This window comes from Dendropsophus ebraccatus, chromosome 3 (assembly GCF_027789765.1).
Source record: "Dendropsophus ebraccatus isolate aDenEbr1 chromosome 3, aDenEbr1.pat, whole genome shotgun sequence".
Taxonomy (NCBI): Eukaryota; Metazoa; Chordata; class Amphibia; order Anura; family Hylidae; genus Dendropsophus; species Dendropsophus ebraccatus.
This window is the reverse complement of record NC_091456.1, coordinates 193,495,340-193,567,428: the sequence shown is the minus strand read 5'-3', so window position 1 is coordinate 193,567,428 and position 72,089 is coordinate 193,495,340. Positions and strand designations below refer to the sequence as shown.

Here is a 72,089-nt window from a genome sequence, read left to right as displayed (position 1 = left end):
CCAGTCGTCCTGTACTGCGCAGTAGGATACGTTGACGTTGCACAGAAGCTTTGTCCTACTGGGATCAGTTCCTCTTGTTTCAGGTAACTGCCCTGCACTTTTTAGAGAGGTTCTTGGCGTGGGCAAGGGTTTTCCTAGGTGGCTTCTCTCCTCTAAGTAGAGCTTAGCACTGCATACTGATCATAAGATCTAGCATAGAGAATTAAGTCTTTAGTTGCTATCTTTTGTTTCTGTCAGGGGTTCTGGCCAAAGCCAGGCCCTGGCTTAACTTTTGCAGAGACTGGTTCGGTTTTGCTTCCTCTAACACTGAGAACTATATCTGAACTTACTACTTCCTTCCACCAGGAACTAACTCCTCCTACAGGGGCCAAACTAAAGCCTCTTGTGAGTGGTGCAGCTGAGTGTGTGTGAGAGAGGGAGAGGAGATAGGACAGAAAAAAAACAAGGACCTGAGATTGGTTAATGCATAACATGTGGTACAAAACAATTAACCCTTTTACTCCTTCAGCTGGGCAACAGGTCAAATAGAACACCTAGTGCGGAAAACACAATACTACCTCTCCCACTCTTTTGAAACTGAGGGACTGAATTACTAAGATGCCATGAACAGCACTGGTGGTGGTATTGTGTCACAAATACAACCAACCGGCAACACAGAGCACATATGTATATTATATCTATTCTCCAGCCTTATTAGTGCACATTATTAGTCTCATTACCTATAACAGGGTCACATTTTACTTCATTGGTATTTTAGAAGAACAAGTGATTATATATATATATATATATATATATATATATATATATATATATATACAGTCACCGGCCACTTTATTAGGTACACCATGCTAGTAACGGGTTGGACCCCCTTTTGCCTTCAGAACTGCCTCAATTCTTGGTGGCATAGATACAACAAGGTGCTGGAAGCTACCTCAGAGATTTTGGTCCATATTGACATGATGGCATCACACAGTTGCCGCAGATTTGTCGGCTGCACATCCATGATGCGAATCTCCCGTTCCACCACATCCCAAAGATGCTCTATTGGATTGAGATCTGGTGACTGTGGAGGCCATTGGAGTACAGTGAACTCATTGTCATGTTCAAGAAACCAGTCTGAGATGATTCTAGCTTTATGACATGGCGCATTATCCTGCTGAAAGTAGCCATCAGATGTTGGGTCCATTGTGGTCATAAAGGGATGGACATGGTCAGCAACAATACTCAGGTAGGCTGTGGCGTTGCAACGATGCTCAATTGGTACCAAGGGGCCCAAAGAGTGCCAAGAAAATATTCCCCACACCATGACACCACCACCACCAGCCTGAACCGTTGATACAAGGCAGGATGGATCCATGCTTTCATGTTGTTGACGCCAAATTCTGACCCTACCATCCGAATGTCGCAGCAGAAATCGAGACACATCCGACCAGGCAACGTTTTTCCAATCTTCTTCTGTCCAATTTCGATGAGCTTGTGCAAATTGTAGCCTCAGTTTCCTGTTCTTAGCTGAGCGGAGTGGCACCCGGTGTGGTCTTCTGCTGCTGTAGCCCATCTGCCTCAAAGTTCGACGTACTGTGCGTTCATAGATGCTCTTCTGCCTACCTTGGTTGTAACAGTTGGCTATTTCAGTCACTGTTGCCTTTCTATCAGCTCGAACCAGTCTGCCCATTCTCCTCTGACCTCTGGCATCAACAAGGCATTTCCGCCCACAGAACTGCCGCTCACTGGATGTTTTTTCTTTTTCGGACCATTCTCTATAAACCCTAGAGATGGTTGTGCGTGAAAATCCCAGTAGATCAGCAGTTTCTGAAATACTCAGACCAGCCCTTAGGGCACCAACAACCATGCCACGTTCAAAGGCACTCAAATCACCTTTCTTCCCCATACTGATGCTCGGTTTGAACTGCAGGAGATTGTCTTGACCATGTCTACATGCCTAAATGCTAAATGAGTTGGCTGATTAGAAATTAAGTGGTAAAGTGCAGTTGGACAGGTGTACCTAATAAAGTGGCCGGTGAGTGTATGTGTGTATATATATAAAATTATTAATCTGTGAGTATTCTCTGCATTTAGTGGTCACTACTCACCTGGGCGGTTACCTGTAGTGATGTCCTCCTTATACTGCTCATCACTGCTGTCATCTAGCTCTTCTTCTTTTAACCTTATATCTGTAGCATTTAAACAGTTCAGGTCCTTCCCTGTAGTGATGTTCTGCTTATACTGCTCATCACTGCTGTCATCTGTCTCTTCTTCTTTTACCCTCATGTCTGTACCATTAATAGAGTTCAGATTCCTCCCTGTAGTAATGTCCTTCTTATACTGCTCATCTTCCTCCTGATTTATAAGATGTGAGAGAAATATTGTAGAAGTCATCAGACAGGAGAAGTCAGGTGGGATGTACAGATCATAGGGAACATCTCCATCTACCTGATCCTGATCCTGTGGGAGAAGAGGACGGGGACATCTCTCTGGTGCTGTTCTCTTACTGGATCTGACTGGAGGGAACACATACAGAGACTGAATTCATTCTTTCCATCCAGATAATACAGAGAGGAGGTGTGTATATAGTCCTGTCTATTACCTGCTGATGGGAGGGGCTGCTGATCCTCCAGCATCACATCCTTGTACTGATCCTTGTGTCCTTCTACATACTCCCACTCCTCCATGGAGAAATAGACCGCCACGTCCTGACACCTTATAGGAACCTGACACACACAATGATCACACAGTCATCCCCCCCCCCTCCAGTGGTGTTACTGTATAATGTCCCAGCATTCCCAGCAGCCACAGTCTCACCTCTCCACTCAGCAGCTCCACCATCTTGTTGGTGACTTCTAGGATCTTCTCTTCCTCCATTTCCTCATGTATCAGGGGCCCCGGGATTGGGCTCAGGGTTCTTCCCCATCCTTCACACCCAGGGGCCCCACAGCGCCCACTAGAGGACTTCTTCACTACTGTGTAATCCTGTGTATGGAGAGATACATTACTATCACTCCATCCATTCCCAGAATCCCTCACCTCTCCAGTCCTATCCATCTGTTATTCCATAGATAAGAATGATGTCATGATGACATCACTCCCAGAATCCCTCACCTCTCCAGTCCTATCCATGTTATTCCATAGATAAGAATGATGTCATGATGACATCACTCCCAGAATCCCTCACCTCTCCAGTCCTATCCATCTGTTATTCCATAGATAAGAATGATGTCATGATGACATCACTCCCAGAATCCCTCACCTCCCCAGTCCTATCCATCTGTTATTCCATAGATAAGAATGATGTCATGATGACATCACTCCCAGAATCCCTCACCTCCCCAGTAAGCAGGAAGAGTATGTGTAGGGTGAGGGTTATTATCCTCTCGGCCATCTTGTCTCTGTCTCTCTCCATGGTTGATTGGTCGCTCTCTTATATAGAAGATATCAGCAAAGGATCCTGGAGGGAAGAGGAGGAGACAATGTAACATCACATATAATCCTCAGGATGCAGCACGTCAGAAACACTGGAATATTACAGAGAAAAGTTCACATAAAAGCTTAAAGGGGTTGTTTACAAAAAATATTTTCTTTCAAATTAACTGGTGCCAGAGATTTGTAATTTAATTCAAGTCTTCCAGTATTTATCAGCTGTATGTTCTACCAGAAATGGTATTTTATCAGTCTGGAGAGCAGATGTTTCTATGGGAATTTGCTGCTGCTCTGGACAGTTCCTGACATGGACAGAGGTGGCAGCAGAGAGCACTGTGTCAGACTGGAGAGAATACATTACTTCATGCAGGACATACAGCAGCTGATAAATACTGGCAGACCGGAGATTTTTTTTTTTTTTTTTATTAGAAGTAAATTACAAATCTCTTGCACCAGTTGATTTGAAAGAAAATATTTTTTTGTGAACCAAACCTTTAATGTTCCTCAAAAAATGTCAATGTAAAACACAACTTATCAAGACAGAACTACCTATAGAGAGAAAAAATAAAACTACACATCCCTCCACCTGCAGAGCTGTACAGGAGCCGTGTGCTTCCCCTGTGCTTCCAGGACCTGCCATGATGTCACAGTCATGTGATCAGTCACATGCAGGAGGAGGAGTCACATGATCAGGGGCTGCTGCTCAGTGTATGCAGGACTCAGCTGTGCTGGATGAGCTGAAGTGATGTGTATGCAGCAGAGCTGTGTGTGTGTGTGTGATGTGTGTGGAGCAGAGCTGTGTATGTGTGTGTTATATATGCCTGCAGCAGAGCCCTGTGTGTAATGTACATGTAGCTGAGCTGTATATGTGTGTAATGTACAATTAGCTGAGCTGTATGTGTGTAATGTACATGTAGCTGAGCTGTATGTGTGTAATGTACATGTAGCTGAGCTGTATATGTGTAATGTACATGTAGCTGAGCTGTATATGTGTAATGTACATGTAGCTGAGCTGTATGTGTGTAATGTACATGTAGCTGAGCTGTATGTGTGTAATGTACATGTAGCTGAGCTGTATATGTGTAATGTACATGTAGCTGAGCTGTATGTGGGTAATGTACATGTAGCTGAGCTGTATATGTGTGTAATGTACATGTAGCTGAGCTGTATATGTGTGTAATGTACATGTAGCTGAGCTGTATATGTGTAATGTACATGTAGCTGAGCTGTATGTGTGTAATGTACATGTAGCTGAGCTGTATATGTGTGTAATGTACATGTAGCTGAGCTGTGTGTGTGTAATGTACATGTAGCTGAGCTGTATGTGTGTAATGTACATGTAGCTGAGCTGTATATGTGTGTAATGTACATGTAGCTGAGCTGTATATGTGTGTAATGTACATGTAGCTGAGCTGTATATGTGTGTAATGTACATGTAGCTGAGCTGTATATATGTGTAATGTACATGTAGCTGAGCTGTATATATGTGTAATGTACATGTAGCTGAGCTGTATATATGTGTAATGTACATGTAGCTGAGCTGTATATATGTGTAATGTACATGTAGCTGAGCTGTATATGTGTGTAATGTACATGTAGCTGAGCTGTATATGTGTGTAATGTACATGGAGCTGAGCTGTATGTGTGTAATGTACATGGAGCTGAGCTGTATATGTGTAATGTACATGTAGCTGAGCTGTGTGTGTACTCAGTAAAGCTGTACTTCCTAGAATTCTATTCTCTCTTCTTCCCATCTGACCCACTCTCTCAGAAATCTTAGATGCCTTAATATTCAAACCCTCTCTGACTCCCTCCTGCCATTCTCCACCATGTCTTCTCTCATTGACACTGACTCAGCCACAACTTTTAACAACTCCACTATTACCTCAGCCCTTCACTCTGTTGCCCCTCTCACACTCAACAGAACACAATGCATCAACAGACAGCCCTGGCACACCAACCTAACCAAACAACTAAAGGCCCTTTTCCACGGAACGATTGTAGGCGTATTCGGCCATTGCGTCCGACAATTGTCCCGTGGAATAGGAGGCAACGATCATCGCTGATCGTTGAAGTCATTTGTCTTTCAACATGTTGAAAGATAAACGACTTATATAGCAGCGATCTGCTTCCGCCGCTGCGTGGAATGGGAGCAGCGGCAGCAGACCGCCGCTATATTCTATGGGCTGCCCGGATGATCAGCGATCAGTTAATGATTATGGATTACAACCAAGAAAAATTTTATAAAATTAGAATAATTAACCCAAAACACCTGAAGTGGCTTCCTAAGTGTTATAAAAGGTCCCTTAGTCTGGTTCAGTATGCAACACAATCATGGGGAAGGCAGCTGACTTGAGAGATGTCCAGAAGGCAGTCATTCACACACTCCACAAGGAGGGTAAGCCACAAAAGTTCATTGCTAAAGAAGCTGGCTGTTCTCAGATTGCTGTATCAAAGCATATTAATGTAAAGTTGTGTGGAAGGAAAAAGTCTGGTAGAAAAAGGTTCACAAGCAACCGGGAGAGCCTTAGGGCCCTATTCCACCGGACGATTATCGTTCAGATTATCGTTAAATCGTTCGAATCTAAACTATAATCGTTCGGTTGAAATGTAGTTAACGATTAACGACCGAACGAGAAATCGTTGATTGCTTTATAAGATCTGGACCTATTTTTATCGTTGCTCGTTCGCAAAACATTCGCAAATCGTTCGTATTGAATAAGACATCGTTCGGTCGTTTGCAATAGATACGAACGCAATAGTGAATAAATAGCGAAGAGAAACAATCACAATTACGATCATAAGTAACGATTATCGTTCCATGGAAATGAGTGAACGTTTTCAGGTCTTTCGCAATAGCGGTCGTTTGAGATCGTTAATTGTTAACGATTATGCAAACGATAATCGTCCAGTGGAATAGGGCCCTAAGTCTTAACAGGATGTTAAGACTAATAAGTGTTGCATCCCATGTGTCACTCCTGACCAAGAAACAAGGCCAGAAGCGTCTTATCGGGGCCAAGGAAAAGAAGAACTAGACTGGTGATCCAAGGGGCTGATTTCAGATGAAAGTAAATTTTGCATTTCATTCGGAAATCTCGGTCCCAGAGTCTGGAGGAAGAGTGGAGAGGCCCAATCCAAGCGGCTGAAGGTCTACTGGGAAGTTTCCACAATCAGTGATGGTTTGGGGAGCCATGTCATCTGCTGGTGTAGGTTCGCTGGGTTTCATCAACACCAAAGTCACCGCTGCCGTCTACCAGGACATTTTAGAGCTCTTCATGCTTCCCTGTGCTGAAAAGATTATTGGAGATGGAATTTTCATCTTCCAGCAGGATTTGGCCCCTGTCCACACGGCCAAAAGTACCAATCCCTGGTTTACTAACCACAGCATCACTGGGCTTGATTGGCCAGCAAACTCGCCAGACCTTAACCCCATGGAGAATTTATGGCGTTTTGTCAAGAGGAAGATGAAAAACACAAGAGCCAACAATGCAGACGAGCTGAAGGCCGCTATCAAAGCAACCTGGGCTTCAATAACCCCTCTGCAGTGCCATCAGCTGATCGCCTCCATGCCGCTTTGATGCCGTCATTCATGCAAAAGGTGCCCCGACCAAGTATTGAGAGCATTTACTGTACAGACTTCATTTGGTCGACATTTCAGTGTTTACATTTTTTTTTAATGGTTTTATATAATATTCAAATTTTTTGCAATACTGACTTTTGGGTTTTTCTTGGCTGTAATCCATAATCATTAACTTTAACAGAAATAAACGCTTGAAAAAGTTCACTCTGTATGTAATGACTCTATAGAATATATGAGGTCACTTTTTGAATTGAATTACTGAAAAAAAAAAAAGAATATTTTTTTTTTTTATATTCAAATTTATTGCAAACCACTGCACTGTACAGATGAGCACTCCTTGAATTCAAATCTGGCCTCACCTCCGCTAAACAGGGTTACTTCACTTCCTTCATATCTTCCTTATCTCGCAACCCGAGGCAACTGTTTAAAGGGCCCTATTACAGCAAAAGATGCCTGACAGATTATTTTACAGATTTTTTCAGCCAAAGCCAGGAATGTATTTGAAAAGAAAAGTCCCAGTCTTATCTTTACGACCTGTTCTCTTTTTATAGTCTATTTCATTGACAACTCAGCCAAATAATAATAACATCTCTCCAAACTACTCTCCACATCACATTCCACCACCTGTGCACATGACCCAATCCCATCCCACCTTATCCCCAACCTCTCCACAGCACTTGTCCCAGCACTAACCCATCTCTTCAATCTATCACTAACTTCTGGCATCTTCCCATCTCCATACAAACAGGCAGCCATCACACCCATTCTTACACGGCCATCCCTTGACCCTACTTCCTTATCCAGCTACCGCCCCATCTCACTTCTCCCCTTTGCCTCAAAACTCCTGGAACAACATGTCTACCATGAACTATCCTCCCACTTATCATCCAACTTGCTCTTTGACGTCCTACAATCCGGCTTCTGCCCCTGCCACTTTACAGAAACTGCCCTTTACCAAAGTGGCCAATGACCTGCTTACGGCCAAAACCTCACGCCAATACTCTGTGCTCCTTCTCCTTGACCTATCTTCTACCTTCAACACAGTTGACGATTCTCTCCACCTACAAATTCTTTCATCCCTTGCTGTCACTTGCTCAGCCCTCTCTTGGATCTCCTCTTACCTCTCTAAATGCACTCTTTAGGCCTTATTTACATGTCCTGTAAAATTGTCTGTGGCCGTAGATTCGCGACCACGGACAATTTTAGGGCCCATGAAATACTATGTGTGCATTCACACCAAATAGGACAGGTCATAGTGTGGATGGCAGCACGGATGCTTCCCCCCGCTACAGGTGCTCATGTCCCCTGCTCCTGTCACTGCTCCAGAGTCCCATCTCCCCTGCTCCTGTCACCGCTCCTGACTCCCATCTCCCCTGCTCCCGTCACCGCTACCGACTCTCATCTCCCCTGCTCCTGACTCCCATCTCCCCTGCTCCCATCACCACTACCGACTCTCATCTCCCCTGCTCCTGTCACCGCTCCCGACTCCCATCTCCCCTGCTCCTGTCACCGCTCCTGACTCCCATCTCCCCTCCTCCCGTCACCGCTACCGACTCCCATCTCCTCTGCTCCTGACTCCCATCTCCCCTGCTCCCATCACCACTCCCGACTCCCATCTCCCCTGCGTCTGTCACCACTCCCGACTCCCATCTCCCCTGCTCCTGTCACCGCTCCCAACTCCCATCTCCCCTGCGTCTGTCACCACTCCCGACTCCCATCTCCCCTGCTCCTGTCACCGCTCCTGACTCCCATCTCCCCTGCGTCTGTCACCGCTCCCCTGCTCCTGTCACCACTCCCCTGCTCCTGTCACCACTCCCGACTCCCATCTCCCCTGCTCCTGTCACCACTCCTGACTCCCATCTCCCCTACTCCCGCTACCGACTCCCATCTCCCCTGCTCCCATCACCGCTACCGACTCCCATCTCCCCTGCTGCCATCACCGCTATGACTCCCATCTCCCCTGCTCCTGTCACCTCTCCTGACTCCCATCTCCCCTGCGTCTGTCACCGCTCCCCTGCTCCTGTCACCACTCCCCTGCTCCCATCACCACTACCGACTCCCATCTCCCCTGCTGCCATCACCGCTATGACTCCCATTTCCCCTGCTCCTGTCACCGCTCCTGACTCCCATCTCCCCTGCTCCTGTCACCGCTCCCCTGCTCCTTTCACCGCTCACAACTCCCATCTCCCCTGCGTTTGTCACCGCTCCTGACTCCCATCTCCCCTGCGTTTGTCACCGCTCCCCTGCTCCTTTCACCGCTCACAACTCCCATTTCCCCCGCTGCTGTCATCCGCTCCCTGTTCCTATCTCCTCTGCCCCTGTAACCGGCTCCCGGCTACCATCTCCTAACCCAGCACATCCAAACGGATGCAATTAACAGATGTCCAGTGTTCTTTTCACGGAGCGGACAAAATCACTCTCTGTGAAAAACACTGGACATGTGAATGAGGCCTTAGTGTCTCCCACACCACTTTCTTTGCTCAGAGTCTTGCATGGACTCGCAACATAGGATGGATCACTCGCAACATAGGATGGACAGACATTTCAATCTCTAGTCACTGAAGAGATGCCTGCCGGGTAGAAATATCTGCAGTCTGTAAAGTTATTCAGCAGATTACGATTGAGTTGATATGGCTCCGATATGCACCCTATAGATCTACTGTGCAGCTCCCCAAGCATACCAGCCACGTCTGATTGGTTATCTGTACATCAAGAATTTCAAAGCCCCAGGCCACGAGAGGGGCAGCAACTAGTCATCCAGGCAGAAAACCGTCCATGACTAGTCACAGCTCTCTGCCTGTCAGCACACTCTACAGAGATAATTGACAGGCAGAGAGACCCGTTAGTGGCAGACTGGCTCCCTTTAATGTAGCTTTGTGACGTGGCGACATATCCTTGTCCACACCATTACTTTCCTCCTCCGACTGAGTTTTTGGTATCTTCTTTAATAACTGATAATCAATTCGGCTTTGTATCCTGTTGGCAGGGTGCAGATAATACGAGGAGAGTCATAGTCTGTAACAGCATGCGTTCTTTCGGTTGTCCCATAACTATTATTGTACCTGCTTATTGGTCACCTGCGCCATCTCAAAAGGGGGATCGCTGCTTCTGTTGGGTCTAGCAGAGCATTTTGTGTCCTATCGAGTACCTACTCACAACGGCCGGTTGTTGAGGCTCCTTAATGTACTGTGGTGAATTTATGCGAGTACTAGAGTTGTGCCTACCTGCACAACCCTAGAAGGTGAGTACCTGGGATTAAAAAATCAGTGACTTCACTGTAAACCCATTGGTACCTGTCATTATTGCACCAGGAAGCGCCCTTCTTCTCTTTTTTTCTTTTAGTCCATACCTGTTACGGGCAGTGGCGGATTATAATATGGGCGGTTTGGGCGGCCGCCTGGGGCCCGAGGGTCCGGGGGAACCCACGCCACGCCGCCCACATTATAATCCACCACTGACTCTCTGATGTGCGGCTGCCGGGGGTGTGCCGTCCTATCCCAGGCAGCGCGCGCAGCAGAGAGCTCTCTGATGCGCGCGCTCCCGGGGATAGGAAGGTACAGCCCTGGCAGCCGCACATCAGCCGGAGGCTGCAGAAGGAGAGAGGCTCGACGGGGGAACGGATGGCAGGTGAGTTGTGTTGTTTTTTTTTTGTGTTATCTGCTGGCAAGAGGGGGACCATCTATAAGGGGGGGAAGGGGGGGACACCAGCTATAAGGGAGGGAAGAGGGGGACCATCTATAAGGAGGGAAAAGGGGGACCATCTATAAGAGGGGGAAGAGGGGGACCAGCTATAAGGGGGGGCAAGGGGGACCAGCTATAAGGGGGGGAAGGGGGACCAGCTATAAGGGGGAGGGGAAGAGGGGGACCAGCTATAAGGAGGGAAGAGGGGGACCATCTATAAGGGGGGGAAGAGGGGGACCATGTATAAGGGGGGGAAGAGGGGGACCAGCTATAAGGGGGGCAAGGGGGACCAGCTATAAGGGGGAGGGGAAGAGGGGGACCAGCTATAAGGAGGGAAGAGGGGGACCATCTATAAGGGGGGAGAGGGGGACCATCTATAAGGGGGGGGAGAAGAGGGGGGGCATCTATAAGGGGGGGGAGAGGGTGACCATCTATAAGGGGGGGGAAGAGGGGGACCATCTCCTATAGGATTAGCACCCTCCTCTCCTGACATCCTCTGTGCTGCTGTGACCTCACCTATAAAATCAGCACCCTCCTATCCTGACATCCTCTGTGCTGCTGTGATCTCCCCTATAAGATCAGCACCCTCCTATCCTGACATCCTCTGTGCTGCTGGGATGCTGTGACCTCCCCTATAAGATCAGCACCCTCCTTTCCTGACATCCTCTGTGCTGCTGGGACCTCTCCTATAAGATCAGCCCCCTCCTCTCCTGACATCCTCTGTGCTGCTGGGATGCTGTGACCTCCCCTATAAGATCAGCACCCTCCTTTCCTGACATCCTCTGTGCTGCTGGGACCTCTCCTATAAGATCAGCCCCCTCCTCTCCTGACATCCTCTGTGCTGCTGGGACCTCCCCTATAAAATCAGCCCCCTCCTCTCCTGACATCCTCTGTGCAGCAAGGGACCAAACATTATGTTTATTGGGGCCAGCAGGGAGGGGAGGCAGGCAGTGTTTATTGGGGACAGCATTGGGGAAGGGGGGGGCCAGTAGTGGATTATAATGTGGGCGGATTGACCGGGGGGGGGGCAGGTTGGGTGGACAGCCCGGGGCCCAAAGTTAATCCGCCACTGGTTACGGGTCATTCATCTGTTTGCTTTTCTGCTCTTTCTCAGTGTACTTGTCTTCTGGCATCTTCTCACCTGTGCTGTGCTGGCTTTCTGGGGGATTAAGCTCCCTCTAGTGGCAGGCTTACGCCTGTTCACCTATATTTAAAGGCTCAGCACTGAAGTTGTAGTAAATTCTAGGCTGATCACCTGAGGGTGTTTATAGCCATTACCTCCAGACCTCTGTGCTCAGTTGTTGGTGTGTTTCAGTCAGCAAACCATGTCTGTGCTCCTTGGCTATCCTTGCTAGCCATTTGGATTTTGTTCCATTCCTGGTTCTCTGCTCAGCTCCAGTCAGATCAACAGCTTCACATTGAAATGTTCAAGTTTGACCGCAGATGTAGAACACCCAGCTCTGGTCCTTCTCTTCTGTCAGTGGTCACCAGGGACCTTCTCTGAGAGAAGAAGCGTGGGAGTTTTCTGCAGTAGAGTCTATCTTGCCTTCCAGCAGGCTCTGGTGTAAGCTAGGGGCTCCTTAGACTCCGCTCCCTGGAGAAGGTACGTTAACACTCCATGATAATCCAGGGAATCCACCCCCTCGTGACAGCTCTACCCATTACATAAACATTATACATGCAGTCAGTTTACAGTCTCTTTGCACTTAGAAAATCCATTTGACCATCTAGGCTAAACCTTCTTATTTGAAACGCTCGGGTTCTTTGGCTTCTCTGGTTCCTTCTTCACAGCAATTCAAGGGATTATATCCTAGGCCATTTGTTTTATGCCGCACTAGAGGGTTCTGAAAAACATGGATACAACCACAGGTTTTATCCATGTTTTCCAGGGCTTCCTAGGGTGATTTGGTAACAAGGATAAGAGATGATCATTAGACCATCTCACAGCTTCTCTGAGCAACAAGTTGGAGGCTTTCGGCGTGGTGTAGTGTTTTGTCCCCTTATTTTGTCTGAATTATCATGAGTTTCCTTCTGCCTAGTTTTTCATTGTGTTTTTTAGAGTTTATTCATCAGTGAATTGTGAAAAGAGGACCTCATATTGTTTTCACAAAAAAACATTTCCCACATTCTTGGCATGAAAATGGGTTTATTCATGTGGGAATTCTCAGATGTTTAACAATGGTGGATTTGGCAAAAAAAAAAAAAACATTTCCCACATTCTGTTCATTTAGAATGGCTTTACTTGAGGCCTCTGAGGCCTCACAAACTGTGATTTCACAATAAAACATTTCCCACTTTCTGAATATGAAAATGTCTTCTTCCCTGAACGAGCCCTTTCAGCCTGTGATGAATCAGAAAATAGATCTTGAATTGTGAAAAGATTAAATAATTTTATTTTCGCAATATTCATTTCACACTATTAGGTTAAAGTCACCCATCTCTAACGGTAGTGTCCCTTTAAGAGGCTTCGTCAGTTGTGGATAAAATATCTCTCATAATCTAGTCATAAAAATGTGTTTCCTGTGTGAGTTTTGATTTAATTTCTGAGCAAAACATTTCCCACATTCTACGCATGAAAATGGCTCTCCCCCTGTGTGAATTCTCTGATGTTTAACAAGATCTCATTTCTAAATACAACATTTCTCACATTCTGAGCATGAAGATGGCTTCTCCCCTGTATGAATTTTCTGATGTTTAAAAAGATCTGATTTCTGTAAAAGACCATTCCCACATATCAAGCATGAAAAAGTTTTCTCCTCTAGGTGGGTTTTTAGATGTAGATTAAGATTAAATTTTTGAGCAAAACATTTGCCACATTTTGAGCATGAAAACGGCTTCTCCTTTAGGTGAGTTTTTAGATGTTTAGTATAATTTGATTTGTGAGCAAAACATTTTCCACATTCTGAGCATGAAAACGGCTTCTCCCCTGTGTGAACTCTGACATGTGTAACAAGTTTATATTTTTCAATAAAACATTTTCCACATTCTGAGCATGAAAATGGCTTTTCCCCTGTGTGAATTCTTTGATGTTTAACAAGATCTGATTTCTGAATATGACATTTCCCACATACTGAGCATGAAAAAGTTTTCTCCTCTTGGTGAGATTTTCTATGTCTGTTAAGATTTGATTTGTGAGCAAAATATTTCCCACATTCTAAGCATGAAAATGGCTTCTCCCCTGTATGAATTCTCTGATGTCCAATAAGACGTGTTTTCCAACTAAAACACTTCCCACATTCCTGGCATGAAAATGGCTTTGTCCCTGCGTGAATTCTCAGATGTTTACCAAGGGCTGATTTTCCTGAAAAACATTTCCCACAGTCTGTACATCGAAATATCTTTTCTTTTATACACGTTACTTTTTGTTTCTGATGTCTCACAAGACTTGATTTCAGAGTAAAATATTTCCCACATTTTGAACATGAAAATGGCTTCTTCCCTGTATGAGCTCTTTCATGTTCATCCCTCGTTCTGTGCCTTTTATTCTGTATAACAGTCTGTGATGAATCAGTAGACAGGACTTGTATAACAGGATGAGATGCCAGATCTTTGCTGTGAGGGGCTGGGGGTATGTCTGGGGTAATAGAATGTTCTTCATATGTATCTTGTGTGATCTGACCATCTGCTGTAATATCTGGAGATATCTGATGTCCCTCTGATCTCCGGGTACACTCAGCTGCCAAGTATAAAAAAATTTTTTTATAAATGCTGCGAAATGTAACTTTAAAAAGTTCATATATTTATAGTTCGCCATAATAGTTTTTGTGTAATACTCCTGAGTGTAATGTATAAGTGATCAGTATATCAGTATATGACACCACGGAACATTCTCACCATCCTGTCAGCACTATCACATATTCTCATACACAGGTACAGCTCAGTCACACTGATGCCACTAGGCTGTATGCTGGGAGTCATTGCTGGGATTGAGAGCCATTGTGGATGATGACAGCGCTGATCATTATTTATACTGGTCCCTGTTCCTGAGACTAAAATCTATGTGGAATCCCGTCCAGCCCATAAGAAAGATCCCCCCCCCCCCAACATGATGCATCCTGTGACATCATATTCACAAACCAGAAGGCGCAATCATGACATCATAGGAAATAAATCACAGGCAGAACGGTCATGTGACCCAACCTGAATACACACAGAGAACTGAAATAAATATGGGAATTGTATTGGGAATCTACAACACTCACAGAGGACAATGTACTGCCCAATACTGTTCATATAGTGTAACAAATACAACCAACCGGCAGCACAGAGTGTGTGTATGTATATGTATATATATAAAGTGAAGCGTGCAAAGCGTGCACATGCAGGGAAGAGAGGCCATGGAATGGCCCTGCAACCCCCATGTCACAGGACCAAACCCGAAATGCCCCACCAGAACCCGACCAGCACCACCGGCAGGGAAGGCTGCCCCCAAACAACACAAGTATGAATAAGTTATTACACTCACCACAGCTGCTCACACAGAATGGGGAAGACATAAGGTACTGACATGTGAGCACAGGTATATCCAGCTGATTTTGGTCATGTGGGTCTTATAAAGTAGTGCCAGCTGTTCAGAAAAGAGAGAATTGTAAAACACGACATGGAGAGAAAGGAACGGCTGCACATCCCATCTATGGCTGATACTAATGCCGCTAGGCCTATTTTAAAATTCAACACCAGGGTGTCTGTATATAATTTGATCAAACCATAATAGCCCCTGTGCTCACATGTCAGTACCTTATGTCTCTCCCCATTCTGTGTGAGCAGCTGTGGTGAGTGTAATACCATATCCATACTTGTGTTGTTTGGGGGCAGCCTTCCCTGCTGGTGGTGCTGGCCGGGTTCTGGTGGGGCATTTTGGGTTTGGTCCTGTGACGTTGGGGTTGCAGGGCCGTTCCATGGCCTCTCTTCCCTGTATGTGCACGCTTTGCAGAGTTGGTGGTCACTGACTGACACGGTGTGGAGTTAGCGTTGAGACCCATGTAAACCAGGGGACCTGCACGTTGGTACATGGGGCTATTATGGTTTGATCAAATTATATACAGACACCCTGGTGTTGAATTTTAAAATAGGCCTAGCGGCATTAGTATCACCCATAGATGGGATGTGCAGCCGTTCCTTTCTATCCATGTCGAGTTTTACAGTTCTCACCTCATCAGGAGCATACCGGGGCCTTGTAGGAAGGTCATACAGGCACGTGGAGGCCACACACAATACTCAGACTCATTGGGGCTTGGTATAAAGGCATTACAGCAAAGTTGGATCAGCCTGGAGGGTTTTTCCACTTTAATTTTGTGTGTCACTCATAATCTAGGCCATCATTGGATAATAAATGTGATTTCCATTGACGATTTTTGTGTGATTTTGTTGTCAGCACATTCAGCTTTATACAGAACTAATTATCAATGAGAATGAGATCTGAGGGTTCCCTTTTATTTTTTTGAGCAGTGTATATAAAAACTGTGAGCCTTCTCTACATTTAGTGGTCACTACTCACCTGGGCGGTTACCTGTAGTGATGTCCTCCTTATACTGCTCATCACTGCTGTCATCTGTCTCTTTTTCTTCTTTTGCCCTTATATCTCTTTTATTAAAATAGTTCGGATCCTTCTCTGTTGTGATATCCTGCATATTACTGCCACCATCTGTCTCTCCTTCCTCCTCTTCTTCTTTTACCCTTATGTCTGTAGTGATATAATAGTCCAGATCTTTTTCTGTAGTGATGTCCTCCTTATACTGCTCATCGCTGCTGTCATCTGTCTCTGCAGCATTAATATTGGTCCCATTTTTCCCCTGATTCAAAAGATGTGAGAGAAATATTGTAAAAGTCATCAGACAGGAGGAGAAGTTAGGTGGGATGTACAGATCATAGGGAACATCTCCATCTACCTGATCCTGATCCTGTGGGAGAAGAGGACGGGGACATCTCTCTGGTGCTGTTCTCTTACTGGATCTGACTGGAGGGAACACATACAGAGACTGAATTCATTCTTTCCATCCAGATAATACAGAGAGGAGGTGTGTATATAGTCCTGTCTATTACCTGCTGATGGGAGGGGCTGCTGATCCTCCAGCATCACATCCTTGTACTGATCCTTGTGTCCTTCTACATACTCCCACTCCTCCATGGAGAAATAGACCGCCACGTCCTGACACCTTATAGGAACCTGACACACACAATGATCACACAGTCATCCCCCCCACCCCTCCAGTGGTCTTACTGTATAATGTCCCAGCATTCCCAGCAGCCACAGTCTCACCTCTCCACTCAGTAGCTCCACCATCTTGTTGGTGACTTCTAGGATCTTCTCTTCCTCCATTTCCTCATGTATCAGGGGCCCCGGGATTGGGCTCAGGGTTCTTCCCCATCCTTCACACCCAGGGGCCCCACAGCGCCCACTAGAGGACTTCTTCACTACTGTGTAATCCTGTGTATGGAGAGACACATTACTATCACTCCATCCATTCCCAGAATCCCTCACCTCTCCAGTCCTATCCATCTGTTATTCCATAGATAAGAATGATGTCATGATGACATCACTCCCAGAATCCCTCACCTCTCCAGTCCTATCCATCTGTTATTCCATAGATAAGAATGATGTCATGATGACATCACTCCCAGAATCCCTCACCTCCCCAGTCCTATCCATCTGTTATTCCATAGATAAGAATGATGTCATGATGACATCACTCCCAGAATCCCTCACCTCCCCAGTCCTATCCATCTGTTATTCCATAGATAAGAATGATGTCATGATGACATCACTCCCAGAATCCCTCACCTCTCCAGTCCTATCCATCTGTTATTCCATAGATAAGAATGATGTCATGATGACATCACTCCCAGAATCCCTCACCTCTCCAGTCCTATCCATCTGTTATTCCATAGATAAGAATGATGTCATGATGACATCACTCCCAGAATCCCTCACCTCCCCAGTAAGCAGGAAGAGTATGTGTAGGGTGAGGGTTATTATCCTCTCGGCCATCTTGTCTCTGTCTCTCTCCATGGTTGATGGGTCGGTCTCTTATATAGAAGATATCAGCAGAGGATCCTGGAGGGGAAGAGGAGGAGACAATGTGACATCACATATAACCCCCAGGATGCAGCACGGTCAGAAATACTGGAATATTGAATAGAGATGTTACTAAATAATGAATTAAAACATTGTGTTCCTTAAAATGTGAAATGAAGCACAAAAAAATTACACCTCCTTCCCAACTGAGACATTTACTGAAAAATAAAACAAACATTCAGTTTATAGAGATGTGTAAAAAAAAAAAAAAGAACCTTCGTCCTTAAAGCTTAAAACCGCTTAGCCTGAAGGGGTTAATCCTCCTCCTGTCTCCCAGCTCCTTCCCTGCGGTGACTCCGTACAGGAGCCGGGTGCTTCCAGGACCTGCCATGATGTCACAGTCATGTGATCAGTCACATGGAGGAGGAGGAGTCACATGATCAGGGGCTGCTGCTCAGTGTATGCAGGACTCTGCTGTGCTGGATGAGCTGAAGTGATGTGTATGCAGCAGAGCTGTGTGTGTGTGAGGTGTGGAGCAGAGCTGTGTATGTGTGTGTGTTATATATGCCTGCAGCAGAGCCCTGTGTGTAATGTACATGTAGCTGAGCTGTGTGTGATGTGTGTGGAGCAGAGCTGTGTATGTGTGTTTGGTGTGTGGCGCTAGTTTTGACCCCATGCGGGGTGAAATAGTTTATTCAGTTTTAGGCTATGTTCATACACCATACTTTCTATGAAAAGAACACCCATTGTTTGGCTACGGACGTGTCAGCGTCAGGTATGGCAAAAGGCAGTCAGACAGGAAACAGTGAGCCCTAGCTGAACCCACCTACTGTCCTTGCGGCTGCGGACAACCACGATGGCAGTCCCTACACTGATAAAGTGTAACACAGAACAGTGACAGAAAAAACAAACACAATGGGCCAGAGTAGACAATCCGGGTCAGCAACGACAGGCAGCAAAAGTACAAAATCAAGATCCAAAAGAGTAGTCAAGGTCAGGGCAGGTTGCAAAACAGGGAAATAAGGAAACAAAGCCAAAGGTCAGAAATACACAGACAATAGCAGAGGTAAAAGCTGTAGCAGAGGTAAAAGCTGTGGCCAGCATCAAACTGCTGGAGTGTCAGGCTTTTATAATAGGCCAGGAGCCCAGTCCATGACCTCATTGGACCGGCTGCCTGAATCCATCTGTGCAAGTAAACTATGGCTGGCAGAGGCATCTCTCAATCAAGAGAACACAATACTGAGCAGCTGAAGGAATCCAGCAGAGTAAAGGCCCTATTCCACGGAACGATTATCGTTCATAAACTCGCTCCAACGACTGCTCGTTAACGATCATTAAACGATTTTTTTAAGCGAACGATAACACATAACGTTAACGATATATGTAGTGTAACGATTATTTTGCAGTCGTTACATGGTCGTTTAAAATGTTCGCCGGGGTGATCATGACCATACGACACACCTACTTTCTTTTAAACCTTTTTACGAACGACTGAAAGATTTCTAATTTTACGAACCGATTAGCGAATTATCGATCAACGACTTTTTTTTCGACATGCTGAAAAATAATTTTGAACGACAGTATAATAATTTCGCCTTTGTCGTTCGCTCATCTACACCAATTCCACGAAGCGATTATCGTTAACGAGCGGTCGTTGGAGCGAGTTTATGAACGATAATCGTTCCGTGGAATATGGCCTTAACTCCTTCACTGCCAGAACTCTGACAGACAAAACGGGTGCGGCTGAACAAAGAAGACAGATCCCTGTTCAGACCAGGTTCAGGAATCAGCACCTTCTGCGCACAATCCTGACAGGACGTCAAAATAACGTCATTTATTTCCGTCCATTTTCCATAGATTTCAAGGCAATTTTTAATTTACAACACTGGATGTTGTTTGTGGGGATGTAGCCTCAATTGTCCTAAGCTGTCAATCATCATTAAAAACATTTTCTACAATAAGTATTCTAAATAACACTATAACTACGGGTGGTAATGGCTTAAAGGGGAATTCCAGTGATGCTGTAAAAAAAATAAAATGCATAAAAATGATGTAGGTGCACTCACTGATTCCTCACCGATTGTTTCACACCTTTCTCACTTGTCTACACTGCTCCTAGCCGCATATTCCCGTCCAGGAAACTACATTCCCAGCGTGCATTACACATCAGAACCAACTGCTGGGTACCCGCCCCTGTCTTGTAGTATCTGCAGACCATAAGCTCCATCTGTTTCTGTTTTGCACAGTGAACACAGTGTCTATCTATCTATCCATCAACATAGATAGATTAGAAGAAGAGAAAGAAGAAAGAACAGTGTCTACTTTCCCCTATACTACTCAGGAGAGGCTTTTGTTTATGATGAGGCTGCAGCTACAGATTACAGCTTGTCTATATGAGGTGTTACAGCTAGCCTGGCAACAGATGAGACAGAGATCATGTGACTTTAGTCTCAGAAGGGAGGGGAAGGACAGAGGAGTGGAGACAAAGTGGACCAGGAAGTGAAGATTTTTTGCAGCTTCAGGGTGTGAGTCAGGATGTTCTGTAGGCAAACGGCCCCATTCATGTACTAGAAACCTATTACACACAGGCTTAGATTATAGGTGGGGACTGAACAGGGTTAAATCTTTCTTAACCGGAGCTCCCCTTTAATTTAGCTGCTCAGTTAGGAGTCCAATCTAGAAAATACTTAAATAGATTCATAGAACTGTCTGCATCCTGTATAGTAGATTGGCTGTATCCTGGACCACTGGTATGTGAAAGGGGCCTAAGCAGCAATAAAGAGAATGTAAGTGATAAATGATAGAATATATTGGTATTAGTGGATGGAATGTAAGTAACTATGTAGGAATAAATGCTGAGAAAGTATGTTGCCGCATTGATGGTCACTTGGCAGCCACGTGTTATGGCAACAGAACATGAATTGAGTAATAGGACCAAAAGGTGGCTGTAACGACACCTGGTGATCTCTGTTATACCTTGCCTGCTCTGGGTCACATTGCGCTGTGATCATCTCCCTTTCTCTTAGCCGGCTTGTTCTTTGGCAGTTTCTTTTGCTCTGAGTTGGCCTCCTGGAGGATTGGGCTCCCTCTGGTGGCAGGCACGGTTATGTCCACCTGTATTTATTAGCTCAGTCCACAGGCTCTGGAGTCTTTTTGCTCAGTCGTCGTTGTTTGTCATTCAGCAACCACATCTGTGCTTCCCGGCTATGCGCCAATTTCTAGCGATCTTCTATTTGGATCTCAGTTCAACATTGCATCCTGCACTTCTACCATAGAGGAAGAGTACTTAATCCTGGACTCCAGCACTACTTCAGTTCTTAGATCAGTGTTCGCCGAGGTCCTTCTCTGAGGGTAGCAACCTGGGAGTTTCCCGCAGCGAAGTCTATCCTGCCTTGCGGCAGGTGCTGCTGGCAATCCTGGAGCTCCTTAGACTCCGCTCCTCCAGGAGGGAACCCCAGCACTCCTTGGTCATCTAGGGCAGTGCTTCTCAAACTTTTTCTACTGGAGCCTCACCCAACAGTCCAAGGCAATGCCTGGGCCTCACCAGACTGACCAATTGGGTGCCTGGGCCTTACTGTCTGTGGTGAAAGTCTATTTAAAAGATGAAAATAATGCTAGGGCTACTTTCCACCCATCTCCCAAGCTCTATATACTAATAAAGCAAGTATAAAATAAATTAATAATATTGTGAATGGAGATTTTTGCAAACAGCAAAAGATCATTGTTACTTTGCGAAAACTAAAGCTGCGTTTACACGGAACGATCGTGTGAATTTGCACGATAACGGTCGAATTCGAACGATAATCGTACGTGTAAATGCTGTGAACAATCGATAAATCGTTCATTTTGATCTTTGAACAAGTTCTCAAATTGTCGTTGATCGTTCGCAAAAAATTTGCAGATCGTTCCGTGTAAACAGTCGTTCAACGATTTAACCAATGTGAGATAGGCTTAAGCGATCACAAAACGATTGCAAAACGAATTTTCCGTACGATATATCGTACCGTCTAAACGCTGATCGTTTTGAAAAAAAAAAAAACGTTACTCCGACATCGTTAATCGTACGATCGGGCGAATTATCGTTCCGTGTAAACCCAGCATAACTCTTCAGCTGGGCCTCACCAACAACTAGGGGGCGCCCCACTGGTGAGGCCCGCCTCACAGTTTGAGAAGCACTGATCTAGGGGATACACCTCCTTGTGCTTGGACCATCCATTACAGTGGCCACGGGACAGAAGTGAGGAAAAGGTGTGGACCCGCTGAGCTACTGAACCCGGTTGGCTTTGGGTCATGCAAATACCTTCTAGGTCTTCGCCCTTTATCCCGTTTCTGGATGAGCATGGACATGTAGAAAATCAATCCAGTGTACATTGCCTAGACAAATAATGTAAAATCATAAATATGATTGGCACAATGCTGATAAGAAAAAAAAAGTTACTTTCAAGAAGTATACAAGAACCAGTCCCTGTTGGGTACATGTCCCCAATGCATTTCAGCTTCTATGGATTACTAAATGACCATATCCAAGACAATTTAAATCCTGTTGTTGACAGCTACTCTCACTTATTGTTTTTAAACATTGTAATTGTACTTCAGTCTGTGTCCAAGTACACCAACATTGATGATGGGGAAGACATTATAAGGCCAGGAACAGTACCTGTTTTACCAATCCTACTGGGTCCATGTTTTCCAAGGCGGTGATGATATGACACTCCAAGGCAATGATGTAGCCAGGTGGTAGGTCTGGTTGTACAGGCAGGCATTTGTTCACCTCTTCCACATCCTTCTCAATAAACACCTCTCTCGCCTTTAACATGTGTAAGCTGAAGCATTTTTACGTGGTCTTTCTGTGGTGACCACAAGCGGTTGCAGCATCTGCAATGGTGCAGAGCCAGATGGGTACAATAGTGCGTTGTATATGTCACATGGCAGGGTGGCAATGCTAGCGTAGTGTCCCTAGTGTACCACACACTCCTTTTTAATGATGAGTACAGGCAAATTACTTCTAAAACTACGGCATCAGATTCCCGCTGACTGCCCGCTCCGTGGAGTGGGCGGATACAGCGGGAGTAGCGCCTGGAAAACTGGGATACAGCCTATGGCTATGGCTGTATCCCAGTTTTCCAGGCGGTCCTCCCGCTGGATCCGTCCGCTGAACGGAGCGGGCAGACAGCGGGAATCATTACCGAGAGTTCGAGTTCGTTCGAACCCGAACCGAACTCGGTTCGGACCATCCCTAGCTAGCACCACCAAATATTTTATTGTTCTATGTTAAGTGTTTATACAGTGTCCTCAAACTTCAGCCAGTGTTCTAAAGGCAATTAAACTCTTATTGCTTCTCGCACCATACACTCAGTCTGTGGCCCCTAATTAAGTACCAGCAAAAATTGTTGTGTTCTGTATTAAGTAAATGTTTATACTGCACAGTTCCTTGCATTGTGTCAGAGTGATTCTGTATTTTAATTATATATTTTTTCTAATTCTAGTACAATTTAATTAATAACTATATTTCCGTAATGCTCACATATTCTACACGGCTAATCAGTAATTGCCATTGTCATTCATCTCAACTTACCTGGAATAGTGGTGCGCGGCCGGCGACCGACGATTTAAAATCGGCATACTTTACCTATCCAGGCTGCAGGTCTTCTCCTCCGCTCCTTCTCCCGTTCCCGCGCAGCAGCAGCTTCGGAGCAGCCTGTCTGAACTGACAGACCACTCAGCCAATCACTGGCCAGGACCGCCGCGGCCAGTGATTGGCTGAGCAGGCTATCAGCTCAGACAGGCCGCTCCGAAGCTGCTGCTGCGCGCGAGACCAGGAGAAGGAGCGCAGAAGCCTGGATAGGTAAAGTATGAAACAAGGGCTGCAAGGACATCGGTAACGATGTCCCTGCAGCCCTCGCTAAACGTTAATCGGGCCATGGAATAGGCCCAGTAAAAGAGCGCCAATCTAGCAGATCGGCGCTCGTTTACATTGTTGATCAGGCCCTGGTCGGCCTGTGGAATAGGAGCCTTACACAGAGAACAATAGAGCTGTAATTCATTCCAATCCCAAAACCACTATTATAATAGGAGAACCTTACAGATAAGCTCTGAGATCAGTTTCCTTGTTCATTCACAATTCTTATCACTTTTCTATTTAATTTATAATTAAACAGAACTGCAGAAATATTAAATTTTTTTTTTTTTTTTAATGTAAAAAAAAAAAAAAAAAAAAAAGTGCAATTTTCTTACCCCTTAGTGTCCATTCAAGAAGATTTGTGGGTAAAATCCCCCATTCTAGTCAAAACGTTTCTCCTATGTGGGGAATTCGATTTCCCAATAAAAAAAAAAATTAAAAAAATCTACATTACAGACAGGATAATGGTTTTTCCCTTGTGTGGACTGCCAGATGTTTACCAAGTTTTGATTTTTGAATAAAACATTTTCCACATTCTGAACATGAAAATGGCTTCTCCTCCGTGTGAATTCTCTGATGGTCAACAAGATTTGATTTTGACGTGAAACATTTCCCAAATTCTAAGCATGAAAATGGCCTCTCTCCTGTGTGAAGCCTAAGATGTTTAACAAGAGTTGATCTGAGGGTAAAGCACATCCCACATTCTAAACAGGAAAATGGCTTCTCGCCGGTGTGAATCCTCCGATGTACAATAAGTCTTGAATTTTCACTGAAAGATTTCCCACATTCCGAGCATGAAAATGGCTTCTCCCCAGTGTGAATTCTCTGATGTTTAACAAGATCTGATTTCTGAATATGGCATTTCCCACATTCTGAGCATGCATATGGCTTCTCTACCATGTGAATTTTTTGATGTTTAATAAGACTTGATTTCATAGTATAACATTTTCCACATTCTGAGCATGAAAATGGCTTCTCCCTTGTATGAGTTTTTTGATGTTTAATAAGGTTTGAGTTCTGAGAAAAACATTTCCCACATTCTGAGCATGAAAATGGCTTTTCCCCTGTATGACTTCTCAGATGTACAACAAGACGCGTTTTCCGATCAAAATGCTTTCCACATTCTTGGCATGAAAATGGCTTTGTCTCTGTGTGAATTCTCTCGTGTTCAACAAGGGTAGATTTTGTAGCAAAACATCTCCCACATTCTGGGCATGGAAATGGCTTTTCTCGTATGTGAGTTACCTGATGTCTTACGAGACTTGATTTCTCTGTAAAACATTTATCACATTCTGGGCATAGAAATGGCCTTTCTTGTCTGTGAGTTACCATATGTTTGCCAAGAATTGGTCTGGTAGTAAAACATTTACCACATTCCGGGCACGGAAACTGCTTCACTCTTATGCCAGTAACCTGACGTCTCTGATGTCGCACAAGACTGGATTTCAGAGTGAAACACTTCTCACATTCTGAACATGAAAACAGTGTCTTCCCTGTGTGAGTTCTTTTAAATTGTACACCTGATCTGTAACATTTATTTTGCCTATCAGCCTGGAATGAATCAGAAGATGGAACATGTATAGAAGGATTAGGTGACAGATCCTTTCTGTGAAGACTTAAAGGCTCTTCTGGGATAATGGAAGTATCTTCATACGGAACTTGCCCAAAATGACCATCTGCTATAATATCTCGAGATATCCGATCTCCCTCTGATCTCCGGGAACACTCACCTGCCAAGAAGAAAGCTGCTTTTATTATGTATTATAACCTCAAAGTGATACTGTATTATATTTAATCAGCAGCAGCTGAGTCAATGGGGGAGTGGCCTAGGGCGTCAATGCCCTAGACCTGCCACACCTCTCATTGCTTTATCTGCGCCCTCGTCATTCGTAACCCCCCCCCCCCCCAGCCAGTAGTTCCCATTTTCATCTGCTTGTGCATGAGCCGTAAAGTCTGACGCGGCACAGGTTTGACCACGTCAGTGCGCCTGCCCAGTGTCGGACGTTGCAGATGAAGTGGAGGAGATCTGCTGGTTGGGGGCGTTACGAATGACGAAGAGGGCGGAGATGAAGGAAGGAGGGGTGCAGCAGGTCTATGGCACGGGTTGCCTATCCCACGGCTCATTGGCTCAGCTTCTGCAGATTAAGGATAGCGTTTTAGCCAAACCAAGGCACCAATCGCATTTTAGCTGTTTGGGACTTTTGGCTTTCTGACCTGTGAAAGGAATGGAGGATGTTAGGCACTGCGTTTGTACGCTGAACACCCTCCACGGTCCTCTCTTTTCTTTGTGTCTTTGTGTACCTCTCTTTATGCATGAATATTTGAGTGAATCTATTTGTACCCTATATAGTGTAATGGTAGTCTGGGATCCCATCCATTCGGGGTCTCCACTGCAAAATCTGTTTAAGTGCAGTAAATGTAGCCGGTGAAAGAGACTCTGCTGACTTTAAAAGGGTCCATTGGGTTTCTGTTGGGGTACTGTTTGCTACGTATTTTCCTGCCATTTAAACAGGTTGTGACAAAGAGGCCCTGTCTAGAGCGGACTTGGGTGTGACCATAGTCGTAATAGAGTATATATATAACGTATACATAATCTACATGTTCTGCATTTAGTGGTCACTACTCACCTGGGCGGTTACCTGTATCGATGTTCTCCTTATACTGCTCATCACTGCTCACATCTGTCTCTTCTTTCTTTACCATCTTGTCTGTTGCATAAAGAGAGTTCAGATCCTTTCCTGTAGTGATGTCCTCCTTATACTGCTCATCACTGCTCACATCTGTCTCTGGAGCATTAATATTGTTCCCATCTTCCCCCTGATTCATAAGATGTGAGAGAAATATTGTAAAAGTCATCAGACAGGAGGAGAAGTCAGGTGGGATGTACAGATCATAGGGAACATCTCCATCTACCTGATCCTGATCCTGTGGGAGAAGAGGACGGGGACATCTCTCTGGTGCTGTTCTCTTACTGGATCTGACTGGAGGGAACACATACAGAGACTGAATTCATTCTTTCCATCCAGATAATACAGAGAGGAGGTGTGTATATAGTCCTGTCTATTACCTGCTGATGGGAGGGGCTGCTGATCCTCCAGCATCACATCCTTGTACTGATCCTTGTGTCCTTCTACATACTCCCACTCCTCCATGGAGAAATAGACCGCCACGTCCTGACACCTTATAGGAACCTGACACACACAATGGTCACACAGTCATCCCCCCCACCCCTCCAGTGGTGTTACTGTATAATGTCCCAGCATTCCCAGCAGCCACAGTCTCACCTCTCCACTCAGCAGCTCCACCATCTTGTTGGTGACTTCTAGGATCTTCTCTTCCTCCATTTCCTCATGTATCAGGGGCCCCGGGATTGGGCTCAGGGTTCTTCCCCATCCTTCACCCCCAGGGGCCCCACAGCGCCCACTAGAGGACTTCTTCACTACTGTGTAATCCTGTGTATGGAGAGACACATTACTATCACTCCATCCATTCCCAGAATCCCTCACCTCTCCAGTCCTATCCATCTGTTATTCCATAGATAAGAATGATGTCATGATGACATCACTCCCAGAATCCCTCACCTCTCCAGTCCTATCCATCTGTTATTCCATAGATAAGAATGATGTCATGATGACATCACTCCCAGAATCCCTCACCTCTCCAGTCCTATCCATCTGTTATTCCATAGATAAGAATGATGTCATGATGACATCACTCCCAGAATCCCTCACCTCTCCAGTCCTATCCATCTGTTATTCCATAGATAAGAATGATGTCATGATGACATCACTCCCAGAATCCCTCACCTCTCCAGTCCTATCCATCTGTTATTCCATAGATAAGAATGATGTCATGATGACATCACTCCCAGAATCCCTCACCTCTCCAGTCCTATCCATCTGTTATTCCATAGATAAGAATGATGTCATGATGACATCACTCCCAGAATCCCTCACCTCTCCAGTCCTATCCATCTGTTATTCCATAGATAAGAATGATGTCATGATGACATCACTCCCAGAATCCCTCACCTCCCCAGTAAGCAGGAAGAGTATGTGTAGGGTGAGGGTTATTATCCTCTCGGCCATCTTGTCTCTGTCTCTCTCCATGGTTGATGGGTCGGTCTCTTATATAGAAGATATCAGCAGAGGATCCTGGAGCGCAGGAAGCTGAACATATAATCCTCAGGATGCAGCACGGAAACCCTGGAATACAATAAATACTTGAAAACTTGCAGAAAAGTCCACACAAAAGTTCAATGTTCCTCAAAATATATTAAGTAAAAATGCTTAGTGTATAGAAGACAGAACCCTCTAGAGCAGTGCTTCTCAAACTCTAACCTACAGGAGCCGTGTGCTTCCAGGACCTGCCATGATATCACAGTCATGTGATCAGTCACATGGAGGAGGAGGAGTCACATGATCAGGGGCTGCTGCTCAGTGTATGCAGGACTCTGCTGTGCTGGATGAGCTGAAGTGATGTGTATGCAGCAGAGCTGTGTGTGTGAGATGTGTGTGGAGCAGAGCTGTGTATGTGTGATGTGTGTAGAGCAGAGCTGTGGGACCTCACCCTGCTGCACGGTGGTTGCAGATATCTATATCTGTTCCTGAGCAGGTGTAGATTTCTGCCATGATTTATTCCTACAAGCAGGGGGTATATCATGGTAAATTAGGTGCTGGAGGATGTTACCCCCTCACCACCCACTAGGCGGGGTTACGTCTGGCATTGGCCACGGAGAAGGTAAGAATGTGGGCCTTCTCCGTGCACCATTTTTCTTAAATGTCCATAAATCCAGTGCTCTGATGACCTGAACTAACAGATCGCAGATCACTATGGTTATGCTTAGCGATGAGTGAATGTACAGTGCTAGAGAAGCGCTTTGCTAAGCTCGGCAGTCGGATTCTCAGCTGGCTGCGTTTGAACTCTGTGACAATTCGCCCCGGGTGCCTGGAAGAGCTGGATACAGTCCTGGGAAACTTCTGATGGCTTTCCCTTCTGTGACAGATTCCACAAGGAACACATACTATCTGAAACGTCTTGTGCTTTCTTTAACCTCTTAAAGTGACTGTACCACTAGGCCCAGGCTGAAGCACTGGAGGCGGCCGACCCACCCTTAGTGGGAGGAAACCCAGCCCCTCTATGATAGGGTTCCATTGATTCTAATGGTGTCACGTCATGGAGGGGCTAGGGTTTCTTCCCACTGGGGTGGGTCGGCCACCTGCAGTGCTTCAGCCTGAGCCTGGTGGTACAGTCATTTTAAAGGGAATCTGTCAGCTCCTGGGCACTACCTAAGGTGCTGACAGTGTGCTGCAGCTGGCAGCCCCCAGTGAGCATGCTGCCTTTTGGTAATTTTCCGTGCAGCGGATTATGTACAATCTTATGTCTCCTACTGTACTAAAGAGTCACAGAGCTGTTGTTCATGCCACACTCTGGTATGCATCCTCCTCCCTCTTCATGAATCCTGCTCGAGTATGAGCAAGGGGTGGACGAACAGGCACCGCAGAATCTTTTTTTTTTATTACTGAAAATGCACACAGCATCGAGAGGATCTGTACTCTACTTCAAGTGTGCAGACTGCTTTCCCCAGATACGCTACTCCAGCGCAATCAGAAAGAGGCTGCCCGCCGGGACTGGTGAGATGTGCGGCTGGCGCTGAAACAGCGCTATCAACCCCTAGGAGTGAACGAGCAAAAGCTTTGGTTACAAGATCGAGTGTGTAACATTAAAATTTAAATAAAAACATGAACTTTTCCAGAGACTACTAGTTTAGCGATCCTGCACAGTTTGCACACTGATGTTTGCCTGCATGGCCCTACATCATGGGTCTTCAAACTGCGACCCTCCAGCTGTTGCAATACTACATTTCCCATCATGCCTGGACGGCCAACTCCAAAGCTGTAGCTGTCCAGGCGTGATAGGAATTGTGGTTTTTGCAACAGCTGGAGGGCCGCAGTTTGGAGACCCATATACTACATTATCTATTTGTGAACTGCACTCCATCTTAATGTGATTGATATAGTTATTTTTTTATTGTTGTTTTATGGAAATTGCTTTCATCTTTGGTTATTACATTTTAATAAAAAAAAAAATTAGGAAAACCTAAAGGGAAGTACTGGGTATCCATGTGGAAAACAGATCTGCAGCTCAGAGGAGCCCTGCCTGTACTACAGTACCAGAGAAGGTAAAGAAGGTGTCACCCTGACTTCTACACCCTCCTCCCAGGTCACCTGGAATGGTGCCTCCTGGTCCTCAGAACTTCTATTGATGTGGCTCCCCAGGACATCTGCAAGCAGTCTGCAGGATATCATCCACCGGGTTACTTATTCAAAATTCCCCAATGGCTCACCTCATTACTGCAGTCAGTCAGGAAGAGACTGAGGGATGTCCCAGGGAGGAATTGGCAGTCGGGTATGATAACACAGTCTCACATGGACATATGGAAGAAACAGAAAATACAGTGATGTAGAATAATTGGGCTGCTGCTGAAAAGGAAAAGAATAATGTGGTTCTAGTCAGGTAGATGGACGGCCAGCTGAAGGCTTCAGGGACGGCGAGGCCTTCATCAGTCTTGTAGAACCCTATGTGGTTCCAGTACAGGGAGAAGGATGGACGGCCAGCTGAAGGCTTCAGGGACTCCGAGACCTTCATCAGTCTTGTACAACCCCATGTGGTTCCTCTACAGGTAGATGGACGGCCAGCTGAAGGCTTCAGGGATGGCGAGGCCTTCATCAGTCTTGTAGAACCTTACAAGTACCAACCATATAAAAGGTGCTTGACCGAATATATCCCAGAACAATAACTTTACCCCAGCATGGCATCCCAGCATATCAAAATGTTACATGCTGGACAGTTTGGGCAGTCATGGATTGTGTTACGTATGGCCAGTTGAGCGAAGTGCTAAAGTTGTGCCATGTTATGTTTACAAAAAGCGCCCGGTCATTATACCATCTATGTGGCAGGAAAACTGCCTTTAGTTATGAAGGGGATGTAGGTTTGTTGAGATTTGTGTAAAAGGACCCCCAAGGTTGCAACCAATTAACGTTGACTAAAAAAGCCGACATCACACTACACTCATAAGCTCTGTATATAGTCTTAGGCTACGTTCACACTGCGTTTTTGCAAAAAAACTCATGCATTTGTGTGCATCCGTTTTTCCATTGACTTCCATTGTAAAAAAAAACGGATCAAAACGGATACGTTTTTTTTTAACGGACACAAAAACATAGCTGACACTGTTTTTGTGTCCGCTAAAAAAACCGGATCAGTTGTTTTTTTTTTACAATGGAAAAACTGATGCACACAAATACATCCGTTTTTTTCAAGAAACGGCTGAAAAAAAACCGATTGCAAAAACACAGTGTAAACCTAGCCTTAGTCAGATACAATGCCTCCTGTAGCCAGGTATGCAGTCAATAGCTAGATTTGCCCCTTGTAGCCATGTATGCCTCCTCTAGCCGTATAAGCCCCTTGTAGATATGCCCCTTGTAGCCAGGTATGCCCCATATAATCAGGTATGCCCCATGCAGCAAGATATGCTGCTTGTAGCCAGGTATGCCCCTCCACGCAGCCACCGGATATACCCATATACCCCCCCAGCCAGAAATCTGCCTTTTGATCAAATATGACCCCCTTACCGTATGCCCTCCTGCAGTTAGATCTCTCCCATGTAGCCAGCTCCCCCCCATCCCGTGCAGCCAAATCTGCCCCTTGCATCCAGGTATAGCCCCCCCTGCAGCCAGACATCTCACTTGTAGCCACCAGCTATGTCCTTTTAGTCCGGTATACCCTATACTTTTATTTATTTGTTCATTTAATTTCCTCGGTCTGTCCTGCTTATCTAGCCTTCTCTGGACAGTTGCCAATAATACTTATACCCCACCCACTATGACAATGAGATTACCTTGCAGAAGAGCTATTTCCGGTAAAGCGGCAGAAAACGGAGCTTGAGACGATCTGAAGATTTTATATTCATTTTAATTGCATAGAACTGCTGAAGGGCAAAAAATACAGGTGAAAAAATATCCATATCAGATAGAAGTGTCTCTGTAAAGGGAAACGTTTTGTTTGTACAGCAGGATACCTTTTTAATAGGCTACCTGGACAATCTAAGGATCATCCCCTCTCGCAGCAGCCCTATACACGTGCTATTACACGCACAGACAGCAAGGGGAGAACGAGGAGGAAGCAAGCGCTGATTTGTCAGGTCATTCCTAGATCATGCCACGTAATACTGCCCTTCCGGCAGGTCCGTATTACACTCGCTTTAGAAGAGTGCAAAGTCGTGGGAGTTTTGGCAAAGTATCCTACCGCGCGAACGGAATGGTAGGTACCTTGAAGTATCTGCAGATTTCTGGGTAAAATCTTCTCCACAATCTGCTCATGAAAGTGTTTTACGTGTGTGAGTTTTCTTATGTGAAATTAGACATGACCTTTGCTTAAACGACTTCCCACATATGGAGCATGAAAATGGCCTCTCCCCTGTGTGAATTCTCTGATGTCCAACAAGATTTGATTTTAGCGCGAAACTTTTTCCACATTCTTGGCATGAAAACGGCTTCTCCCCTGTATGAATTCTCTGATGTCCAACAAGATGTGATTTTTGGTTAAAACATTTTCCACATTCTGGGCAGGAAAATGGTTTCTCCCCCGTGTGAGTTCTCTGATGTAAAATAAGATCTGTTTTTCGTCTAAAACATTTCCCACATTCTTGGCATAAAAATGGTTTCTCCCCTGAGTGAATTCCTTGATGTCTCACAAGATCTCCTTTCCAGGTAAAAAATTTTCCACATTCTAGACATTTAAATCCTTTCTCTCTGGTGTGAATTACTTGGTGTCTCACAAGATCTCCTTTGCAGGAAAGACATTTCCCACATTCTGAGCATTGAAATGTGTTGTTGCCTGTGTGAGATCTTTGATGTTTAATAAGACCTGCTTTCTGCAAAAAACATTTTCCACATTCTGAACATAAAAACGGCTTCTCCTCAACGTGAGTTCTCTGATGTACAACAAGATCTGCTTTTACAGTAAAACATTTCCCACATTTCGAGCATGGAAATAATTTCTCCCCTGAGTGAGTTATTTCATGCCTCTTAAGAGTTGACTTCTGAGAAAAACATTTTCTACATTCTAAACATGAAAACGGCTTCTCTCCAGTGTGCGTTCTCTGATGTAAAACAAGGCCTGCTTTCGAAATAAAACATTTCCCACATTCTGCACATGGAAATTGTCTCTCCCCGGTGTGAGTTATTTTATGCCTATTTAGAGTTGTTTTCTGAGAGAAACATTTCCCACACTTTAAGCAGGCAAATGGCTTCTCTCCTGTGTGAGTTCGCTGATGGCTAATAAGGGTTGCTTTTAAAGTAAAACGTTTTTCACATACGTTGCATGGAAATGGTTTCTCCCCGGTGTGAATTATTTTATGTCTCTCAAAATCTGACTTCGAGTTAAGACATTTCCCACATTCGGAACATGACAATGTCTTCTCGCTTCTGTTAGCGCTTTTATGTTGAATATTTATTCTGCAACTTTTATGTTGTCCAACAGCTTGTAATAGATCAGTAGACGGGACTGGAATACAAGGATGAGACGAGAGCTCTTTGCTGTGAGGGGCTGGGGGTATATCTGGGGTAATAGAATGTTCTTCATATGTATCTTGTGTGATAAGATCCTCTGCTTTAAAATCGGATAATATTTGATGCTCCCCTGAGCTCCAGGTACACTCATCTGCCAAGAATAGACCAGATATTATTGTTACAATATTGTGCAATATCCATATGCATCGGAATTCTACCAGAATATGACAGCATGGAACATTCTCACCGTCGTCCTACCATTACTAGTGATCTGATCACGCATCATCTCATCCACATGCCTCAACAACACTGGGGGCACTACAAAGTCCAGCATATTCCAAGCACTACACAGGTCAACCTTGGAGCCACCTTGATTCACATCTCTGCTCCTCTGTCTTTCTATTCTTGTAATCTTGCTTGTACTTCTACCCCAGTAGTGGAGAAGATGCTGCCTTCATGGTTCCCTATCCCTAGTCCCTATAATGGCTGTCCAGGTACGATGGGAATTGTAGTTTAGCGATAGCTGAAAATTACCGACCACTGCTCTACCCCTTTAGCGCACCTGATTGCCTCCGCTGGGCAATGGATTTAGCTATAAATCAACAATAGAAAATTCCTGCAGCAAAGCACAGATGCTATATAACATTAGTTTTAAGGAAATTTTTTGAAACATTTTTTGGAGAAAAAAAAAAATTGAAAAAGTTTTCTTTGAAAAAAAATGAGCTTCTTAGCAAATGGTTTGATGAAACTGAATGTACCAACTCACCACGTTAAGGTGCCCTCAGAGAGTTGGACCTACACTAACAATGGCCTCTCTCCGACTATAAGTCTACATATCTGGGCATGTAAACGCAACTGAACTCTGTATAACACACCTACAGGAGCTTGATAAAATTCACGGCTATAAGGAGGGAGCCACCCCCCACATGTGAAACATAAAGTAATTACAGCCCGCACATTACTCTATAACTTGTTCACACTATGCAGTTTGCACACAGCCATGGCTAACAGTAAATCAACAACAGAAAATTGCTGCAGCAAAGCACAGGTGCTATATAACATTAGTTTTAAGGAAATTTTTTGAAACATTTTTTGAAAATTTTTTTTGTTGAAAAAAAAAATGAGGTTCTTAGCAAACGGTTTGATCAAACTAAATAGCCATTACTGTTAGCCATGGCTGTGTGCAAACTGCATAGTGTGAACAAGTTATAGAGTAATTTAATTTTAATAAAGGTCCTGACCTCACTGAATGTATAAAACACTTGTTAACTGTTCTCAGCTATCAGCCATTATTCCACCTATCCTCTATAGGCCTCAAATTTGGCCCATAAGTACAGGGAATCCTGGAAAACATGGATACAGCCTATGGCCGTGTCCATGTTTTTCTGGCAGCTGTAGGGCAGCATCCAACGTCAAATGCTGAACTTTCAGATTTGTAAAAGTTGACGAATCCGGATAGTGTCCTCAAGTCCCCTCAAAACTACTCAGAGATCAATGCAGTACATAAGTACTGCACTGATCAATGATTTTGCACTTTATTGTACCAGATGCTGAAGGCAGCATGTAACAAACATCAGGTCATGGCAGCAACCGAGGCCCAAGGCAATCTGACCATCGGACCACCAATCACAGGTAAACGTATAAATCCCGACATTTACCTAGTTAAAAAAGTCGGCGACAGAGGTTGGTCTGTACCTACTATTAGCCATGGTCCTCTCTATCCTCTCTATACCCCCTTACAACACAGTGGCGGCAGTTTACATTCTGTGTCATCAAACAATTACCCTTCTCAGTTAAACAAAAGCCCGATCCGCACTGCAAGCGAACTAGATCTACTAAATCTGTGCTTGTTTACTAAGCCTATTACACAGCTCGATAATCGCGCAGCCAGGGCTGTAAGGACATTGCTAGAGATGTTCTCGCAGCCCTTGCTTTTATCAGCTGTTGGACGAATATCACCTATAAGATGACAATGCACAGCTTATGGGCTGAAGGCTGTCTCTATTACACATGGAGATATCTGCCTGATTTGGCAGATTATAAAGGTGCGTTTACACGAAGCGATAATTGGCCCGATCGTACAATTAACGATGTCGGAGTAACGATTTTTTTTTCATAACGATCAGCGTTTAGATGGTACGATATATCGTACGGAAAATCGTTTTGCGATCGCTCAAGCCTATCTCACACATTGGTTAAATCGGCGAACAACTGTTCAGACGGAACGATCTGCAAATATTTTGAGAACAATGATTTAATAACATGTTGAAAGATCAAAATGAACAATTTCTCGTTCGTCATATGATCGTTCGCTGCGTTTACACGTACGATTACACTGGCCAACAAATTTTCAAAAGTTGTTTGGTTCCGAAATAAAATTAGCCATTTCTTAATGATTTTTATGTGCTGAATTCAAATATCACAAGGAAAAATGTTAATTGGCTCTAGTTTCTATGATATCGAAGAGTTCTCATTTTACCGTTATGTGAATTGTATAGAATACAGTAAATTAGCCTACAGATTTATTACTTCTTCAATCATAAGGAAGCAAGTTTACTGTTCATAAACTTTTGAAATATATTCATAGGAAACTTAGTTCTATCTGAAATCAACTACAATTTACAGGCATATCAAAGAATTTTTTAATTATGTTTATAGAACTCTGGAATGTCGCTCCTTATTCAATGGCTACTCAGTGCATTTACACGTCTTTTGTATTCATACATGGGATTGTCTCTGATAACTGTCCAACAGTAATCTGCAAGCATTGATGGGTTCCATTGAGGCTAGGTTCACACTGCCAATGGAAGAATGGATGCACACAAATGCATACGTTTTTTCATCTGTCTTTTGCAAAAAAAACGGATTTAAAAAACGCAGTGTGAACCTAGCCTTACCCTGATACCTTTTTTTCCATATTGGTCATTCTAGGATGATGCAATACTGATGATGCAAACTTTTCCCAGTATTGTATCACAGGCTGTGAGAAATATAGAAAGTATGTCTATATCTTGAAAATTAGAGCCAATTTCAAAATTTTAACATCATTTTCAATTTCAGCACCCCAAAATTAGTTAAGATCAACTGTTTTCATGACGGAACCTTTTTGGCCGTTGACCAGTGTTATCGGTCAAATTCGATCGCTATTGCGCAAATTCGCACGATAATCGTTACGTGTAAACGCACCTTTAGTCCCTGTAATAGAGTCTTAAAGGGGTTATCCAGCACTACAAAAACATGGCCACTTTCCCCCTACTGTCTCCAGTTTGGGTGGGGTTTTGAAACTCAGTTCTATTGAAGTAAATGGAGCTTAATTGCAAACCACACCTGAACTGGAGACAACAGTAGGGGGAAAAGTGGCCATGTTTTTGTAGCGCTGGATAACCCCTTTAAGCTCCATTCACTTCAATGGAACTGAGCAGCAAAACCCCGCCCAAGCTGGAGACAAGAGCGGGGCTGTCTCTGGAGGAAAGTGGCCATGTTTTTGTAGCGCTGGGTAACCCTTTTAAGGCCCAAGGCCAATCACTGCCGGTGTGTAAATGCTGGAGTATATAGGGCAAATAGAGATTTCTCTTTATATAAAACAACAAGGACACAGATCGGCCTCATCCGCATCTATAGAACAAATTAAATTTAAAAAAAATAAATGCCATACTGAAACAAAGCTGGGTAATGCATTATAAACGCAGCAACATAATTGTATAAAAAAAAAAAAGACAAAACTATATATGTAAGTCCTTAATGTATGTAATCTATTACCTGCTGATGGGAGGGGCTGCTGATCCTCCAGCATCACATCCTTGTACTGATCCTTGTGTCCTTCTACATACTCCCACTCCTCCATGGAGAAATAGACCGCCACGTCCTGACACCTTATAGGAACCTGACACACACAATGATCACACAGTCATCCCCCCCACCCCTCCAGTGGTGTTACTGTATAATGTCCCAGCATTCCCAGCAGCCACAGTCTCACCTCTCCACTCAGCAGCTCCACCATCTTGTTGGTGACTTCTAGGATCTTCTCTTCCTCCATTTCCTCATGTATCAGGGGCCCCGGGATTGGGCTCAGGGTTCTTCCCCATCCTTCACACCCAGGGGCCCCACAGCGCCCACTAGAGGACTTCTTCACTACTGTGTAATCCTGTGTATGGAGAGACACATTACTATCACTCCATCCATTCCCAGAATCCCTCACCTCTCCAGTCCTATCCATCTGTTATTCCATAGATAAGAATGATGTCATGGTGACATCACTCCCAGAATCCCTCACCTCTCCAGTCCTATCCATCTGTTATTCCATAGATAAGAATGATGTCATGATGACATCACTCCCAGAATCCCTCACCTCTCCAGTCCTATCCCTCTGTTATTCCATAGATAAGAATGATGTCATGATGACATCACTCCCAGAATCCCTCACCTCTCCAGTCCTATCCCTCTGTTATTCCATAGATAAGAATGATGTCATGATGACATCACTCCCAGAATCCCTCACCTCTCCAGTCCTATCCATCTGTTATTCCATAGCTAAGAATGATGTCATGATGACATCACTCCCAGAATCCCTCACCTCTCCAGTCCTATCCATCTGTTATTCCATAGATAAGAATGATGTCATGATGACATCACTCCCAGAATCCCTCACCTCTCCAGTCCTATCCATCTGTTATTCCATAGATAAGAATGATGTCATGATGACATCACTCCCAGAATCCCTCACCTCTCCAGTCCTATCCATCTGTTATTCCATAGATAAGAATGATGTCATGATGACATCACTCCCAGAATCCCTCACCTCTCCAGTCCTATCCATCTGTTATTCCATAGATAAGAATGATGTAATGATGACATCACTCCCAGAATCCCTCACCTCCCCAGTAAGCAGGAAGAGTATGTGTAGGGTGAGGGTTATTATCCTGTCGGCCATCTTGTCTCTGTCTCTCTCCATGGTTGATGGGTCGGTCTCTTATATAGAAGATATCAGCAGAGGATCCTGGAGGGGAAGAGGAGGAGACAATGTGACATCACATATAACCCCCAGGATGCAGCACGGTCAGAAACGCTGGAATATTACAGAGAAAAGTTACAGAAAAATTCATACAAAAGTTTAATGTTCCTCAAAATATGTCAAGGTGAAACCCTTATTGTATAGAAAACAGAACTCTCTAGAGAGAGACAATGGGCTGGAAAAAATAAAGCCTTTGGGGGAGATTTATCAAACTGGTGGAAAATAGAATTGTTTTAGTTGCCCCTAGCAACCAATCAGATTCCACCTTTCATTTTTCAAAGAATCTGTGCGGAATGAAAGTGAAATCTGATTGGTTGCTAGGGGCAACTAAAACAATACTATTTTCCACAAGTTTGATAAATCTCCCCCTTAGTTTTCATGCTGAAGGGTTTACTCCTCCTCCTGTCCCTCAGCTCCTTCCCTCCACCTGCAGAGCTGTACAGGAGCCGTGTACTTCCAGGACCTGCCATGATGTCACAGTCATGTGATCAGTCACATGGAGGAGGAGTCACATGATCAGGGGCTGCTGCTCAGTGTATGCAGGACTCTGCTGTGCTGGATGAGCTGAAGTGATGTGTATGCAGCAGAGCTGTGTGTGTGTGATGTGTGTGGAGCAGAGCTGTGTGTGTGTGATGTGTGTGGAGCAGAGCTGTGTATGTGTGTGTTATATATACCTGCAGCAGAGCCCTGTGTGTAATGTACATGTAGCTGAGCTGTATATGTGTAATGTACATGTAGCTGAGCTGTATATGTGTGTAATGTACATGTAGCTGAGCTGTATGTGTGTAATGTACATGTAGCTGAGCTGTATGTGTGTAATGTACATGTAGCTGAGCTGTATGTGTGTAATGTACATGTAGCTGAGCTGTATGTGTGTAATGTACATGTAGCTGAGCTGTATGAGTGTAATGTACATGTAGCTGAGCTGTATATGCGTGTAATGTACATGTAGCTGAGCTGTATGCGTGTAATGTACATGTAGCTGAGCTGTATATGTGTGTAATGTACATGTAGCTGAGCTGTATATGTGTAATGTACATGTAGCTGAGCTGTATATGTGTAATGTACATGTAGCTGAGCTGTATGTGTGTAATGTACATGTAGCTGAGCTGTATGTGTGTAATGTACATGTAGCTGAGCTCTATATGTGTAATGTACATGTAGCTGAGCTGTATATGTGTGTAATGTACATGTAGCTGAGCTGTATATGTGTGTAATGTGCATGTAGCTGAGCTGTATATGTGTGTAATGTACATGTAGCTGAGCTCTATATGTGTAATGTACATGTAGCTGAGCTGTATGTATGTAATGTACATGTAGCTGAGCTGTATGTGTGTAATGTACATGTAGCTGAGCTGTATATGTGTGTAATGTACATGTAGCTGAGCTCTATATGTGTAATGTACATGTAGCTGAGCTGTATATGTGTGTAATGTACATGTAGCTGAGCTGTATGTGTGTAATGTACATGTAGCTGAGCTGTATGTGTACACAGTAAGGCTGGGTTCACACTACGTATATTTCAGTCAGTATTGTGGTCCTCATATAGCAACCAAAACCAGGAGTGGATTAAAAAAGGATCTGTTCACACAATGGTGAAATTGAGTGGATGGCCGCCATATAACAGTAAATAACGGCCGTAATATAACAGCCGTTGTTCTAAAATAACAGCTAATATTTGCCATTAAATGGCGGCCATCCACTCAATTTCAACATTGTGTGAACAGAGCCTTTCTGTGTTTTTAATCCACTCCTGGTTTTGGTTGCAATATGAGGACCACAATACTGACTGAAATATACGTAGTGTGAACCCAGCCTAGAGCTGTATAAGATGTCACCATTGACCCTATCAGGAACTAGGAAATCAGAGAGGTTTAAAAGGGGGGGGGGGGGGAATGACTTAGGGTGCTGTCATGATGGACTGCAGCACCACATCGACCAACTTAGACTTTTCAGGGAGGGACCCCCGTCACCTCATGAAAGCCATGTCTTAATAAGTAGCCACGTCAAGCCTGTCATATCTGAAGAAGGTGTGAGGCGAAGACTATGTTGCTGCTTTACAGATTTGGAGGCTGCTGACTTGGCCGCCCAAGAGCTATTGACTTCTAGGTATTGACTGATGCTCCATCTTCCGTCCAGCTTGTGGAAGGATTGGTATCCAGGATGTCATCAGCTCTAGCAGAGACATGGCTTTCCTGATGCAGATGGCTGACTTTCTTCTGAAAGAAGTTACATTCTGGCGTAAGAACTCTATTTTGTCCTGAGACCAGAAGGTCTTCTGTTGGTCCAAGTCTACAAATCATTTCTTGAACTAGGTCTGACTTGAAGTTCAGGATCCAACCTAGATTCTTTAAGAAGGAGACGGTTTGTTGAACATGAAGAGATAGTATGGATGGAGATGGAGCTAGCAGGAGTAGATGGTCCAGATAAGGGACAATAGTTATCCCCATTTTCTGAGATGTGCCGCTACCTCTATCGTTAAGGGGCTGATGATATTCTACCAGACTCTGCAGAAGCATCTGCAAGAAAACCAGTCACAATTTGAAGCATTTGGATAGAAGAAAGTATTTCCTACCTATGAGTTTTTCCTTCATTATGAGCCCAAGCTGTTCCAGCCATATAAAAAGGGCTCAAGCCACACTGGTAGCAGCAAATAGTGGGATTTAAAATTGCTGCAAAGGCTTCCCAAGTTTTTTGTAGGACTCCCTCCATCTTTCCGTCGATTGAGTGCTTCAACTGTAAGGGTCCTATTACACGGAGCGATTTTTAGCGATTAACGACAAACGATTGCAAATGAGATTGTTTATCATTAACCTGAAATCATTCACCATATTACAAAGAACGATAGTCATTAGTTGCGATCGTTACTACAATCGTTATTGCGATCGTTACTATGATCGTTTACTCCTTCGGATCCCAGCAAAACAATGAACAATGTGCAATTACACTGAACGATTAGTGAACAAATGCGGAATTTGAGCGAACGAATGTGGAATTACAGCAAAAGATTAGCGAACAATTAATGATAATTTTAGGTTCACATCTAAATCAATGATTAAGGGCATATGAGCGATTTTATGATCGTTGCCTGCAATTACACAGAACGATTATCGTTTAAATTCGAACGATATAACGATTTTTCACACAATAATCGTCCCGTGTAATAGGGGCCTACGGCATCCTCAAATGGCAGAGAGGTCTTTTTAACCGCCTTTATTACCTGGACATCACCCTTAGGGATTTCAGTCCATGCCTTAGTATCTCTATTGTCAGACAACATTCTATTTTTGAACTCCTTCGGGTTAATCCTCACAGAGCCTACAGCAAGATTGCTCTCAGCAGCACCAGAGAGATCCATGATAGCAAGGAGGAGGAATGGAGACATCTTACCCCTTTTACATATGCTGCTGCCAGGATAGGCGATATCCACGGCACCTTCATCAAGCACTTTTCTAACATAATCAAAGAAATCAATGAGATTGGTCTGACATGATCGGCCCACAGTAAAGCCATGCTGGTTTGAATCCATCAAATTATTGATTTTTAGGTGATCCATTATCTTCTTTTTTAAAAGAGTTTTCATCATTTTTACTGCTAGATGTCAGGCTAACTGGCCTGTAGTTACCGGGTTCCTCTCTTCTCCCCTTTTTGTGGATGGGTATAACATTGGCCGTTGACCAATCATCAGGAACATCTCCTGTTAGCAGGGATTGGTTATAGAGATCTGTCAGGGGGCAGCAATCACAGATCAGAGTTCTTTAAGATCCCTGGGGTGGACACCATATGGACCCATCACCTTACTCAACTTCAAACAGGCAAGTTCCTCTGCAACTTAAGCCACTGCAAACACTGGAGCTGAACTAATACAACTGGAGCCAATGCTTTGTCCAACCATACTGTTATTGTGAAGGCCGCCTTCTGAAAACACTGTGCAGAAGTATCTATTAAAATAGTCAGCGACCTCCTTATCTCCGTCAATAAACGTATTCTCCCCATTACTTATTTTAGTAATGCTGCAGCTGTTCTTCTGTAATTATATATATATATATATATATATATATATATATATATATATATATATACACATACATACATACACACACACACACACACAGTGGTTTGCAATAAATTAGAATATCAACAAAAAGTTTTTTTTCCCCAGTAATTCAATTCAAAAAGTGACCATCTATTCTATTCATTACATTCAGCGTTTAATTCTATTACAGTTAATGATTATGGATTACAGGCAAGAAAAACCCAAAAGTCAGTATTTCAAAAAATTAGAATAACTAACCCCAAACCCCTGCAGTGGCTTTCTAAGTGTTATAAAAGGTCTCTTAGTCTGGTTCAGTATGCAACACAATCATCGGGAAGACTGCTGACTTGACAGATGTCCAGAAGGCAGTCATTCACACACTCCACAAGGAGGGTAAGCCACAAAAGTTCATTGCTAAAGAAGCTGGCTGTTCTCAGAGTGTTGTATCAAAGCATATTAATGGAAAGTTGAGTGGAAGGAAAAAGTGTGGTAGAAAAAGTTGCACAAGAAACCGGGAGAACCGCATTCTTATCAGGATTGTAACGAAAATGCCATTCAAAAATTTGGGAGAGATTCACAAAGGGTGGACTGCTGCTGGAGTCAGTGCTTCAAAAGCCACAAGCACATCCAGACGTCTGCAGGACATGGGGTACAAGTGTTGCATCCCATGTGTCACTCCTGACCAAGAAACAAGGCTAGAAGCGTCTTATCTGGGCCAAGGAGAAGAACTGGACTGCTGATCAGTGGTCCAAGGGGCTGATTTCAGAGAAAAGTAAATTTTGCATTTCATTTGGAAATCTCGGTCCCAGAGTCTGAAGGAAGAGTGGAGAGGCCCAATCCAAGCTGCTGGAGGAAGAGTGGAGAGGCTGTACACAATCCAAGCTGCTTGAGGTCCCAGAGTCTGGAGGAAGAGTGGAGAGGCACAATCCAAGCTGCTGGAGGTCTAGAGTGAAGTTTCCACAATCAGTGGTGGTTTGGGGAGCCATGTCATCTGCTGGTGTAGGTCCACTGGGTTTCATCAACACCAAAGTCAACACTGCCGTCAACCAGGACATTTTAGAGCACTTCATGCTTCCCTCTGCTGAAAAGATTTTTGGAGATGGAATTTTCATCCTCCAGCAGGATTTTGCAACAGTCCACACGGCCAAGTACCAACCCCTGGTTTACTAACCACAGCATCACTGGGCTTGATTGGCCAGCAAACTCGCCAGACCTTAACCCCATAGAGAATTTATGGGGTATTGTCAAGAGGATGATGAAAGACACCAGAGCCAACAATGCAGACGAGCTGAAGGCCGCTATCAAAGCAACCTGGGCATCACTAACCCCTCTGCAGTGCCACCAGCTGATAGCCTCCATGCCACATTGCATTGATTACGTCATTCAAGCAAAAGGTGCCCCGACCAAGTACTGAGGGCATTTACTGTACAGACTTTTCATGTGGTCGACATTTCTGCGTTAAAAACATTTTTTTTTTCAGTTGGTTTTATATATTAAAATTTTCTGAAATCCTGACTTTTAGGTTTTTCTTGGCTGTAATCCATAATCATTAACTTTAACAGAAATAAACGCTTGAAAAAGTTCACTCAGTATGTAATGACTCTATAGAATATATGAGGTCACTTTTTGAATTGAATTACTGAAAAAAAAAAAAAACTTTTTGTTGATATTCTAATTTATTGCAAACCACTGTGTGTGTGTGTGTGTATGTATATATATATATATATATATATATATATATACACACATATATAATAGGGTGTAGTATAGAATTATAGGGTGTAGTATAAGAGTACAGGGTGCAGTATAAGGCTAGGGTGTAGTATAGGAGTATAGGGTGCGGTATAGGATTGCACACAATCAGTTTGTATGTTAAACCATAAACACTGGTGATCACTGGAACCTAAACTATTAGTAAATACTAAATCTGGAATGTTCTCTCTGGTCGGTGACCTCGCAAGCTGTATTTGTGATGTCCCTCTAGGGGCCTCTATTAGAGTCTGGCTTTTACATGTAAGTGCACAAGGGATACTACAGTTCACATCCGGCAGGTTCTATCACCCATAACTACAGTTTCCTCCTTTTAATGAGATTTTAATAATTTAATCCATCAACATGTTATCGTAGTCCTTTTCCTTATTGGAAGCTGCATCTCTAAAAAGTTTTGGAGCATCTTAATCAAGCAAACCTCTACTGCAGACGGCTATTTTAGAATATATATAAATTATTGATCAACTTTTATTAACTCTTTGTAAGTTTTACTAGTTTTTCACAATAGTACATAAACAAAAAACATATATACAGTATATACACATACACACATCATGATTTTTTTTTTATTTTTTAAATAATTACTTTTATTCTGTTTAGTCGTTAAAAATAGATGTATTTAACTCAAATAAATGGTATTGCCATTAAAGTTCATACATATTTTTGCCAAACCAACATGTGGCCCCATAAATTACATCTTTCAATCCATAGTTCTGTACGTCAACTATCATATCCATCAAACGTGAAGGCGTATCCTTTGTACATCCTATATGGTTTATTTTTTTGTCCCTCATTTTGTTTCCACTGTCTGTCCTGCTTATCTAGGCTTCTCTAGAGAGTTGCCAGTCATACTTATACCCCACCCACTATGACAATGAGATTACATTACAGATGAGCTATTTCCCTAAAAGCGACAGAAAACGGAGGTTAGTCTTCAACAATAGAAAATAAGAGTGTAAAGGGCACTCACTATAAAACTTTAAGGGCCCTATTACACGGGACAATTATCGTGCGAAAAATCGTTATATAGTTTGAATTTAAACGATAATCGTTCTGTGTAATTGCAGGCAACGATCGAAAAATCGTTTGTTTGGCGATCGTTGATTTAGATCTGAACCTAAAACTATTGTTTATCATTCGCTGTAATTCCACATTTGTTCACTAATCGTTCAGTGTAATTGCACATTGTTCATTGTTTTGCTGGGATCCGAAGGAATAAACAATCATAGTCACGATCGTAACTAACGACCATCATTCTGTGTTAAATGGTGAACGACTTTAGGTTAACAATAATCTCGTTTTCGATCGTTTATCGTTAAAAATCGCTCTGTGTAATAGGACCCTTACACTGAGGAATTGTAGAGGTAAGTTTTGTGCTTAAAATTCCTCACCTATTCAGCTCAGGCAGACTAGGAGCGGAATTTGGGCAGAATCTGAGCAGAATGGAAGTGGAATTCAAGCGGAAGTAGAATTTAAGCCCCCATTGACTTCTATAGGATTTCTCTAGCAGAATCTGCCTATAATACTTAGTGTGAACAAACCCAAAGAATTGACATGTCAATTCTTTGGGTTTGTTCACACTGAGTAAAATAGGCGGAAGTTACATTTCAATTCTTTTGATTTCTTTGAGCAGACAGCGGCAGAGCGCGCACTCCTATAGAGATGTTATGACACACTGAGGCAGGCAGAATTCCGCGTCGGAGAGTCTGGCTACGGAATTCCGCCTATTTTACTCAGTGTGAACATACCCTTTGGGCGGAAAGCGGATCAGCAGTAGATAATTCTGCAGTGTGAACAACAGAGCAGAAATCAAATTGAACACAATGGGACATTGTTCTGTACATATTTTACGAGAGGAATTTCAAGCTAAAATAAGAGCGGATTCCTCTTCAATTCCTCACTGTAAACCCAGCCTATTGTAGACTTCTAATACATCATGCCAGGACGAGCAGTAGCACGGACACCAGTAACTAACAAGGTAGTGTAACAACAGCTGTTTCACGCACGTCTGTGTTCTCTACACTCATATTTTCTATTGTTGAAGACTTTCCACATAACTCTATCAGAGTGAGCACCCCGCAATTATTTGTCCTGTAAACGCTTTTGAACCATATATACCACTTAAGGAAAGATTGCTGGGTCCAGTAGTGCCGGACGCTTTGTTTCTCTGAAGTAGAAAACGGAGGTTAATCTGTCAGGACGTTTTGAAGATTTTATATTCATTTTAATTGCATAAAGGAATACTCCAGCTAAAATGTTTACTTTCATGTCAACTGAGGATTTCTGTGGGGATTTGCGTCTGCCCTGGACTGTACCAGACATGAACAGATACCCCACTTCCTGCAGGACATACAGCAACTGATAAGTTCTGGAAGACTGCAGAGTTATAAATAGAAGTAATTAGTAAGAATATATATAAGTTTGCAAAACTAGTTAATTTGAAAGAATTTTTTTGCTGGAATACCCCTTTAAGGAGAAAAAATACAGTGGTACCTTGGTTAAAGAGTAACTTGGATTGAGAGCTCACATTGCTTTGGTGTAAGAGCTCCCTGTACTGGGTGGGAGGGGGAGTGAGGGAGGGGCATGGTCTGCATATTGGGGTCTACAGCCCTGTTCTCTGACCCAGGAAGTCTCCCTCACCTTCCAAATCATAGCAAATTCACTTCAGGCTGAAGCTTACATCAGTGGACAGGACTGTGGAGGTAATCTCTCCATAGCTGTAACCCCTCTCTACCCGGACAGAGAGTGCTGCTATACTGTGCCCTCATATGTCCTGCTCATTACTTCATGCTCCCTGCAATCTCTGTCAGCCCTTGTGTTTCCCATCCTCTCCATTCCTGTTATAATGTGCCTGCACTTACACTCAGTTATACACAGTGCTGCTAAAATGTGCCTGCACTTACACTCAGCTATACACATTGCTGCTATAATGTGCCTGCACTCACACTCAGCCATTCACACTGCTGTATAGAAAAGTTTCTGTCACTGTCCTCCTGCACAGCTCTGTGACTCTCACTTCCTGATTGGTCCATGCTGAACACACCCCCTTCCACATTGCTGTCATGTGACCACACAGACCTCTGACAACAGCCCTGCTTCTCTATTCTAGTCTGTTGTACTACACTACTGCATTATGGGGACCTGCAGTTCCATCCTGTATCTACAAACAGCTGCTGTGTTATCAGGGTTATACAGTTACTATACATTATACACCACATGCTGCTATACTGTACAGTAACTTATATATCACATATCCAGCTGCTGTGTTATCAAGGTTATACAGATACTATACATTATATACCACATGCTGCTATACTGTACAGTAACTTATATATCACATATCCAGCTGCTGTTTTATCAGGGTTATACAGTTACTATACATTATATATCACATGCTGCTATACTGTACAGTAACTTATATATCACATATCCAGCTGCTGCTGTGTTATCAAGGTTATGCAGTTACTATACATTATATACCACATGCTGCTATACTGTACAGTAACTTATATATCACATATCCAGCTTTATAAATGTTTCATTTGTTTTAACTGTTATTCATAATTTAAAAATAAAAATCATTATTTCTGGGGTGAGGAACCAATTGGCTGCATTTCAATGATTTCTTATGGGAAAATTTGCTTTGCTTCCCGGAACGAATTATGCTTGTAATCCAAGGCACCACTGTATAAATCGATATCTGATAGGTACCTTTTAAAGGACAGTTCTATCATTTTGTTCGCGCGGCAGGATACCTTTTCAAAACTCCAGTGGCTCTATATTCCTTTCTAAAGCAAGCGTAGTACAGAGCTGCCGAAATCTTCAGACTCCAATGTAATACACTTACAATGCAGACTATGGAGCTTCCGGCAGGTCCGTAGTTCACTCGTGAAAGAACGGAGTGCAGAGCTGCGGGAGTTTTGAAGAAGTGTCCTGCCGCGCGAACGAAAAGTACCGTGGTAGGTACCTTGAAGTATCTGCAGATTTGTGGGTAAAATCTTCTCCACAATCTGCTCATGAAAGTATTTTACGTGTGTAAGTTTTCTTATGTGAAATTAGGCATGACCTTTGGTTAAACGACTTTCCACATACGGAGCAGGAAAACGGCTTCTCCCCTGTGTGAATTCTCTGAGGTGACTATTTTCAACCAACCAACTTCGCACTGCATAGGATAACAATCCCAACTCCACGAATCCGCAACATCAACAGTCCATAACCAAAGAAATTGTGTGGTACAAAATAGTAGTATAATCTACTAGGCGATATTACCTTGTCTTCCCGTAGGCCCCCCGCCGAACGTTTCGGAGGACGGGACTCCTCCTTCCGCATGAGGAAGGAGGAGTCCCGTCCTCCGAAACGTTCGGGGGGAGGCCATAGCGTTTGGCATGTGTAACTGAATTACTCAGCCTGTGAGCATTTACTGCGATATACCCTGCAATATAAAGCAAAGAAAAATAAAAAGCAACAAAAGTGCACACTGTGAGTATGTGTCTTTCTCTCAGTAGAGGGACACCACACTAACGTGTAACTACTGGAAGACAAGGTAATATCGCCTAGTAGATTATACTACTATTTTATACCACACAATTTCTTTGGTTATGAATTCTCTGATGTCTCACAAGATATGACTTCATCGTGAAACTTTTTCCACATTCTTGGCATGAAAATGGCCTCTCCCCTGTATGAATTCTCTGATGTCCAACAAGCTTTGATTTTTGGTTAAAACATTTCCCACATTCTGGGCAGGAAAATGGCTTCTCCCCCGTGTGAGTTCTCTGATGTAAAACAAGATCTGGTTTCCGTGTAAAACATTTCCCACATTCTAGGCATATAAATGGTTTCTCCCCTGAGTGAATTACCCGATGTCTCACAAGATCTCCTTTCCAGGTAAAACTTTTTCCACATTCTAGACATTTAAATGCTTTCTCCCCGGTGTGAATTATTTGATGTCTCACAAGATCTCCTTTGCAGGAAAGACATTTCCCACATTCTGAGCATTGAAATGTTTTGTCGCCTGTGTGAGATCTTTGATGTTTAATAAGAACTGCTTTCTGTGAAAAACATTTTCCACATTCTAAACATAAAAACGGCTTCTCCCCTGTGTGAATTCTCTGATGTACAACAAGATCTGCTTTTACAATAAAACATTTCCCACATTCTGAGCATGAAAATGGTTTCTCCCCTGTGTGACATTTTTCATGTTTAATGAGAGTTGATTTCTGAGAAAAACATTTTCCACATTCGTTGCATGAAAACGGCTTCTCCCCAGTGTGAGTTCTCTCATGTAGGACAAGACCTGCTTTCACACTAAAACATTTCCCACATTCTGAGCATGGAAACTGTCTTGCCCTGGTGTGAGTGATTTCATGTCTACTAAGAATTGATTTCTGAGAAAAACATTTTCCACACTTTGAGCAGGCAAATGGTTTCTCTCCTGTGTGAGTTGTCCGATGGACAACAAGGGTTGATTTGGAAGCAAAACGTTTTCCACATTCATTGCATGGAAACTGTTTCTCCTCGGTGTGAATTATCTTATGTCTCACAAATTCTGACTTCAAACAAAAACATTTCCCACATTCAGAACAAGAAAATATCTTCTCCTTTCTGTTAGCCCTTTTACGTTGAACATTTTTTCTGTAAATTTTATTTTGCTCAACAGCCTGTGATGGACCAAAATATAGGACTGGTATACAAGGCTCAGGTGACAGATTTGAAAGTATATCTGGGGTAATGGAATACTCTCCATACGTATCTTGTGTGATAGGATCCTTGGCTTTAAAATCGGATAATATCTGATGTTCCACTAAGCTTATGTTACAGTCATCTGCAAAAAAATAGAATAGATATTTTTTTGAGTAATATAACCTTATAAAAGGATTTTGCTATATACAGGTACCGCCATGGGGTCTGTTATCAGCCAATATTACAGTCTATCCTTTATAGGAATCTAAAGACTTAAGCTATTATGCATGTAGGTATATTTGGTGTCCAAGAAAGTTTTTCTTTTTTTTTTTTTTATAAAGTTCCTGATTTTTCTGAATGTATATAACACTTATTCACTGTTGTTCTCTGTTCTCAGCCATTATTATACCTATCCTCTATAAGCCCTAAATTTGACACTTAAAGGAGAAGTCCGGCCAAAATTAATTTTTGATATGTTGTTACTTATGAAAAGTTATACAAATTTCTAATGTACATTAATTATGGGAAATGCACATATAGAGCTATTTCCCTTAATTTAGTAGATCAGGAAGTGTTAGAAATATCTCTGAAGAAGTGACGTCACGACCCAGGGTGTAATTCCTATGGAGTGTCCAGCAGGGGGCGCTCTCTATATAGAAGTCTATGGGACTTTATTGTTTCTATGGGTTTCTATGTAATGTAATGTAATGTAGTGTACAGTGCTTTATTGAATGAATACATCTATGGAATACTTTGGGGAGCAAGTGTCCTTGCTCCCCAAAGTATTGCATAAATGTATTCATTCAATACATTCAATACACAGTAAGCCCGCCGATCCGCCGCATTTCCGCCGCATTCCCGCCGATCCGCCACACGCTGATCCGCCGCATTCCCGCCGATCCGGACCATATACATTGAACTACAGCTCCCATCATCTGCTTCTAGTATGAACAGGTGATGGGAGCTGTAGCTGGGTAAGGGATATGACATGCCGCCGGGCGCAGGGGTGAGCCGCTCAGTACACAGCAGCGCTCCCCCCTCCTCCTCCTCCTTCCGTGATAACTTCCGCCTATACCAATGCTGACTCCCTGCCTGGCCGCCGCTCTCCGCTCTCCCCCCCATACATACCGGCTCCCGATGCATCCTGGTGTCCGCGCTGATGCCGGGAGCCGGTATATGTGAGCGGAGAGCGGCGGCCAGGCAGGGACTCAGCATTGGTATAGGCGGAAGTTATCACGGAAGGAGGAGGAGGAGGGGGGAGCGCTCCTGTGTACTGAGCGGCTCCCCCCTGCGCCCGGCGGCATGTCATATCCATTACCCAACTACAGCTCCCATCACCTGTTCATACTAGAAGCAGATGATGGGAGCTGTAGTTCAATGTATATGGGGCGGATCAGCGCGTGGCGGATCGGCGGGAATGCGGCGGAAATGCGGCGGATCAGCGGGCTTACTGTGTATTGAATGTATTAAATGAATACATTTATGCAATACTTTGGGGAGCAAGGACACTTGCTCCCCAAAGTATTCCATAGATGTATTCATTCAATAAAGCACTGTACACTACATTACATTACATTACATAGAAACCCATAGAAACAATAAAGTCCCATAGACTTCTATATAGAGAGCGCCCCCTGCTGGACACTCCATAGGAATTACACCCTGGGTCGTGACGTCACTTCTTCAGAGATATTTCTAACACTTCCTGATCTACTAAATTAAGGGAAATAGCTCTATATGTGCATTTCCCATAATTAATGTACATTAGAAATTTGTATAACTTTTCATAAGTAACAACATATCAAAAATTAATTTTGGCCGGACTTCTCCTTTAAGTTTATCTATATACCACACATGCTGTTGTTCCCATCTGAGGTCTTTTTTTTTTCCTTTTGCAACAATTGTACTTTGTACTTTTTTCTCCATATTCCTCAAGTCGGTACAATTACAAAGATACCCGGTTTATGTAACTTTTATTTTCTTTGCTCTATTCTGACTATTGTAACTTTCATTTATTTAGGCGTCATCTTTTGCTCCATGATCTGTAGGATTTACAAGTACTACATGCCGCGCAAGGCAAGGAGAGGGGCGGCAATTTGTCATCTGCCTGTCAGCGTGCAGTGTGGGAATGATTGACAGGCAGTGAGACCACTAACGAGTCTCGCTGCCTGTCAATCATCCCTGCACTATGCGCTGACAAGCAGAGAGCCTTGACTAGTCACGGAGGGCTTCCTGCCCAGATGACTAGTTGCCGCCCCTCTCCCAGCCTTGTGCGGTGTAATAAAACTTCTTATTCTGCTTTGGATAGCCGCAGCTGGTATATGCTCCACCAGCTGCACAGTAGATCTATACTCTACTGTAGGGAACCATATCAGTAGAATCGTGCTGACTTGTTCCCTTTAAACGGCTCCATAATCGTATGGTCAGGGCTGCATGGAAATTAGGCCAATCGTTGCCAGTGACTGGAATAAATCTATATATTACTCAGGTAAAAAACTAATCAATAAAACTGCCAATGGTGTTTATCAGTCTACTGATCCTGTGACCGTCATCTCCTACAAGTTTGGCTGGTAGCCATTTATAAGGTTCAAATGAAATAATCAGTCTGGTTATATAGGGCAACTAGTGATTACTAGATTACACAGATCGGCCTCCTCCGCCTCTTTGGAGCAAATCAAATTAAAGTCACTGTACCACCAGGCCCAGGCTGAAGCACTGGAGGCGGCCGACCCACCCTTAGTGGGAGGAAACCCCAGCCCCTCTATGATAGGGTTCCATTGATTCTAATGGAGTCACATCATGGGGGGGCTGGAGTTTCTTCCCACTAAGGGTGGGTCGGTCGCCTGCAGTGCTTCAGCCTGGGCCTGGTGATACAGTGGCTTTAATAAAAAGACAAAACTTTATTCTGAAGCAATGATGGGTGATGCATAATAAGCACAGCAACATAACTGTATAAAAAGACAAAACTATATATATAAGTCCTTAATAAATAAAAAATGTATGTAATCTATTACCTGCTGATGGGAGGGGCTGCTGATCCTCCAGCATCACATCCTTGTACTGATCCTTGTGTCCTTCTACATACTCCCACTCCTCCATGGAGAAATAGACCGCCACGTCCTGACACCTTATAGGAACCTGACACACACAATGATCACACAGTCATCCCCCCCACCCCTCCAGTGGTGTTACTGTATAATGTCCCAGCATTCCCAGCAGCCACAGTCTCACCTCTCCACTCAGCAGCTCCACCATCTTGTTGGTGACTTCTAGGATTTTCTCTTCCTCCATTTCCTCATGTATCAGGGGCCCCGGGATTGGGCTCAGGGTTCTTCCCCATCCTTCACACCCAGGGGCCCCACAGCGCCCACTAGAGGACTTCTTCACTACTGTGTAATCCTGTGTATGGAGAGACACATTACTATCACTCCATCCATTCCCAGAATCCCTCACCTCTCCAAACCTATCCATCCGTTATTCCATAGATAAGAATGATGTCATGATGACATCACTCCCAGAATCCCTCACCTCCCCAGTCCTATCCATCTGTTATTCCATAGATAAGAATGATGTCATGATGACATCACTCCCAGAATCCCTCACTTCTCCAGTCCTATCCATCTGTTATTCCATAGACAAGAATGATGTCATGATGACATCACTCCCAGAATCCCTCACCTCTCCAGTCCTATCCATCTGTTATTCCATAGATAAGAATGATGTCATGATGACATCACTCCCAGAATCCCTCACCTCTCCAGTCCTATCCATCTGTTATTCCATAGATAAGAATGATGTCATGATGACATCACTCCCAGAATCCCTCACCTCTCCAGTCCTATCCATCTGTTATTCCATAGATAAGAATGATGTCATGATGACATCACTACCAGAATCCCTCACCTCCCCAGTCCTATCCATCTGTTATTCCATAGATAAGAATGATGTCATGATGACATCACTCCCAGAATCCCTCACCTCCCCAGTCCTATCCATCTGTTATTCCATAGATATGATGTCATGATGACATCACTCCCAGAATCCCTCACCTCCCCAGTAAGCAGGAAGAGTATGTGTAGGGTGAGGGTTATTATCCTCTCGGCCATCTTGTCTCTGTCGCCCTCCATCCTGATTTGGTCAGTCGAGAAAATTAGCAAAGGATCCTGAATGGAAAGATGAGGAGACAATGTACATACAACTCATCACAAGATCAATTAAAAAAATAACATTTCTGTCTCGAAAAGGCATAAACCAACCTTATCTTGAAAGGATTAATCCTCCTCCTGCTTTCCCCCAGCTCCTTCGGTGACTCCACACATCCCTCCACCTGCAGAGCTGTACAGGAGCCGGATGCTTCCGGTAGATGCTATTTCCAAGTGAATCTACGTACCTTTGATGACGTCATGCTCATGTGACTTGTGTGGGAGGATCTTAATTTTCCCGGCCTTTCTTAGCAGTGGTGAGGCAGCAGCCGGTCAGTCAGTCAGCACTGTTCTGCTGCAGGGTTTGCCTCTTTCTCAGGCTTTCTGTGAGGTAAAAGACGACAGTAATGTCTGTGTGAGGAGTTTGTGTGCATTAGAATTGGTAAGTTGCTCTCTGGGGACATTTTTTAATGAAGTTTTGCCGGGTCAGGGGTTTGTAGTACTGTGAAGGACCTGTCATGATGTCACAGTCATGTGATCAATCACATGAAGGAGGAGGAGTCACATGATCAGGGGCTGCTGCTAAGTGTATGCAGGACTCTGCTGTGCTGGATGAGCTGAAGTGATGTGTATGCAGCAGAGCCCTGTGTGTGTGTGTGTGTGATGTGTGTGCAGCAGAGCTGTGTGTGTGTGTTATATATGCCTGCAGCAGAGCCCTGTGTGTAATGTACATGTAGCTGAGCTGTATATGTGTAATGTACATGTAGCTGAGCTGTATATGTGTAATGTACATGTAGCTGAGTTGTATGTGTGCGTAATGTACATGTAGCTGAGCTGTATATGTGCGTAATGTACATGTAGCTGAGCTGTATGTGTGTGTAATGTACATGTAGCTGAGCTGTATGTGTGTGTAATGTACATGTAGCTGAGCTGTATGTGTGTGTAATGTACATGTAGCTGAGCTGTATGTGTGTAATGTGCATGTAGCTGAGCTGTATGTGTGTAATGTGCATGTAGCTGAGCTGTATGTGTGTAATGTGCATGTAGCTGAGCTGTATATGTGTAATGTACATGTAGCTGAGCTGTATGTGTGTAATGTGCATGTAGCTGAGCTGTATGTGTGTAATGTGCATGTAGCTGAGCTGTGTGTGTAATGTGCATGTAGCTGAGCTGTGTGTGTAATGTGCATGTAGCTGAGCTGTATGTGTGTAATGTGCATGTAGCTGAGCTGTGTGTGTAATGTGCATGTAGCTGAGCTGTGTGTGTAATGTGCATGTAGCTGAGCTGTGTGTGTAATGTACATGTAGCTGAGCTGTATGTGTGCGTAATGTACACGTAGCTGAGCTGTATATGTGTAATGTACACGTAGCTGAGCTGTATATGTGTAATGTACATGTAGCTGAGCTGTATGTGTGCGTAATGTACATGTAGCTGAGCTGTATGTGTGCGTAATGTACATGTAGCTGAGCTGTATGTGTGTAATGTGCATGTAGCTGAGCTGTATGTGTGTAATGTGCATGTAGCTGAGCTGTATGTGTGTAATGTGCATGTAGCTGAGCTGTATGTGTGTAATGTGCATGTAGCTGAGCTGTGTGTGTAATGTGCATGTAGCTGAGCTGTGTGTGTAATGTGCATGTAGCTGAGCTGTGTGTGTAATGTGCATGTAGCTGAGCTGTGTGTGTAATGTGCATGTAGCTGAGCTGTATGTGTGTAATGTGCATGTAGCTGAGCTGTATGTGTGTAATGTGCATGTAGCTGAGCTGTATGTGTGTAATGTGCATGTAGCTGAGCTGTGTGTGTAATGTGCATGTAGCTGAGCTGTGTGTGTAATGTACATGTAGCTGAGCTGTATGTGTGCGTAATGTACACGTAGCTGAGCTGTATATGTGTAATGTACACGTAGCTGAGCTGTATATGTGTAATGTACATGTAGCTGAGCTGTATGTGTGCGTAATGTACATGTAGCTGAGCTGTATGTGTGCGTAATGTACATGTAGCTGAGCTGTATGTGTGTAATGTGCATGTAGCTGAGCTGTATGTGTGTAATGTGCATGTAGCTGAGCTGTATGTGTGTAATGTGCATGTAGCTGAGCTGTATGTGTGTAATGTGCATGTAGCTGAGCTGTGTGTGTAATGTGCATGTAGCTGAGCTGTGTGTGTAATGTGCATGTAGCTGAGCTGTGTGTGTAATGTGCATGTAGCTGAGCTGTGTGTGTAATGTGCATGTAGCTGAGCTGTGTGTGTAATGTGCATGTAGCTGAGCTGTGTGTGTGTAATGTGCATGTAGCTGAGCTGTATGTGTGTAATGTGCATGTAGCTGAGCTGTATGTGTGTAATGTGCATGTAGCTGAGCTGTATGTGTGTAATGTGCATGTAGCTGAGCTGTATGTGTGTAATGTGCATGTAGCTGAGCTGTGTGTGTAATGTGCATGTAGCTGAGCTGTGTGTGTAATGTGCATGTAGCTGAGCTGTGTGTGTAATGTGCATGTAGCTGAGCTGTGTGTGTAATGTACATGTAGCTGAGCTGTATGTGTGCGTAATGTACATGTAGCTGAGCTGTATGTGTGCGTAATGTACACGTAGCTGAGCTGTAAGCAACCAATGAGATTCCAGCTGTTACATTTCCAAGATCCCTTTGAAAATGAGAGTAATAATCTGGTTGGTTTCTCTGTAATGTGCATTCCCTAGTGTCCCAATAAGTATCCCTAGTTCCATTGATTCTCCGTTAGAATCAATGGAACTCTATCACAGAGGGGTTAGGGTTTCCTCCCACTAAGGGTGCCTTCACACATACCAACTCGCAGCAAAAAACTTGCTGCAAGTTTCTGCAACGAGCCGAGGTCCTGGAAGGCCCCTATCACTACATACAAGCAGTGGTCTTAAAGACCACTGCGTGTATGTAATGCAGCCGCCCCCTTAACCCCTTCGGCTCCCGCACCGCTGTCTCCATACATTACCTGGCTCTGGCTGCACGGGGTCCCGCTCTGCCGCCCAGCCAATCAGTGGCTGCGGCTGGGCAACACACTGGCTGGGTGGCAGAGCAAGACGCCGGGACCCTGTGCAGCCAGAGCCAGGTAATGTAAGGAGACAGCGGTGCGGGAGCCGAAGGGGTTAAGGGGGCGGCTGCATTACATACACGCAGCGGTCTTTCAGACCACTGCTTGTAAGTAGTGATAGGGGCCTTCCAGGACCTCGGCTCGTAGCAGAAACTCGCAGCGAGTTTTTTGCTGCAAGTCGGTATGTGTGAAGGCATCCTAAGGGTGGGTCAGCCCGCCTCCAGTACTTCAACCTGGGCCTGGTGGTACAGTCACTTTGAGTCAATTCTCTTCCCTTGCTTTTTGGGCATATAAGGACCTACAGTCCTGAGGACCTATTAGACTAATTTGAGGTTATTACATTCACCGATTGCTGTTGTGAACAATCATTTTTGAGTTGTCATATGGTCGCAAATAGTTTCCAGGACACTCACATAGCAAGTTTTATCTGCAAATGACTTAGACGAACAGATATTCAAATGATCGACACACTACCAAAGTAGATTTTTCAAAATGTTGAAAGACAACGATTAGCGACTTTTAGGTTGTCGTTTGATCGCTGGGTGTTAGACGGGCAGATAATCGCTCATGTTCGGTCGTTATAGCAAATCTTTAAACAATAATCGCTCTGTGTAATAGGGCCTTAAGATTAACAATAAACAAATGCATATGAGCACTTTTGGGAACGACCTGAAATTATTCACCATAATACACAGAACACTAGTCATTAATATGATCACAATTACGATAGTTCGTATACTCTAGTGATAACAAATGATGTGTACATGCACTGAAAGATTTGTGAACAATTAATGATTTTATGGTCCTCTCAAAAAATTCAATCAACAAACGATTGCTTAGTACTCCCACCGCTTGTCTCGCAGATCACAGTTGCTGTATGTTCCTCGAACCTGCCTAGACTTAAAATGCTTGCTCGGGATGGTCCTCTTACTCCTATACACTTGCACCCCGTTTTGCCCCGGGGAACCTCTCGCTGTGTGCTTTTCCTGTCCCTAGGGCAAGAGTTAACTCCTGTGGTGCCGTCGTGAAGGTTTTGGAGAAACTGTCTTACCGGTAAGACTAATACGTCTTTCGTACCTTGGCCAATGAAGTACTGACACGAGCCTTAGTAGAAGAACACCCGTCCCCAGGATATATATACTGGCTGCCATCTTTCAAAAAGAGATCCACCTTACCTATCAGTGTGTTAGTGTGGTTACTCAGTGAACACTATACACTTTGTAATACATTTGTAATTTGGAACAGACCATCAATATGACAGCACTTTTGAGGTTCATCCTATCATTTGGTGTCTAAACGGGAAGCAAGGTGTGAGATATTATTGTCGCTGTTCCTCCAGACTAACATTCACAGACTGTCCGAACACATACAAGGAAAAGACTGCAGCTCCAAGATAAGGGCCCTTGCACACCAAGGAAATCATGCTGTTAACTTGCCATGGATTCAGTCTCTCACCCCTCCACGCTTCCGCTTGAAGTTCCGCTGGTCCCATAGACTCCACATTCTATGGTCAGGCGGATTCCGTTTTCCGCCCAAAGAAGTGACACGTTAATTTTTTTTGGGTAGATGGCTGAATCCTCCCCAGAACATAAAATGGAGTTTATGGGGCGTACAGAATCTGCAGCATGTTAGCCACGTGATTTCGCTAGTGTGAAAGGGCCTTAAGGAAGTAGGAAAATTACTTATCTTACCTACCAACACTTCTATGTCTCTACTGTGTGTGAGACGGCTGTCCAGACAGACACCTGACCACATAAGATAAGCCTTTGTGCCAAGAACCTGGTCAAAACCTGATATTGTCTGTGTATTATAATGGCTACTGTAAAAAGACGGTTGATGGTATTTCAGGTTGAATTTTCATTTAGTCATTTGATTACTTTAATTTGAACGATATAACTATTTTTTGCACAATTATCTAAGGCCAATGAGTTTACTGTGGTCCTTGTGGACAGCAGGGCTGTGTGTTAGTCTCTCTCCCATAATGCTTTTTAAAAATGAAATCAGGTGATATCCTTACCTGTACTCTCTCGAGACACCTCATCTCAGGATGCGGAGCTGGACGTTGTTAGCTGTTTGAAAATTTATCTGCAAAGGACAGAACCCTTCAGACTTTCTGAACATTATGTTACCTTAAAATATGTGCCTTCCATGGTCAAATCATCTTTCCTGGACCCCTACGACCCCCTGTGACCACCGCCAGCTTTCTGTGCAGTTCCTGATTCTTGAGCAGCATGCGCTCCCAGTAATTCCTGTCGGCCATGTCACTGCCTGGGATGCTGAATAGAGAAGATCGAACAGCGGGATTTTTCAGGTTCGTTTGAACGCAAACCTTCGTCATTTGATTCCCGTTCCGTAGGGAAGGTGGAGACAGCCCGAGTACCGCCTGGAAAACAGATACAGCCTAGGCATCGTGAATCAAATGACGAAGGTTCGAGTTCGAACGAACCTGAAAAGTCCCGCTGTTCGATCATCTCTAATTCTGAATCAGAGGGTGTGAACGGAACCAATGAAAGCTGGCTTGGACACTTGGACAGTAACACCATAAAGAGGGCCAAACAGAAGAAGAAACGGAAGACAACTGCCCATCATAAATACCTGCAGCGACACAAGATGGCGCCTGTAACGAAAACCAGAGGAGTCAACAGTCAATATAAAGTGAGTATGAACCTAACTTCCGGCGATTAATAAAGTGGGGATGGAGAGGGAGAGGCTACATCAGTAACACAAAAATATTAAGTTATATAACTTTGTATTAGCTTTGTATTGCCAAGTGCCGGACTACCTTTTTAATGTTGAGTGTCCAGCTTTCTTGATTCTTCAGAAATGCCACGCCAAATAATTCCACCTGACACCAAGTGCGAAATTTATTACAGCCTAACTACCGATTCTTACAGTATAATATAACAATATAGAACAATAATAACTTTTATAACATTCTTGGCAGTTTTCTCTGTTGTGCACAGCAGGTGGTGACATGGCTTCCCATAACACAGCAGATCAACTATAATCTGCAGCCAAAATGTTGAATTTTTCCAGGAATCGTCAGGTCCTCGCTGTCATAGGCTTCACACTGTGCTGTGACACAGACAATAGACAATGAACTGCCACTATGTTCCCGCACATGGCGCTGGTCTATTCCTGAGCAGCAGCCGGGTATAAAGCACTGGTGGTGAGCCCGCAGGGCCCCCAATATAACTAAACCCCATGCTCTCTGTGACGTGGCTCCATTAGAATCAATAGAGCCGGGTCACAGAGGGTAGGGCAGATAGTCACACTTAAAGAGTCGGCAGGCCCGTCCCTAGTGCTTCATACCCGGCCGGTGCTCATGAATCAACCAGCGGTGTGTGCTGGCGGTTCAAAAAAAGACCGCAGCATCGGAATACCTGCAACAAAAACAAACAGTACCTAGTGGCAGAACATTCATTTTAAGGTATATACAACTTTTTGATCCCCTTTTTATATATTTTTTTTTTTTTCCTAGTTTTGCACAATGTCACAAAAAATATGCATTTTATCTTTTTTGGGGGGGAATAGACTGCCGCCAATGATTGATGAGCCAACAGTTCCTGCTCCTCAGCACTCGCCGGAGGCAGGAAAAGAAAAAGATTGGGGGTACAGGAAGCGTGGGGGGAATATATATATATAAATTTTTTTTTTTTTTTTTTTTTTTAAATCCAGATCTGATAGAAGTGTCCCTTTTTAAGTAGCTGTAGATTTCTGGGTAAAATATTCTCCTCAATATGGTCATGAAATTGTTTTACATGTGTAAGGTTTTTTTTTTTTTTAGGTTACAAACCCACTTGCCGGATCTGCAGCGAGTCTCCTTGCTGCCTTTTTGCAGGGAGACTCGCTGCAAATCCCGGCCCTATACTTTCAATAGCAGAGAAACTCGCAGCAGGGATGTACAGGGCAGGGGGCTGCGGGGCTGGGGGCGATCGGGGCTGCAGGGGGGCGGGCAGGATATACATTACCTGATCCCGGCTCCTGCTTGCTTCAGCTGCTCCCGTCACGTTCCGCCCGGCCAATCAGTGCGCTGCCCCGCCGCAGCGCACTGATTGGCCGGGGCGGGCCGTGAAGACACCGGGAGCCCCGAAGCAAGCAGGAACGGGGACCGGGTAATGTATAATGTCCGGCGGCCGGGGGGTTAATGGGGCGGGCTGCAGACAAAATCTCTGCTATTGAAAATATAGGGCCGGGATCTGCAGCGAGTCTCCCTGCAAAAACGCAGCAAGGAGACTCGCTGCAGATCCGGCAAGTGGGTTTGTAACCTTAATGTGACTTTCTACATACAGTAACGGGCTCTCCCCTGTGTGAATCCTCTGATGTCTAACAAGATATGATTTGTGTGAAACTTTTTCCACATTCTTAGCATGAAAACGGCGTGTTCGTATGAATTCGCTGATGTTCAACAAGTCTTGATTTTCGGTTAAAACATTTTCCACATTCTGGACATAAAAATGGTTTCTCTCCTGTATGAATTAATTGATGTCTCACAAGAGTTCCTTTGCAGGTAAGACATTTCCCACATTCTAAGCATTGGAATGTTTTGTCGCCTGTGTGAGATCTATAATGTTTAATAAGAACTTCTTTGTGGGAAAAACATTTTCCACATTCTAAACATGAAAATGGCCTCTCCCCTGTATGAATTCTCTGATGTGCAACAAGTTTTGATTTTTGTTTAAAACATTTCCCACATTCTGGGCAGGAAAATGGCTTCTCCCCAGTGTGAGTTCTCTGATGTAAAACAAGATCTGGTTTCCGTTTAAAACATTTCCCACATTCTTGGCATAAAAATGGTGTCTCTCCTGTGTGAATTACCTGATGTCTCACAAGATCTCCTTTCCGGGCAAAACATTTTCCACATTCTGGACATTTAAATGCTTTCTCTCCAGTGTGAATTACCTGATGTCTCACAAGATCTCCTTTGCAGGTAAAGCATTTCCCACATTCTGAGCATTGGAATTTTTTGTCACCTGTGTGAAATCTTACATGTTTAATAAGACCTGCTTTCCGAGAGAAACATTTTCCACACTTTAAGCATGCAAATGGCTTCTCTCCTGTGTGAGTTCTCTGATGGCGAATAAAAGTTGTTTTCGAAGTGAAACATTTTCCACATTCGACGCATGAATGTGGTTTCTCATGGGTGTGAATTATCTTATGTCTCTCAAATGTTGAATTCAAGTTAAAACAGTTCCCACTCTTATTTTGTATAACAGTCTGTGATGGATCAGTAGATGGTACTTGTATAACAGGATGAGATGCCAGATCTTTGCTGTGAGGGGCTGGGGGTATATCTGGGGGAATAGAATGTTCTTCATATGTATCTTGTGTGATCTGACCATCTGCTGTAATATCTGGAGATATCTGATGTTCCTCTGCTCTCCTGGTACACCCATCTGCCAAAAATAGAAATATTATTTTTGTGTAACAGAACCTCAACATCAACCTACCATTTGCCGAAGGAAGCCTGTAGCAAATGCCGAGCCATAGCAGCAACCCAGGCCAAGCAGAAGCCTCGGGCTGTCACTACAACAGAGCGGCATTTTAATAGTTAAAATAGTCTGAAACAGATTGGTCGGTATCTGTAGTTTGGAAAAACTTTTGACATATAGAGACATGTCAAAAGTTTTGATCAGTCTGATTCGCTGATCGGGAGAAAGAGCAGGGAGAGGATGCGCTGCAGCACAGTGCACTTTCCCGACTCCGTATCACGTGATGAGTTCCTAAAGATCCTTTTACACAAAGCGATAATTCGCCCAATGGATCGGTTAACAATTTTGAAGCAACAATTTGGTTTTTATAACCATCAGCTTTTAGACGAATAAATTGTTAGAAAATAGTTATTGCGATCCTTTTAAGATCGCTTAAGCCCATCTCACACACAGGGTGAATCCGTGAAAGACTGTTTACACCAAGCGATCTGCGAATTTTTAGCAAACGACAAACAACGATTTGAGAACGCATTGAAAGATCACAATGAACAATTTCTCGCTGGTTGCTTGCTGAGTTTACACAAGCAGATTATCGCTCAAATGCAACCGTTATTGCGAAAATTCGAACGATAATCGTTTCGTGTAAACGCACCATTGTAGGAGTCTATAGAGCCCGACTCTTTCATTGACACAGGTGGTGACTAGATACGGGCGGGGAGCAGCCCAGATGGCTACTTCCCAGCTGCTGCCTATCACACGCCCGGGGGATTAAAGTCTTTTTTTTCGGGTATACAGCTACTGCAGCCGCAGTCTGTACGTGCCGCGGCTTCTGCAGGAGCTGTATACGGCAGTTCAGGGAACCATATCAAATTAATAAATCAAATTAACAAAAAGACAAAACTTTACATTCAAGCAACGCTGAGTAATGCATTATAAGTAGTGGCACATAACTGTATAAAAAAAGACAAATCTATATATGAAAGTCCTTAATGTATGAAAAATTAATGTAGTCTATTACCTGCTGATTTCAGTGGCTGCTGATCCTCCAGCCTCACATCCTTGTACTGATCCTTGTGTCCTTCTACATACTCCCACTCCTCCATGGAGAAATAGACCGCCACGTCCTGACACCTTAAAGGAACCTGACACACACAATGATCACACAGTCATCCCCCCCCCCCCTCCAGTGGTGTTACTGTATAATGTCCCAGCATTCCCAGCAGCCACAGTCTCACCTCTCCACTCAGCAGCTCCACCATCTTGTTGGTGACTTCTAGGATCTTCTCTTCCTCCATTTCCTCATGTATCAGGGGCCCCGGGATTGGGCTCAGGGTTCTTCCCCATCCTTCACACCCAGGGGCCCCACAGCGCCCACTAGAGAACTTCTTCACTACTGTGTAATCCTGTGTATGGAGAGATACATTACTATCACTCCATCCATTCCCAGAATCCCTCACCTCTCCAGTCCTATCCATCTGTTATTCCATAGATAAGAATGATGTCATGATGACATCACTCCCAGAATCCCTCACCTCCCCAGTCCTATCCATCTGTTATTCCATAGATAAGAATGATGTCATGATGACATCACTCCCAGAATCCCTCACCTCCCCAGTAAGCAGGAAGAGTATGTGTAGGGTGAGGGTTATTATCCTCTCGGCCATCTTGTCTCTGTCTCTCTCCATGGTTGATGGGTTGGTCTCTTTTATATAGAAGATATCAGCAGAGGATCCTGGAGGGGAAGAGGAGGAGACAATGTAAACACAATTCATCACAAGATCGAGCAATAAAACAAGTAGTGTAGTACCGGCTCTCGTCTCACAAAGGGACATAAAACTACCACAAGCTCCTTCCCTGCGGTGACTCCGCACATCCCTCCACCTGCAGAGCCGTACAGGAGCTGTGTGCTTCTCCTGTGCTTCCAGGACCTGCCATGATGTCACAGTCATGTGATCAGTCTCATGGAAGAGGAGTCACATGATCAGGGGCTGCTGCTCATTGTATGCAGGACTCTGCTGTGCTGGATGAGCTGAAGTGATGTGTATGCAGCAGAGCTGTGTGTGTGTGATGTGTATGCAGCAGAGCTGTCTGTGTGTGGAGCAGAGCTGTGTATGTGTGTTATATATGCCTGCAGCAGAGCCCTGTATGTAATGTACATGTAGCTGAGCTGTATATGTGTAATGTACATGTAGCTGAGCTGTACACTCACCGGCCACTTTATTAGGTACACCTGTCCAACTGCATGTTACCACTTAATTTCTAATCAGCCAATCACATGGCAGCAACTCAGTGCATTTAGGCATGTAGACATGGTCAAGACAATCTCCTGCAGTTCAAACCGAGCATCAGTATGGGGAAGAAAGGTGATTTGAGTGCCTTTGAACGTGGCATGGTTGTTGGTGCCAGAAGGGCTGGTCTGAGTATTTCAGAAACTGCTGATCTACTGGGATTTTCACGCACAACCATCTCTAGGGTTTACAGATAATGGCCTGAAAAAGAAAAAACATCCAGTGAGCGGCAGTTCTGTGTGCGGAAATGCCTTGTTGATGCCAGAGGTCAGAGGAGAATGGGCAGACTGGTACGAGCTGATAGAAAGGCAACAGTGACTCAAATAGCCAACCGTTACAACCAAGGTAGGCAGAAGAGCATCTCTGAACAGTACGTCCAACTTTGAGGCAGATGGGCTACAGCAGCAGAAGACCACACCGGGTGCCACTCCTTTCAGCTAAGAACAGGAAACTAAGGCTACAATTTGCACAAGCTCATCGAAATTGGACAGTAGAAGATTGGAAAAACATTGCCTGGTCTGATGAGTCTCGATTTTTGCTTGAACATGCCAATGAGTTCACTGTACTCAAATGGCCTCCACAGTCACCAGATCTCAATCCAATAGAGCATCTTTGGGATGTGGTGGAACGGGAGATTCGCATTATGGATGTGCAGCCGACAAATCTGCGGCAACTGTGTGATGCCATCAGTGTCTGACTGGGGTCCCTGGGCCCACCAGGGAAATTGATTCTAGGGGCCCACCCTACATACATATACTGTACATAACCGATGCCCAACCTCTCATGTTAGTACAATGTGCTAATTCTTTTTACATAAATCTGATACATCCAGTACATTTGGATTAAGGAATAATCTGACATTGTACACATACTGAGATACACACACCTTACATACATACATCTAATCATACACAGATATACACAGACACACACACACACCTTCCATACATACATCTAATCACACACACAGACACTTACTTTAAGGGCACTACTCTGCTCTTAAGTCCCTATTGCACAGAACGATTATCGGCCGTATTTGACCAATATCGTCCGTTACGGCCGACAATCGTCTTGTGTAATAGAAGACAACGATCAGCCGACATGAACCATGTCACCAAATGGTTGCAGTCGTTTGTCTTTTAACGTGTTGACAAATGACAAATATAGCAGCGATTTGCTGCCGTCGCCCCGTGGAATAGGAGCAGCAGCAGACCGATGCTATTTACATTGAAGGTTTCTGGTTTATTATAAATGTCTGCAGAGTGCAGGTAGACCCTACATAGAAGTATATAAAGAGTATATACACTCTCTCATCTAGGTGTTACTACATACAGTCTATACGCTTATCTGTACAGTCTACATGCACACTGCATACATCTATAATAACATCTATAGGAAACTTCTAGAGAGCTGCCGGCCATTAGAGTCTCTCTATAAACATCCATAGAACTACATTATATAATATACACTATGGGGGAGATTTATCAAACAATGGTGTAAAGTAAAACTAGCTCAGTCGCCCCCGGCAACCAATCAGATTCCACCTTTCATCCCTCACAGACTCTTTGGAAAATGAAAGGTGGAATCTGATTGGTTGCCGGGGGCGACTGAGCCAGTTTCACTTTACGCCAGCTCCCCCTATATACATAATAGGTGTGCACACACACACAGATAGCCACACTACACACACACACACACATATAGCCACACTACACAGACATACACACACACAGATGACAAGGATACACAAATATACAGACACTCACACACACTGACCTTAGCACGGAAATCCCGGATGAGAATCCTTCTGTGACGTCACAGATTGTACGGATCGCTACGAGAGGCAAGATACTTCCTCGACGCGTTTCAAAGGATACGTCCTTCTTTCTCAAGAGGATCTTGCTCGTGTTCATGCTTCTCCTTTATAGGTATGTATTCCCATCTCAGGATTAACCCGTTTCTTTCCAGATGATTTTTTACAGGGAAAGCAAACAGTTCAAATTCTACATTTAGCCCGACGGGCTGCATGCTGTTAAATAGAAAAATGTATTCACTCTCTTTTTTGGACATTTTGTGAATATAATTTCCACCCCGCCGTTCTGCCTTCACTTGCTCCAGCGCTCCAAAAGTCGACTCATCAATCTTGCCATTATGATACTCTTTATAATGCCGTGATAGAGGATGGCCATCAAACTGTCTTTTTATATTGTATATATGCTCCGAGACTCTTCTATGTAAAGTTCTTTTTGTTCGCCCTATATATAATTTATTACAAGGGCATTTTATAAAATAGATCACCCCTTTGGTCTTACAGGTAATATGCCCTTTTATATTATGACTTATATTATGGTGAACAACTTTGTTAGTTCTTTTTACATTCACCATACTAGTACAGCATTTACATTTCCTACAGGGGAAGAAACCTTCTGTATATGATATTATGCCTGTATATTTCTCTTTATAGTTAACATAATCTTGCCGGATAGTGGGAGCTATTTTATTACCCAGGCTTTGTGCTTTTCGATAGATCATCCTAGGTTTGTCCGGGATGAGTTCCCCTATAATCTTATCCTGTTTTAAAATGTTCCAGTGTTTCTGTACAATTTGTCTCACATTGTTGGCTTGATTAGAATATGTGGAGATCAATGGAATATTAAATTGGTTATTTTGACTGTTATAACCTACTTTTTCTTTTTCTTTTCGTTTGCTCACTATTAGTTGATCCCTCTCTATCTCCCCCACTTCTTGTCTGATTTGTTCTAGTTTATCTAATTGATATCCCTTCTGTACAAATTTAGTTTGTAAAACATAGGCTTCTTCCTCATATTTCTTTGTGTACAATTCCTCCTTAATCGTAGGAATTGACTTCTTGGGATATTTAAGAGCCACATCGGGAGATGGCAACTGGCAAGTGAGATAAAACTGTTACTGTCAGTGGGTTTATGATAAGTCTTAGTGCATAGTTGGCCTTCCTCTATATAAATAGTTAGATCCAAAAAGTGAATACTAGTAGTACTGTATGTGGGTGTAAAATTAAGATAAAATTCATTTTTATTAATGTTAATTAAAAATTGGTCTAATGAATTCCGGTCCCCCTCCCAAATAAAAATCACATCGTCAATAAAACGTTTCCAAAGGACCAGGCCCGCACCAAGCACCCCCTGTGGGTATACAGTGGACTGCTGCCTGCTGCCACACGAGGGTTTGTTTACTGCAGGGAGGAGGGAGCCTCTAGTGACAGGCAGGAAGAGAGCCAATCAGGAGCTGATTAGGACGGACTGTACCACTTACAGTGCAAGGGGAGAGGGGGCCCATGGCTTTACAGTGGTGGAGTAAAAGAAGGGGCCCTGCTGCCGTTCTTTAATCACTAGAGCACCATGGAAGGCAGCTGAGGGCCCCCTGATCTCCTGATCATAAGAAGAGGCTTAACAGGAGGCCCACCTTCAGCACAGGGCCCTTCAAAGGGGGGCGGGCCCACTGGGGGATCCCCCAGCCCCCCCGGTGGTCCAGTCCGACCCTGGATGCCATCATGTCAATATGGACCAAAATCTCTGAGGAAGCCTCCAGCACCTTGTTGAATCTATGCCACGAAGAATTGAGGCAGTTCTGAAGGCAAAAGGGGGTCCAACCCGTTACTAGCATGGTGTACCTAATAAAGTGGCCGGTGAGTGTATGTGTGTAATGTACGTGTAGCTGAGCTGTATATGTGTGTAATGTACGTGTAGCTGAGCTGTATATGTGTGTAATGTACGTGTAGCTGAGCTGTATATGTGTGTAATGTACGTGTAGCTGAGCTGTATGTGTGTGTGTCATGTACGTGTAGCTGAGCTGTATGTGTGTGTGTAACGTACGTGTAGCTGAGCTGTATGTGTGTGTGTAACGTACGTGTAGCTGAGCTGTATATATGTGTAACATACGTGTAGCTGAGCTGTATGTGTGTAACGTACATGTAGCTGAGCTGTATGTGTGTAACGTACATGTAGCTGAGCTGTATGTGTGTAACGTACATGTAGCTGAGCTGTATGTGTGTAACGTACATGTAGCTGAGCTGTATGTGTGTATGTCGGCGCCCGACAAATATAGGTCTAAACCTATATCAACGATCAGCCAATGATCTTTATTACACGAAGCAATAATCGGCCGGATAGGGCCGATTCGCCTGATTATCGTTCCGTGTAATAGTACCCTTAGGGTATGTTTACACTAAAAGTAAAAGTGGCGGAATTCTGAGCAGAGTCTGCAGTAGGGGCTCAGCTCGGAATTCCGCCACTTTTAATCAGTGTGAACATACCCTTAACGAGCAACTAAAGAAAGATGCAAACTAACCTTATGTATAGTGAGAAAGTGTACACCTTTTGTAAAGCTAAAACTGCGCGAATGGATCATGAGTAACAGAAACTCACAAGCAAGCATATGCTCTACTGGTAGAAGGGAGAGAGAAAAAAGAAGTAAGAAAGAAAATATAGGGAGAAGTAGAGAACGGTTCTGGAAAAAAGAGGGGGAAAGAGAATGAGCGACCACCTCCACACCTTTAAGAATTCAAGCATGCCAACCCAGCCTACGGGTTAAGAAGACTGCCCTGAAGTACCCCAGAGAAATCTTCACTAGATAACCATTTGGCCATCTCCAGCGAGAACTGGAACATAATCCGTGCCCACCATCTGGTAGTTGATTTTGCTACCGTGTTTCCCTGGAAATAAGACCGTGCCTTATATTAATTTTTGGTCTAAAAGAGGCATTCAGGGGATGTCTTATTTCTCTCTCTTTCCTCCGGAGAGAGAGAGGGAGGTGAGCGGCACAAGTCGAGCATGGGGAGGGAGAGAGGGGTGAGCAGCACAGGACAAGCAGGGGGAGGGAGAGGTGAGCGGTACGGGTCGAGCATAGGGATGGAGAGACGTGAGCGGCACAGGACATGCATGTGCTACATTGAGTGCTACAGGACAAGCATGGAGAGGGAGAGAGGGAGGTGAGCGGCATGGGACATGCATGGGGAGGGAGAGAGGGAGGTGAGTGCTACAGGACATGCATGGGGAGGGAGAGAGGCGAGCGGCACGGGACATGCATGGGGAGGGAGAGAGGCGAGCGGCACGGGACATGCATGGGGAGTGAGAGGCGAGCGGCACGGGACATGCATGGGGAGGGAGAGAGGCGAGCGGCACAGGACATGCATGGGGAGGGAGAGAGGCGAGCGGCACAGGACAAGCATGGGGAGGGAGAGGTGAGCGGTACGGGTCGAGCATAGGGATGGAGAGAGGTGAGCGGCACAGGACAAGCATGGGGAGGGAGGTGAGTGCTACAGGACAAGCATGGAGAGGGAGAGAGATGAGCGGCATGGGACATGCATGGGGAGGGAGAGAGGGAGGTGAGTGCTACAGGACATGCATGGGGAGGGAGAGAGGTGAGCGGCACGGGACATGCATGGGGAGGGAGAGAGGCGAGCTGCACAGGACATGCATGGGGAGGGAGAGAGGCGAGCGGCACAAGACATGCATGGGGAGGGAGAGAGGCGAGCGGCACAGGACATGCATGGGGAGGGAGAGAGGCGAGCGGCACAGGACATGCATGGGGAGGGAGAGAGGCGAGCGGCACAGGACATGCATGGGGAGGGAGAGAGGCGAGCGGCACAGGACATGCATGGGGAGGGAGAGAGGCGAGCGGCACAGGACATGCATGGGGAGGGAGAGAGGCGAGCGGCACAGGACATGCATGGGGAGGGAGAGAGGCGAGCGGCACGGGACATGCATGGGGAGGGAGAGAGGTGAGCGGCATGGGACATGCATGGGGAGGGAGAGAGGAAGGTGACTGCCACAGGACAAGCATGGGGAGGGAGAGAGGTGAGCGGCACAGGACATGCATGGGGATGGAGAGAGGTGAGCGGCACAGGACATGCATGGGGAGGCAGAGAGGAGAGCAGCATGGGACATGCATGGGGAGGGAGAGAGGGAGGTGAGCAGCACGGGGAGGGAGAGAGGGAGGTGAGCAGCACGGGGAGGGAGAGAGGGAGGTGAGCCGCACGGGGAGGGAGGGAGAGGTAAGCGGCACAGGACAAGCATGGGGAGGTACAAGGTTTTTCCTTAAAACATACATATGGCCCTATACATCTTCATAGACATCTTCTGACCTATTCCTATTCACCTGATGATGAGGTTATGTTATACTTATTATACCGAACACCACTCTGCTCTAAAAGCTGTGGTCTGGCTGATATATGTATATAATGTAGATGTATAGAGATAAAGAGGGAGAAACCCACAGCAGATGGAAACTGCCCAATCACAGCTCAGCTTGTTTACACCAGTCTATATTGTACACCCTTTGATAAATCTGGGCCACAAGCTCCTTCCCTTTCTCCTTTCTGTAACTCCCTTCCTCATTTTATTGAAAAGTTAATAAAAGCATAATATAAAAAAAAAAAAAACAAACAAACACTAAAGTAAACCAAGATTAGTCTGGAGTTCTCGCTCCTTTTATTTGCATAGGACTGCTGAAACACAAACCATACTGACAAAAAGTTTGAAAAAAGTGTCCCTTTAAGATTATGTGAATTGTGGGTAAAATCTTTCCCACATTCTGGTCATGAGAATGTTTTCCCTTCGTGACTTCTTTTGTTATGTGAAATTAGACCCGACCTTTGGTTAAATAACTTTCCACATGCTGTACATGAGAAGGGCTTCTCCCCCGTGTGAATTCTCTGATGTACAATAAGATCTGGTTTCCGAGTAAATAATTTCCCACAATCTGGACATAAAAATGGCTTCTCCCCTGTGTGGATTACTTGATGTCTCACGAGAACTGATTTCCAGGCAAAACATTTCCCACATTCTTTGCAAGAAAATGGCTTCTCCTCGGTGTGAATTCTCTGATGTTGAACAAGATCTGGTTTCTGAGTAAAACATTTCCCACATTCTGGGCAAGAAAATGGCTTCTCCCCTGTGTGGATTGCTTGATGTCTCAAAAGATCCGATTTCGAGGCGAAACATTTCCTACATTCCTGGCATGGAAACGGCTTCTCACCTGTGTGAGTTATTCGATGTGTAATAAGAGATGATTTCACAGTAAAACATTTCCCACATTGTATGCATCGAAATGGCTTCTCTCCACTGTGGATTGCCTTATGTCTCATCAATCTTGATTTTATATTAAAACATTTCCCACATTCTGAACATGAAAATGGCTTCTCCCTTCTTTGATGTGTTTTATGTTGAACACTTCTTTTGCAACTTTTATTTTGCTTAATACTCTCTGGTGAATCAGTAGATGGGATTTGTATAGAAGGATGAGATGCTAGATCTTTGCTGTGAGGAGCTGGGGGTATATCTGGGGTAATAGAATGTTCTTCATATGTATCTTGTGTGATCTGACCATCTGCTGTAATATCTGGAGATATCTGATGTCCCTCTGATCTCCGGGTACACTCATCTGCCAAGAAGAAACTAATTTTATTACACATATGTGACAGCAACACTAAGCGATTTGTATACAGGTACAGTCATCACTGTCCCAAGCATTGT

The 72,089-nt window shown here is 44.2% G+C and overlaps 3 protein-coding genes across 7 annotated transcripts in view; all 3 read right to left on the bottom strand.

Annotated features, from left to right (window-relative positions):
• Positions 1–2,550, bottom strand: part of LOC138786788 (oocyte zinc finger protein XlCOF6.1-like) — a 4,748-nt gene extending 2,198 nt beyond the window's left edge. The window contains exons 1-2 of one of the 2 annotated variants that reach the window (XM_069963840.1): positions 2,431–2,550; positions 2,091–2,337 (exon numbers count right to left, since the gene is read on the bottom strand). In XM_069963840.1, the coding sequence (XP_069819941.1) occupies positions 2,091–2,268 (178 nt within the window). In that variant the 5' untranslated portion in view covers positions 2,269–2,337; positions 2,431–2,550. The remainder of the gene's footprint in view (positions 1–2,090; positions 2,338–2,430) is intronic. The other variant, XM_069963841.1, reaches the window with a different exon arrangement.
• A 19,210-nt stretch (positions 2,551–21,760) lies between these two features.
• On the bottom strand, positions 21,761–26,430 carry LOC138786756 (gastrula zinc finger protein XlCGF57.1-like). Of its 3 annotated transcripts, none has more exons than XM_069963786.1 (3): positions 26,217–26,430; positions 23,925–25,334; positions 21,761–22,064 (listed from the first exon to the last, which is right to left on the bottom strand). In XM_069963786.1, exons 1-2 carry the CDS (start codon positions 26,413–26,415, stop codon positions 24,040–24,042), a joined length of 1,494 nt encoding a protein of 497 aa, XP_069819887.1. In that variant the 5' UTR covers positions 26,416–26,430; the 3' UTR covers positions 21,761–22,064; positions 23,925–24,039. The 3 variants fall into 3 exon arrangements, with proteins under 3 accessions (XP_069819887.1, XP_069819888.1, XP_069819889.1); XM_069963787.1 differs by having other exon boundaries at positions 23,925–25,319; XM_069963788.1 differs by having other exon boundaries at positions 23,925–25,319; positions 26,229–26,430.
• Positions 26,431–60,942: 34,512 nt separating this feature from the next.
• On the bottom strand, positions 60,943–64,186 carry LOC138786787 (zinc finger protein OZF-like). 2 transcript variants are annotated; one of them, XM_069963838.1, is made up of 3 exons: positions 64,098–64,186; positions 63,309–64,022; positions 60,943–62,254 (listed from the first exon to the last, which is right to left on the bottom strand). In XM_069963838.1, exons 2-3 carry the CDS (start codon positions 63,391–63,393, stop codon positions 61,224–61,226), a joined length of 1,116 nt encoding a protein of 371 aa, XP_069819939.1. In that variant the 5' UTR covers positions 63,394–64,022; positions 64,098–64,186; the 3' UTR covers positions 60,943–61,223. The 2 variants fall into 2 exon arrangements, with proteins under 2 accessions (XP_069819939.1, XP_069819940.1); XM_069963839.1 differs by having other exon boundaries at positions 64,131–64,174.
• Between the last annotated feature and the right edge of the window lie 7,903 nt (positions 64,187–72,089).

What these genes read in the sequence shown, in the direction of transcription:
- LOC138786756 (XM_069963786.1), bottom strand. Translation starts at nt 26,415, where the DNA reads ATGAATCAGGGGGAAGATGGGAACAATATTAATGCTCCAGAGACAGAT. An exon ending in CGATACAGGTAACCGCCCAG is followed by an intron (nt 25,335 to 26,216) that starts GTGAGTAGTGAC and finishes TAATAAAAGCAG; the next exon opens with CTTTCTTCTTGGCAGGTGAG.
- LOC138786787 (XM_069963838.1), bottom strand. Translation starts at nt 63,393, where the DNA reads ATGGAGGAGTGGGAGTATGTAGAAGGACACAAGGATCAGTACAAGGAT. An exon ending in GCAGCCACTGAAATCAGCAG is followed by an intron (nt 62,255 to 63,308) that starts GTAATAGACTAC and finishes TATTTTTGGCAG; the next exon opens with ATGGGTGTACCAGGAGAGCA.